The sequence below is a fragment of the Molothrus aeneus genome, chromosome 1, assembly GCF_037042795.1.
Source record: "Molothrus aeneus isolate 106 chromosome 1, BPBGC_Maene_1.0, whole genome shotgun sequence".
Lineage (NCBI taxonomy): Eukaryota > Metazoa > Chordata > Aves > Passeriformes > Icteridae > Molothrus > Molothrus aeneus.
Genome location: NC_089646.1, coordinates 66,053,683 through 66,125,771, shown reverse-complemented (window position 1 = coordinate 66,125,771; position 72,089 = coordinate 66,053,683). Strand labels below are relative to the sequence as shown.

Sequence of the window (72,089 nt, the reverse complement as noted above, 5' to 3'; positions counted from 1 at the left end):
CATCACATAGTTCAATATTGGGGTTCCTATTTGCCCGGTTAAAAGTCACAAACAGCATTACTATCAGGCCTGGGCCAAACAAATAACCCTGCAATAACAGCAGCTCCTGAAAAAGTTACTTCCTTGCTGCATATCCTCAGAAATTCACATTTTACACACCATTAATTCCATGAATTAAGACAAAATTGGAGCACAAATTCAGCAATTACAAAAGAGGCAACTAGAAGGCAAGTGAAAACAAAGCTGGGAAAGAGCCATGGTACTTTTGCTATCCCAATGTATTTTGCTGTTTCTGAAGCTGCTTCTGAACTGAGACAGAGGCCAAGTCTGAAAAGATAACAGTTTAACTGTGATTTCAGCACTGTTTCTGACAACAGTGGGGCCCTATGTTAATTCCCCTCTCTCCAGCCAATTGACCCATTTCATTACAGACCTATAGGTTTCCCATTTTCATTTCTATTTGAGGTTTTGTTCCCAGCTTCCACTGGCCTGCTTGCACCATTTTCTGCCTCCAGCAAACACTCCATTGGAGCCATAGGCCTTGGAGATGATTCCATACTCATTTCTGTTAGGAGGTGAGCACATATTTGTGGTTTCTTGGCACAGTCCCCACATTGCCTTCCTGTTGTTCAGACTAAGCATGAACCTGCCCCGTTCTCCTCAATACAGCTCAAGCATCCTGGTTTTGATGCTTTCCATTGGCAGTGACAGGCACTTAGCTCTAGCACACAACACATTTTATGCTACTTTTATAAGTGCTTTGTGTTGTGTGGGCTGCAGAGTCCTGAAGTGCATCCCCTAATCCTGCCTGAGGCTCTGCTGGAGAGGAGTGAGAAGTTCTTGGGAGCTGCATTAAAAGATCTGCCACCACCCTGGTGAGAGGTTTGGGGTGATTTCCCTGCCTCTGCTGGAGTTCACCTTCTCGAAGGCACACTGCTAAATCATCCCTACCTGAGATGACTTACCCCCAAGGCTCATAAAAGTACTTCAGAAGAGCAGTCATGTTTGTACTTGAAATGCACTGAAATAAGCCATGTGTGAGAGTTGGGGGAGCAGGGGTCCTGAGGAGAATTCCCCCTGGGACACTGACCCAGGGTCCTCAGCTCAGATGACAGCACATTTCCAGTGACACAAACACATCATCATGTGTAATCACATGTACACAAAGCATGTGTTGCAAGAAGATCTCATACAGTGCGCTGTCCACACCTACACTAATTAGGCATGGCTGGATTCTGAGGTGTCAAGTCCCCTCCTGAACACTAAAATGGGGTCCACCAAGTTGAGGGAAAAAATTTTGTGCAAGTTGTTTGTTAAAGTGTTTGCAGCACAGCAGAAAGTTTAAATAATGGGAGCCCCTGTTCTCTTCAAACCACGGAAAGCTGATAGTTATCACCAATAAAATTTAGGAAAACCACTGGGGAGAAGAGAACCTTACACTCATAGGAAACCACAAGTTTGTGTAACTGTACAAAAGCTTGTGGTTCAACATATATGCAAAATACATCAGAAATTTCTCATCCTGGGAACAAGCAAAACAGTCTGTGCCCATGAGAGGCTAACACAGGGGGGGAAATCCTCTCATGGACAAGGACCACAGTAGAGAGTGACAGAGTGGGACCTGTGATCTGCTCAAGGGTGTGGTTACCAGGAAATTGTCTGGTCCTGGTTTTGCTACATAGAGTATGGAATTACTTAATGGTTTTGAGTCTAAAAATTAAAAAAAAAAAAATTTATAGTGTGGTTTTATCAAGTAGGAGCAGCAAGGACTACAGCCCTGGACTCTTGTGGGTACTCTTGTGAGTACTTCCTTACAAGATCAATCTTTATAAGGCAGAAAGAGTCCGCAAACAACTCTTTACAAATGAATAAGCACCATGGCCAAGCTTCACCAGCAGGATTCAGGCATTTTCAGTGCCCGTGTTCCCTGAACTGTCCAGCCAAGCCAAGAGCACCACTATGTCCCTCAGTGTCACATTATAGATGTTGTGCTCAGCTTTCAGAGAGGTGAAGGTGGGTGGTGAAAATTCACAGAGTCGTACAGCTTTTTCCATTAGCAAGGCACACGCCTTAAAAATAACAGATGACATGGGGAGGGAAGTACCAAAGCAGTGAAAGGAGATAGGAAACCCAAGTATTCCTGAACTGCACATAAAAAGGGCTTGGGAGGTGTTTAGGAAAGCCAGAAACCTGCTTCATAGACCCATAGACAAAAATTTACTGGGTTTTTTTTTTGTGCTATGACCATGAATAAGACTTCAAAGTCTGCAGCTTGTTTCCCTTTTAGTGGGAGTTTGGAGAGAGGAAGAATCCCACCCCTCACTAATAACCCACCCAAACTTGACAGTCACTTCTCTCCCACAGCTGGGGAAGATAACCTTTCTCACTGATATTTCTGAGTCTGGAATAAAAGAGAGTGAAAAACACAGAGGAAAAAAAAAAAATCTGAATTCCCACTCATTTTGCATATCCAGGTTCCCAGGCACCCATCCCTTTTTTGCTAAAGTGGGGGGAGAAATATATTTAATAAAGATCTGGCAGGAGTATGATGAAATAATGAGTAGGATGAGACCATGTTACATAAATTGGCAAAGCTCCAGCTTGTAAATGATTAAAACAAAAGAAAAAGGGAGTTTCCATGAAGACTAACGTAAAAAGCATTTTATAATCAAAAGGCTTGAAACTATGGGGGCTGATGGGAATGTCTAGCAAAACAAGCCTGTTCTGAAGCTTCCAGATGATACATGGAAATTTAATCAGCTCATCTCAGTCAACCTTAAATCAAAGAAAAGACTGATTGGAGGTTCAAAGGGAAAAGTGGGTTTGTGGCTTAAGAACAAGAGCAGGACACTTTCCTGATTCTGCCACAGATTTCCTTTGAGATCTTGGATAATTCAGTCACTTGTGAGATATTAAATTTCATAGTTATTTGGTACAGAAGTTTTCCTGATATGCATATTAAAATTTGTCTCTGGAAGTGGACTATTGCATTTATATGCCTGGCTCTTTACACCTGCCCGTACCATCCACACAGCCTCACTGCTAGCAAGCAGACCTTCAAATTTCTTTCAATAATTTCTTTCCCTCTAAAATGTGGAGAAGCCCCATGCACCTTTATAGCAGTGCTGACATACTGAATTAATGCATAGTATTTCTAAAGATCTTTGAGTAGAAAACATTATGGAAGTGAGTGAATTCTCTGTAATTTACGGCTATGAGATTAACAGTAAGTGCTTTTCTCTTAAGTAGACACCAAAAAACAAAAAAGAAGAAAAAAAAGGAAGCTTAAATGGTTGCAATCTCTCTGCTATTAAGAAAAGCATCCCTTTGCAGTTGTCCAGCAACTCTTGCTTCTTCTTTAACCAAAGCCAAAATTCAGTGACATTAAAACTGAAAATTATAACATCAAGAGAGGCACAGATCTAATTGATGTTGGAAAAGAAAATTTGTTACTCAAAATCAAATTCTAATTGGCTGCAGCCCTTTTAACTACTCAAGCTAAGAGGCTGTGGAGAACATACAGTCTTCAAGGGGAGTTTGCTAACCAGATGCCATTGAAGCCCAGCCTTAATGTCTTTTTATCTTCCAGGTTCACAAGTCTACGTGTACGTGTGTGCACATTTCTGAAAGTCTGTTCCTCTGTACACTGAAAATTCAGATGAAAGTCAAGAAGAGGAAAGTTAGATCAGGGGATGAAGAGTTCTTTATACTGCTTCCAAGCTCTGCCCTGATGCATTGTGTAACCTTGGGCAAGTCATTTAACTTGTCTTGCTCATCCATCAGATAGAAATATGATGCTTATCTGTTGCATGAAAATGAGTTAATTGCTGTTTGCCAACTGCTTTCATCTCTTTGGATGAATCAGATTGAGGCCATATATGTAAGCGTATATAATTTTGCATGTGTATTTTTATTTGGAGCTTGCTTATGTCTTGCAGCATAGCATCTTCAGGTCAACACTGGTTATCTGCTTGGCAGGGAGCCCCTATTGTACATTTCTGATGTAATGCAAATCACAGCAATGAGAAACACATAAGTGAAAGGTATTACACTTATCATCATCATTAGCTGTTGTTGTTGTTGTTATTGCTGTTGTTATTATTATTATTATAGTCTCACACTTGGATGCAGAGATAGGACCACTTTAAAAAAATATGGCCCCAAGAAAGAAGTCTTCTTGAGAATAAGTCTCTTAAAATAAAAGGAATGGGAGAGGCCTGGGCCTGAAGCTGCCTTTACACAAATGTGTTGATGTGAAATTTCCCAGGGGCATCACCAAATCTCTAAATTCATTTATTTATAGGCTTTATTACTCAGGAACTGACCTATGAAAGTGCTTGGCCAGAGGGTGGTTCTCTCCAAAACAACAGATCTCCTCCCCTGGGGAGGAGTCATAGCACTCATGACTTGTTTGATTTGGGGTTACAGAAGGAAATTGATGTGAGAGACTCAAAGGGAAATAATAAGGAGAAATTCTTTAAACCATAGACACAGCTCAGAAAGAACTCCAAGGGCTGTATAAGCCTTGGGAGCAAAGTCTGTTTCTCAACCATCATTGGAGGCACTATGGACTGTCCCTTGTCAGAGACACATGGAGCTAACTCTGCTGCTGAAGGATGTGGAGTTGCCTGCAGAGGCCAAAGGGGTCACCATTGCTTTGGGAAGCAGAGTTGGAGCAAGCAGCAGACAACAGCAATCTGGTGTGCTTCAAAAGGTATGATATTTAAATATACGTAAGTGCTAACTATAAAATCTTGTCACTCTTTCATTCAAGGCGCTCCACCATCAGAGTTTCTTCAAATGAGGTCAGATTCCCCAGTCCTGTCTGACCTTCACTATCTGTGCTGCTACTTTTGTTGTGTGCTAAGAGTCATCTTTGGAACAGTAGCCTCCAAAACCACTACCTCTGCAGCTCTAGAAAAAGCTTTAGCCTCATGGCAGTTTTCATCAGAAAGAGACTCAAGGACTGAAAGGAACAAAATCCGGATTTGCTAGTGTCTCATGCTCTGCCCCAAGCACCAGGGTTTCCTTTCTCTGGGGCACAAGCTACCAGCTTACATCTGAGTTTAAAAGCACTGCCCCCTCCCCATGGGAGGGCTGCAAAGCTTTGGAACTTCTGCTCTAAGTCTCATGGACTGCAACAACAACAGAGCATCCTCCATATCAAGGTCTTGGCATGTTGTGTCTGGACTCATTCCCAGGCCCCATGGTTGGAGAAACACACATTTTCTACCCAGTGGCTCTTCTAGTTCCTCCTTCCACAGGACTGAAAGGATGGGGAAGATTTTATCCAGGCTTTCCATGCGTGGTTGAGTTTTGCCCGTAAGGACTTGTTTTTACTCATCCCACACTTTCGTCACACCAAGTATGAAAGATCTAATAGACTGGGATGCAAATGCTGTTAAAGTGTTAACTTGTGTGATTTTTTGTTCTAGATTGCAGTGCTTGTCATTATTTAAGTTAGATTGGTTATCTCATCTTGTTGTTTCACTCTGCTTGCTTTACTTGCTATTTACTGGTTGACTTTTATAATGACTATGATTAAATTAATAGATCTTAGAATGTAAATTAGTTTCCAGTAGTGTTTATTAGATACATCTGCAGATAGGGTTTAAATAAAAACACAGCCTGAAATCAGAGTTGCTGTGCATTCTAATCTTAATGGGTGGCATGGACCTAACCTGCTCTTTGTTAGATTTGGGTATCTGGAACAACTCTCTTCAGTCCACCTCTGAAAACCACTAGGGGAGATGTTGGCACAAATTAATTTTTTTCCTCTTTCTTACAGGGGCCCAGCTTTGTTCAGATACAGACACCACAGTGAAGGGATCAAGTTTTGCAGACTAAAGAAGACTTATTCACTGTTGAAAAGGCTCCATAGGAACACTAATCATAAACAAACTTCCAGCACAAGTTAGAAAGTCCGATGGACAGCAGCAGAAACTTCCTATGCTTCATGTGCCTCCAAATACCTTTTTGCTTGCTAGTACATTTTGTTCCTGCTCCTTTTTTGTAAAAGATGATTATTAACCGACTCTGTCACACACACACACTTCAGTCTAAACTATTTTTAGCAGCAAATAGGTCAGTAACATTAAAACTGCAACAGGTGAAGGGCACCTGTATGTCTCCACACTTGCATGTAGTCATCCATGATTACTGGTGGTGATTCTTGACTCCGTGGAGCTCTTGAGAGCCATGTTCATCTGGCTCTTTGTGCTTGAAGGCATCAGGAAGCAGCAGTATTCCCAAAGCATCTTGCAATTATTCTCAGTTATTGGTATGATACCAGGTCTGCTGGGATTTCGAGAAGGATCATCCTGCCTTGCCATACCGGACCCTGGTCCTCCACAGAATCATCTCACCAGCTCACAGTGCAACTGGAGAGAGAGACATGGAACACAAAACCATCTACTCTCTCCTACAGCCCTCATTCCTATGTCTGCCTTGCTCATGGGGAAACAAGTCCTTGCTCTCTACATTTCCTGTCCCTGCCACCTTTGCCTTTTGCACAGCCACATGTGCCTGGATGGTTTTTGCTTCACAACTCTTTCTGCTCCTTTAAAATAAATTACATGGGGAATGTTAGTGATGCAAACTTGTTTAAACCTGAATACACGGTTAAGTCAGCTTTGCAATTAATTGCCTCATCACTGCAGTCACCCTTCAGGAATGCTGTGCTGCTGGTTCAGAACCCAGTAAGAAAGGGCCAGATCCCCAGCAGAGATCGCTTAAAGTGAATGAAATCATGAAGCTGCGCAGGAGGTCAGGTCTGACTCCCTGAGATGAAGTGGCATCATCATGGGCCCACCAACAGCCTAGTATGCAGAGCTGGGCATGAGGGTGCCATGAGAGCCCCCAGAGCACCACTGGCTTTGTCCCAGAGAAAGGATTTGTCTCCTCAAGGCATGGCCTGTGCAGTCACCCCCCCGGGTGCTGTGTCATGGCAGGACTGCTTTCCACTGGGTCAGCTGCCTCAGAGCCTGCTGGGGCTCACACACAGAAGGGAGACAGCAAGCAAGGAACCCACTACTAGCATGTGAGAGCCAATGGAAACAGCATGGGACTGAAAAACAAGTCATTGGAGGCCTGTCTAGAGACAGGTATGGATTGTTGGGGAGGCACAGAGGCAGCACCTCCTCCCTCATGTTCCTGCGGTAGGAACTAACAAAGGCAAATGGGCTGGAGCCATAAAGCTCCAATTACTGTTGTCTTCTGTCTACTCACATCTAAATGTGCCAAGGGTGAGTGTGTTCAGAAGGTGGTTTACTGACACAATTTCTCCTTGACACTGGGCACTCACATACATATAATTGAGGAGAAGGAAGAAAAATGAGAACAAACTTCTCAAAGAGTGACAAGTAAGTGAAGAGAGGGAGAAGAAAGAAGAAAACCAGTAAGTGAGAAAACATAGGGTGGAGGGAGCTGTGCCTACAAGGGAAGAGCAGAAAGTGATGATGACAAGGAATACCAAACTAAGAAGCAATCTGGACAACTTCTGGATCAGTTCATGGCCATCTCTTCAGTCCTTGTACCTCTTAGAAGGCTGCTGTCCATCATGGGGGAAAAAAAAGGCTGATAGATAGATAGATAGATAGATAGATAGATAGATAGATAGATAGACAGATAGATGATAGATAGATAGATAGATAGATAGATAGACTGATAGTTAGATAGACAGATAGATATTTCAGATAAGAGCTATTCTTAACATTTGTGGCAACTTTTTAATTGCTACTTACATTCTAATTAAATAACTACATAGAGGAAAAGACCAGGCTCTGAATTAAGGGCTAGATGAATGATGTGGATAGCAGAAACTTTAGCACAAGTCCTGCTCAGAAAGTAGTTCAGGACACACAGCAGCCCTCATCCCTATGTCTGCCAGTGACCAGTGCAGCCCCTAGGTTTAACACCTCTTGTGAAAAGAAGAAAGCTTTACATGGATTTCTGGGCAGACTTTGCACTGCTGGAGGAAAAGGGTGTGCTTTTGCCAGTTCTCCTACAAAGCTGTTAGCTAGTGCAGAGTCACAGGTTCACAGTCCCTCTCCCACACCATCGAGCAGCTCTTCTGCAGGCTTCTAGGGGAATTCTAACACCAGGAGATAGAAAGGGCAATCAATGCCTATGATAAGAGGCAAACTCCAGCAAACTGTTCATAATTTTTCTCACTGGGCTACAGATGACCTAAAAGGCTCTTTTCCACCTCCAATTCCTATGAATCTGCAATCCTATTATTTATATTGTATCTTCAGGGTTTCTTCCAGAGTAAATGATGTAATTATACCCTGCACCATAGCATTTCAGGTTCTCGTGTAATAGAACTAAATATGTAATTATGTGGTTATTAAATGTAACAGTACAAAACTCAAAATCTGTATCCATGTACTGTAGCTTCATAGGAAGAATTTGTTTCCCGTTCTGTACACAGCAGATGTAATGTAATTATTGCTAACTGAAAAGTATCAGCAGACATTCATATGATACCAGCAAAAAAATGCCCCTCCAGCCAATTCTTCATTCAAACATATGAAAATGAGAGAAATCCCACAATTCTATCTTATCAGTGAAGTCTAGGCACATACATTTGATACTCTGCAAAATCAATACTTTCCAGGCTTTTAGATACATAGAAGCCACAAAGAATATCCACCCATACATGAAGGGAAGAATCAGATTCACCCCTGATGTTAGTCCAGCCACTTCAGCTGGATTACAAGACAGCAGAAGTCCATTATGCAACTTGTGTGGATTATGGTTGGAAGAAATAAAACTGGCCTCCAACATTTATACAACACTGTGTGACAAAAGGAAAACAACATGAAAGGAACCACAGCCTTGTAGTTAAGGAGCTAATCCTGGACTTGGGAGATACGGTTTCTACTCAGAGGTTTGCCACAAGTTTCACATATGAAAAGAAAAAAGGAAAAAGAAAAAAAAAAGAATAAAAGAAAAAAGAGGAAAAAATGAAAAAAAAAGAAAGAAAAAAGAAAAAGGAAAAAGAAAAAAAGGAAAAAAAAGAAAAAAGAAAAAGGAAAAAGAAAAAAGAAAAGAAAAAGAAAAAGAAAAAGAAAAAGAAAAAGAAAAAGAAAAAAAAGAAAAAGGAAAAGAAAGGAGAAGGAGACCTTTATTGTGGGCCTTGCCTGCAAGAGGACACCTTACTAGTAAAAAGTGTGATTTTGCACAAGCTACAAATGCCCTTTAGAAATGCCTAATTTCCACTTAAATCCAAATGTAAAATGGGCCTAGCTATACCAGGGAAAGTCCCTTCACTAAATAATAATAATAATAATAATAATAATAATAATAATAATAATAATAATAATAATAATAATAATAATAATAATAATAATAATAGTTTTTAAAAAATATTGGAAGAGTTGGGACAGCTCTAGCTTTAGAAATGTTGGGATTCCCATTTGCTTGCATAAGACAGCTTCGTGCTGGTTGAATGGGTATGGTGGGAACCTTCTGGATAGGGCCTTTAGCTGCAAAATCAGTGAAGTGATTTTGCAGTGAAGTGGGAGTCACCACTGAGCCATGTGTCTCCTTGCAGCCGCTCCATTGATGGAGGTGTGACATGTCTCCAGGTTTGTCAGGCACAAAATGACAGAGCCTAAAGAAGCACAAATGTTGTTTTCCTGTAGAAACTGCACTTCAATTATCCAAACATAAAAAATCCTATGATACTTGAAAAGAGTGTTTTATTTCTCAGCAAACATCCCTCAGGTTTCCAGCATTGCATGTCACCTTGCTCCTTAGAAGCAATCTGCACCATTCACCAAGGTGCTCAGCCACAACACTGCTCAAGCTGAATATCATGACAGATCTCTGAACTCTGCTGTGTTCTACTTCCGTCTCCACTTCTTTGCAAACTTGCCACAGGGGAATAAATATCACACCATCCCCACTGCTGGCTGACAGTTCCATGCCTGAGTGCCTTACAGAACTGTACAGTCCTTCCTTGCCTTCTCTACAATCAGTCATGGATTCTGCACATAGGACTGAACCACCAAGATAAAAATTAACATGGCTCTCTGTAATGATGTGTAGTTGCTTTCCTTTGAGCTGGAATACTTGATCACATTCCCCCACCCCATATTTGTGTCATGCTATTGGCACTGGAAGCATTAGCTTTGTAGTCACAATTATATGAGAACTAAGTAAACTACAGAAATTTGTAAACTGTTGCATTGCTAAATTAAATGCTGTTTTAACTAACAGTTAATAGTGTTTACTGCTGTGTAATAGTAATTTTCATTTTTTACTGTATCTAATGACTTTCTGATGACTCAAATTCTCTGTAGGGATACCAAATCATTACATTAAGGATGAGTGATTTTAGTATGCAATGACTGATCAGTACAATAATATGTAGACTCATGCTTCAGCTAGTAAATTAAATCATTTACACCAGAACGTTTGTCAACCAGAATAGTTCTATTACATTGCTGCATTATAATGTAGAGTCTGCTCAAAATAAAACACATGCTATATTAAATCTGTGCCACTTTACAAACAAAACCCTTAAGGAGCAACGATTTAGCATATAGTGAGGCCATGGAGAAGGACTGTTTTTCACACACAGTGGATAAATCCAGAAATTTTGTAATTTGTCTGGAAAAGTAGCAAGGCAACATAGAGGTATGTGTCTATTAGCTGCATCAAGCATTCCAAATGTCACTTGAACACTTCACTTGGTACTAAAGGGACTTGTGGAAGAGAAAATGGCCACAGCCAGAATTTGTGAGCTTTCAGATAAACATACAGTTGAGCCAGACTCATGACTTGATGGGATCACCACATCATCCTGAGCCATGAAGAATAAAAGGGCAGTTTAGTCTAGGATGCAAACACTTGACAGGTCTGCTGAAATTGGGTGGTAGAATGTCACTGGTGAATAGTTTAACATGACTGCATTCTAAGAAACTAGAGCAATTCCTCTTTTGAATAGGACTTAAAATGCAACCTCTCACAGCATTTAGCAATTTCCAAGTGTAGGCTTTGGTTTGGACCCAACAATTACTTTGATGTCAAAATGTTCAGAAGAACAGAAGACACTTTAGTGCTTTAGTATTTTAGGAAATGTTTGTTTCAGTGTTTTGTTGGAGTCACCAAGGGGTCTAATTTCCAGTAAGACGAAAACATCAGAGTTTCCATTCACCACAATTAGAACAGAAGGTTCTTTACTATTTGGAAAAAATCAGATCCCAGAGTCTCAAGGTTATATCCCAAAGGCCATGCACCAATGTTAAACCATTGACTCCACTGACTTTAACCCAGTCATGCTCATATAAATACATGCAATGATTCAGAACCCCAGTTTCCACTAACATGCAATTATGCCATCCAAAAAATACTTGTAGGGGCATATTACCTTGGACAAATTTTTCCTGTTGTTTTGAGACACATCCTGAGACACATTCAGTATAAAGCCTTGAAGGACAGTAGGAGATGCTTCATCATGTTTGCTAAGCTCATCCCCCAGAAGCGGCAGCTTTACTGTCAGAGAAGGGCTCTGAACTTCTCATAATGGGAAAGAGTTGTGACAGGGGGAAAGGCTTGTTTTGTGAACTACTTAAACCCACATGAATTTATTGCTTTTCAGGAACTTAATGACTCATTCATTTTTTTTACCCTTGGGATATTGAGAGTCACAAAAAACAGTGGTATTTTGACTTGTGAAATCTTCATCGTATAAATGTTTTCTGTGCTACTGTGTGGGAATCAGGTTTCTCTGGCAAGAGCTAAACAGTCAGGTTTACCATGACTAGTTTATTACTTGGCATGCTTCGCTGAAAGCCTCTTAATGGATGAGATTGGTAGCAAAACAAGTGTTCTATGGTGCCTTAACACTTGATCCAAGGGGGCATCTCCTGTGCACAGCAGGATCCCACATCTGTAACTTTACATGACACATCTAAGTACAACATACACTTTCTGCTCATCAAAACATCCCATATGAGCCAACTCAATCAAGATCAGACCCCTGAATTTTTTGTTGCTGTTGTTTGCTTAAGCAGACTTAAAAAAAAAAAAAAAAAAGCACAGCAAATGCTTTTGATCTTTTTGTTTAAAATATAAGAGTGTTAAAATGTCCTAATAATCTGGAGGCTATCCAGCTTGTAGGCAGGCACTAAGTGAGGTTTAATTTTTGCACAGAAATCAAATATTAGCATTGGGAACATGAACACATACAAAAAGACTGCTCATCTGGCCAACATCTGGTTTGATGTGGCCATTATTTCAACAAGTACTTACTGGCAGGTTTTTTGTTGTTGTTGCTTCCTCCCAGAGCAGCAACAAACTAGTAGAAGAGATTAAAATTTCCATATCATTCCCACACACAGAGTGGTGTTGTACAAGTTGCCCAGGATGCCTAATTTGTCCCTTTCCCTTTTTTCCTTTAGCTTAAAAAACCACTATTATATTTGAATACATGGGCAGGAAAAGTGAGAGTAGCAGTTAAAATTGTTACTTTCCAGTATATTCTTGCATGGCAAGTTGTGTCAGTGTTTATTACACTGTTTAATGAAAGAACTAGAATGCAAACCTGAAAGCAGGTTTGGACTGGGAGGTGAAATCAGTCATCCTAAGACTCAGAGGCTCTCAGTTTTACAAATGCACACAAATTTTGAAGCTCAGGGTGTCTCACTGCTCATGCTGAGCCTATTGATCTCCATGTGGAAAGGTGTGTCCTTTTTCACTCCACCAGAAGAGAGGCATTCTTCCTGGAATCATTAAAGATGATAGGCAGTCTTAATTGCACAACCAGCATTTATTGCTATACCTGCAGATGTACCTGTGCTTGTTTCCAGATCCCCTCTTCTCTCTCTCAGGACAGTGGTGTGTCCCTTTTAAGGTAAGCTGGGAGTCACCACCAGTCCTGTGGTTAACTGACAGCCCCATGTGCTCTGCTGGATGGTATCTACCAGGCCTTCCAGCACTGCAAAATTCCAACATCTTCAAGCAACAGCCATGCTCTTGAAGACAGTCTGCTACGGAGAAGCAATGCTCCACATAAAGAAAAACCACAGAACTGTAGACTATATCTGTGTCATAGATTGTAAACTAGTGACAGAAAGAGCCATTGCTGGAGCACATCTGTATGCAAAAATGGAAATGAGAGATTTATCTCCACCACTGCCTTGCCTAATCTGCTTTTCACAGCAATGACATTTCTTCTGCTTGTAGCAACACCTGTCTTTATGTTGCTTTTCCTCTCTGGTATGGCTGTGACCATTTCTGAGGTTTCCCAAAAGCAGAAGTCAAAGTTATGGTTAGACTCCCACAGAAGCAGTTGCACACTAAGTGTGGGCATCCATTTACTGCAATCAAGCCAATCCACACAACTTATGGACACGAAAGGTGATGAAGGCTGGTCAGCCTTGCCACCAAAGATGGGACTCTAGATTTGAACTGAAGTTCTCAGCTTCTATCTCAAACTCTCATCTCACCCACAGTGAACCCATCAGAACGTGTCTCACTCCCTGCACATGGTGCAGCCTGGCCATCAGACCTCTGAGGGGATCCCCGCCCCTGGGATCAATTCTGCTGGCTGCCTGCAAATGGCTTTCTCCAAAACAGGAGGGATTAAGGTTCCAGCATGATTTTTGGGTGGGGAGGAAAGAGACAGAATGAAACTGCACAGCTATCCTTGTCCATTAGTCTGAGACCATTAATAAGCTTTCCTTCTGAAGGTGTTGCTACATCTTTCAGAGGTAATAGTCTCAGGTTTGGGGGAAGAGTTGGCAGGTGCATGTTTATATGGAGAGGCTTGGGAAGGAGATAATATGCTGAACATGAGGAAACATGAGCCTCCTTCCCCCTCCAACCTGAGCAGTCATGGAAGCAGCCACGAACACAAAACCAAGTCAATATGTGGTAGGTCATCCAGCAGCAGGAAGGGGATAATGCTAAAGCACAGATGAAGTTTAGAAATTTACTTAGTGTCTGCCTGTGCAGACCTGAGTAGGAAATTTCTGCTGCAATCACATCTTTCATCCTTTTCTCGTGTAAATAAATTGCTGACACAAGTGGTCCAGAACACACCTGGAAATCAACTTTTCTTCAACTGCCCTCACACAACTTGCTACCCTTCACCCCCTCCCTGTGCTTACAGCAACTGTGGCAGCTCCATCAGCAGCCAGCTCTGTTTTCTGTACATGCCAGGCAATAATTAGTTGCTTATTTCTTGTCTCTGATTGACACAGCTCCTACTCCAGCACAACACAGAACTTGTTCTCGTCACTTTGCGACTTTCTCAAGATGCCATTAGTGGGCAAGGTGACAAAATGTGAGGTAAATCACACAACAGAACCATAAACACAAGGGCAGGGCCAGATTCTCAGCTCTGTCCCTGCAGTTTCACTCTGTAGGAACTCTGTTGAAATGTATCTGTCACACATAAGACCAGACTTGCATATTCAGCCCACAGTGTGGTCATGAGACAGTGCAAAGGAAGAGCACTCACTTCTATTACTAGAGAGCACTTGTGCCATACGGTTGTTTTATGTTCTGGGAACAAGTGAAGATAAGGCAGAAATACATGCACAAAGAGGAACAAAGATGGGTTTCTATGGAAACACAGAATTTCCTGACTTGTATAATTAAAATTAACCATATCCCTTGTTAATGGACTTGTGGGGACAAAGAAATGTTGATTTTTAATTTTTTTTCTTTATTATATGTGAATACTTTTAGTTATCTTTCTCTTTTTACTTCATCTCTCTGACACATACATGTCCATGCACAGCTTTTTACTTTTATATATGTTTTATACACAATGTGCACTCTGTAGCTTTCCTAACTCCCTATATTAACTATATTGTTAATATAGTAATATTAACAAGAGTTACTCATGTAAATCTCCCATTCATTGTTGGGGCAATAAACCTCAAAGAGTGTGAAAGCCCTGCATGAAATTCATTTTTCTCAGTCCTGATATGAATGTAGGATGCTAACATCCAGATGAAATGGCACACATAAACCTAAGGATCCACTATTGCTGGATATCATGCATCATGCACTTATCTCTCTGTCTTGTGCAATACTGAGGGAGAATATTCTCAACAAGACACATTTGTATTTCCACACAGCAACATCTCTTGCTAGAACAATTGAAGCAGCACCAGTGCTTTAAAGCTTTCCACAGTGAAACACAGGTTGTTTGCCTGTAGCTTACAACCTTTGGTTCAGACTGCGCCATATATCACATGTTAAGTAGGAGTGGGACTGATGAGAGCTTGAACAGAGGACCTCCAAGGAAAGCTTTAATCTGGCAGAATATGGTATCAGTGACTCTCTACATGCTGTATGTCCCTAAGACTTAATATTGAACCAGCATTCCAGCAGCAACCCACTGGTACTGATGGAGGTGCCAGTTTTTAAAAGGAAAACTTAATCACAGCTCTAACCCTTTTTGAGGAGAAATAATAATATATCACCTTCATTTTTGCACAGTTTGGCCTCAATTTCCCTCTCATGTGTAAGTCACAGAATGAGTCCACAAAAAGTCTCTTCATTAGTAGCTGCCAAGTGCTATCAGATTAACTTCTTAGTGAATTTAGGGATACCATTGTTTCCACCCACAAATAACTCAGAGGTAAAATAATAAAAATTAAGAAATTGGAAGATTTTGATGCCTTGGAGATGGGAAGGAGAAAATTCTTCCCAGTAGAGTTACAGACATGATCCTATTATCATAATAAGGCAGGATGATAGCCTTATTTCAACCTCAAATGGTTTATTTCAGCAACGGGTAGAAAGCGAGCCCTTGTCGTACCATCTGCCAAGTACCTTTGGGATCTGACAGCATGGAAAGATCATTAAAAATGCAAGAAGTTGCTGTTTGCATTAATAAAAACACAGGTTCAAAAATTAGGTTGAAAAAGCAACAACATTGTAAACACGTCTTTAAAATGAAAGTAATTTCCTCTTTGTAGTGAAAGGCATGCTTTATTTTCATTTGTTACTTAGGATGTGACTATGCTGAATCTGGTTTCAGTGTTCTCACTGTGCCACTCTCTAATGCAGTTTGCACTCACAGAAATTAAAAGTGCACTGTACGTGGGACTGTCTCTGCTCTTTCACCTGGACAGAAATAAGTGCATTTCAACCCCTGGACCATTACTTCCAGAATGCTTATAATGAGGGTTGGGTAAAATTGAAGCCTATAATAATAGTATACAGTTCCTTTTTTTAAAGCCTGACCTGCAGTTCTGGTTTTCATACCAAATGACTGTAGTCAGGCATATTAGTGCTTTAACCTTTTTATTACATTACATACATGAAAACAATTAAGGCTGGGATTCTTTCCAATGTATTATCATTTTCTGTTCCCTCTGGCCTTTTTCCATCCATTTCAAAGAATGTACACTGCATCAACGGAACATTCTCTCATGCTTTATTTTTTTGTTTCTTTTCTGCTTAACAATTGTCATGCTTTCAAGATCAGCCAACTACAGAGTATCATGCAACAGCAGCAGCCGACAGCAGCAGCAGCAGCAAAAACAACAACAAAAAGTTTGGGAGTTTAAAACTCCTCATAAAATTAAATCTGAGATTTAAATTCTCCCTCATATTTTATTGTCTTTTCTTTTCTTTTTCCTGTGGTAAATGGTAATTAGAGTCAATAATCTTTTGCTGAGAGAGCACCTTGTCCTCACAGTGTTTATATCATCATCATCAAAGATCTGCCTTAAGGCCCTGGCGTGTTAATAATTTAAGGTGTGCACAGCCTAGTTATAGCAGGAAGCCTAGTTATTGAGTTTGTAAACCAGCTGATGATTTATGGGAACACCTTGCATGAGTCATGCTCATTAAATAAAATACTTCAGTTTAATAAGGAACATGGGGTAAACAGTTCTTCCCGTTACAGGGTGACTGTGCAATTGGAAATTGCTGAGTTTTGTCACCAGCTTTGCCACTGCTATTTTGTCTTAATTGTAACGTCAGGGTCAGCTTGTCTGTGTGCTTGTGCAGGCACGTGCATGTGCATACACACATTCCCTTGAAGTACAGATTGGAAGCCTTTCACCAATGCTTTTTCTTTGCCCCCCACCCTCTCTGTCTCTCCATTTCTCTCCATACAGCTGTTTCATAAGTTACCCTCTGATAATGAAGATGTTAAATCTCTCTTTAAAAGGCTACTAATTAAGAAAACAGAAATGTTCACAGAAATAAAATTACACAGGAAAAAAAATCAATATATGGTTGTTAAATGTAGCTTGCATTTGAGAGCCATAACCATATTTTACTTTTAAACACTAGAGCTAACTCTAACTCATTAGAAATTCCTTGGGAAATTGAGGCAGTAAAAGCCCTACACATTGGCCTCTTCTATTTAACCAGAAGCAACCGTGCTTTGTCCACTGCTTTAGAAATCCACTGTATCTCCAGGAGATTTCTGTGGGATTAGGTAGTGTCAGTATCTACCCTCAGGTGGCAAACATGCAGACAATAACCTCCTCTGGATCAACTATATTGTTGGTGTTTCTCAGCCTGTTAGGGATGGGGGCATGGCTCCTTAGGGTCCCTGAAATCCCCCCTCGTTCCCACCAAAGCCAGTGGCACTTGAGCACTGGGAGTGGAAGGAGCCGATGCAGCTGTGGCTGGAATCTTCACTAGGCTGGAGGCTACTCCAGGGCAAAATTATCTTTGTCTTCACTGGGAGGAAGTGCCACTCATGGAGTTACAACATTTCTATGGAATAAAGGGAGAAGCAAATTAAGCAATAAAAACTCCTATATACTTTTCTTGATGGGTTTCAATCTTATCAACTCAAACAAAAGGCAACTCAACTGGGTTTAGTTAAACTCTTAAACAAACAACAAGAAATTAGTTTTCATTTTTAAAAAAAAGCCAAATTTTCTCAGCAACATAGTATTAGCAAACATGCCATTACCCCTGCAATATTGATTTTTGTGGTTTTTATGGTTCCTTTTAGATGTACTTTTCTGTATTCTTTTCACAGAGGTGATACAGCTGAACATTTAATTTTCTGACAAATAACTGAACATCCCCAGACATAGACAGCCTGTCAGGCATCATTAATAAATTTGTTCAAAAACATTGGGCCAAGCCCACTTGTGGGGTAACTTTTGGATTTAATGACACCACACAAATGAGTGATGTGACTGCCAATTTGTGAACAATGGTTTGAGTCCTCCCTTTTTTTCCAGGCAAAATAAAGCATGACATAACAGGGTGTACATACTACGTGGGCCATCTCTCTGAGGCATCTAGTATTTGTATTTTGCAACCTTTTGATTGACACTGGTGCAAGTCCTAACGTTATCTTGTTTTGCAGACAGAGGAGGCAACATGGACTGCTTCTGGTGAGACCCACAAATTAAATAAGGCAACCAGTTATGCCCTATTTATTTTTTGTTGCTGCTTGGTTTTGGCTTTTGTCTTTTTCAGTTTTGTTCTTCCTATTGCGCAGTCCCCTGGCTTAGTCCAGGGGCTGCTCTGAGCCCTCCTGCAGCACTACCTTGCATGCACCGAGGTGTCCAGCCTGTAGCAGCTGTACCCAAACATGTCCTCGAGTGCTTTCAGATTTCAGTTGTCTCCAGGCAGCTCAGTGAGGTATTTGAGAGTACACATTTCACAGGTAATGGGAGTTAGGCATGTCCTCCTCACCAAAAATGTCCAAGTCACTGAGAGGCACATGAAGATCCTGAGGCAGAGCAGAGTGAAAAAAAAACAAAAAACAGTTTATTCAAGGCCTAGAATAAGTGCCCTAATTCATAAATTTGTCTTCTAAATGGGAAACATCTTTGCAATGTCACAACTATGACACTCCTTACTCCTGGAGGCTATACCAAAGGTGCTGTGGGAAGGAAGGACACTGGAAAAAGTGTAGGTATCCTGCATTGGAAAGAATCCCAGCCTTAATTGTTTTCCTCTATGTAATGTAATGAAAAGGAGCATCCTTTTTACAATTCAGTCATTGTAGAGGACTGCTTTGGTCTTTTTTGTTTTGTTTCATTCTTCAGTTTCATATAGTGCACGTTGTGGTTGCCTCTTCATAACCACACAGAAGGTAGAAAACAAAATACATTTCCTTCTTATCTTTTGCTGTGTTTAGTGAATGCAAGAATTGTATCAGCGTCACCTCCACTGGCATGACCACCTCCCTCTAGAAAGTTCCCAACTGATTGCATTTAATTGCCTTTTGTGCTAGCAAAACACATTCCTGACACCACCTTCAAGCCCTATAGAAACTACCACCAAATTAAATCAGTTTTATGGAACTATTCCTACCAGCACTGATCCAAGGGCATAATAGGGCATGGGAGTTCACTCAGACAAGGGACTAGGAAATGCTCCCAAAACATGGTAATACTAACCTAGACTGAAATAGGATGCTCTGGACGCCATGACTGATCCTAGTGCACCTCCAGTCTCCACACTGGGGAGGAGCAGAAAAGGCCCTGACACAGTGCAACCCTGCCCAGCAGTAATGAAAACATCCCTGTGTTACCAGCCCTGTGCTCAGCACAAATCCAAAACACACTTCCATACTTGATAATGTGAAGAAAGTTAACTCTATTCCAGGCAAAACCAGCACTTCTGTTGCAAAGTTCAGGGCACCACTTCCCACTTTTTTGGGTAGACTCAATGGAAAGAAGTTTGGATGATCTAAATATCAATGTCAGCCAGAAAGAACTGAACTAATTGCCGCCCTCTAGAACGTTGGTCCCTGCTGCTGTGGGTTCTTCACCCACAGTTTGGACAAAACATAATCTCTCATCTTGCCCCATACCAGGAGATTGGAGGCATGATTAGTTCCTGGTCTCTCTACCCATTCTGGCCTTGTATCCAGAACAAGCTAATTTTGGGGAAAAGTAGGCCAAATTAAACCATTTGCATCCATCCATCTATCTAGAACTCGTAGATCCCATGCCCAGGCTGCACTAAAGAGGAATGCTGCCACTTCTGGAGGCCAGGAAATGGCTTCAAGCCAATCTGATGTGCCACAGGGAAAAACACACTATTCTTTATGGTAGGTATGGTAGGAGGGCAAGTGGCTGCCTTTCGAAGACGGGCAAAGTGATAACTATGATTATTTGCATTGGAATAACACTTAGAGACTATATCCCTACTGTTCTAAATTATATAGCAAACTATCTATTCAGCCAAGGTAAAGGATTTTCAGACTAAGTACAGAAACATGAAGTTTCAGGAATGAGAGGTTTCACATGAGCTGACACAATTTTGGATGATCTTTTGAATTGAGGTCAAAAATAGTCACAAAGTGTAGAAAAAGGAACAAGCATGAATGTGGAATTGAAAACATAAGGAGAGGAAAAGCTAAATTAGGCCATTAACTTACAAAAGAGGTATTAAGTGGAAAAGAAATTTGGTTGGCAGGATTTTAGGTTATATAATGGAAAGATACCAAAACAAGGCAGTCTCCTAGACTCAGGTAGTTAACTCAGGTAGTTCTCAAGTAGGTTAACATACCTAAGCAAATTCATCCTGTAATTGGCTTCAGTTAAGTTCTCTATTCAGAAGTTTCTGGGATAATTCAGACTGCCACTAGGATGCCTGGCAAGTGAAAAGCTTCTGGGAATTAAGCAAAAGAGTATCAGAAACACCCCCTAATGAAACAACTGGTGAGCAACAAAGAATGTTATGAAACCTCACCAGGTTTTTGAAGTTTGTTTGTCAACAAGACACAACGGGACTCCAATTGAAAATTGGTAAAAGAGAAAAAAAATAGCTTTCTAATGAAACTCTTGCATTCATGAATATGGGTAGAAATAAATCATGGTGAAAATGAGTGAGTCCATATAGCACTACAAATCAGAAATCATATTAAAGATGCTATTTATCATATTCTGGCCAAACTGCACAAATCTGTCCAGCAAATTGCAAAATGAGCTCATGATCAATATAAAGGGAGGAAGGAATTTCAAAAGACTAATACAAAGCAAATGTTTGCCCTGCCTTTCCTCATGTCCTATTTGAACCAAAGTCGACTTGCACCTTTGTTGAGGCAAACTCAAAACCTGACCCAGCCTGATTTTGAAAGCAGAGCTCCTGGATGAGCAGCCAATACACAGGGTCTAGGTACCTCCAGATAAGCACTTTTCTTTGGATAACAGGAGATAAAGACACTGAATAGCACATCATCCTAAAACAGTCAGTAATCTTAGTCAGAGCCTTCAGTGTTCAGCTGAAGCACAAGAACAGAGCTGGAAGCATTCCTTTGTAGATAGAGGAGCACCCACCAGAGATGAGATAAGGTATCCAAGTGACTCTGTAATAAATAGCAGGAGCAAGATCCAACAGAATCAGAAAAACACCAAGATATCCTGAAAGTGCTTGGTACCTGACAGATGGATACCTATGTGATTTAAACCAGAAAGGTCAGTCTTATTTGCTATCTTCCTCTGACTCAGTTTTGAGTGTATTGATAAGGTGTTGCACAGCACATGCCATTGGATTAACCAATTATAAATCCTAGTTTCTTTACATGCATTTTCACTTAAGTTAGAAACAACTACTGTAGTTTATAAGCAGTTCATCTGACCAAATTACCTTTGAAATTCACTCAGGAACACCATGCCCAGCCTGCACCATGCAATGTCAAACAGCCTGGCAAATGGCAAGTGATAAAGGACTTGATAACAAAAAGTCTTAGTTGAGTAAAAAGGTTGGTATTTGTTATTGTTACAATATAACACACCTCACAACATTTTATTAGGCTCACCAGTTTGGGGCAAATAGGCAGAAGGCAAATCATAATCCTGCCAACTTCTTGAGCAAATACAATTAATTCTGAGGTATAGTTACAGAAGAAGGTTATGCCAGGACAAGAGCAACATCCAAACTTGCCAAATAGCTGCTATCTAAATAAAAGAGATTTCAGCAAGTATTTGGGAACCTGACACACGTACGAATATTGTGTCTGTGCCAAAGTCAAATATGAGGAGCCTGCATTACAGAAAGGCCTGCAGGAAGACCTGGAGCTGCTGGCTGTACCTTGAGGACATCCAAAAGCAGTTGGCGTGGTTCTTGCGCTGACAGAAAGCAGCACGTGCTCCCTCCGCTACTGAAAACAAAAAAACAAAATGTGAAACTGACACAGATGCCAGGTGCTGCTGAACAAATGCTGGAGATGAGAAACGTAGGAACACAATGGGAAAGTCCCAAGAGTTGCTCAGGACATGGTTGCTAATCCAAGCCCTGTGCAGCTCAACAGCCTCTTGGCATCAAGGGGTTTCTGGTCTTCTCCTCCTCCCCATGCCCACATGCACAATACATGCATGCATTTGAGTATGTGTTTGGGGGGCAGTAGGAGGTAGGTTGCTGCTGTTTTATCATGTTTGCTTTCAATTTCTTTTTTCCTCTTTCAGGGCTATGGTTAAATAGCAGTCAATGAAATAAAGACACTGACCTCTGCCCTATGGAAAGGACTTAGTCCTCCTCTCCCAGGCCCATGAGCAGGAGCTCAGGGCACAAGCTTAGCAAAGCTCCTCTCTATGAAAGCTGTAAAGAGTGGCATCCTCCAAAGCCTGGTGAAAAATTTCAGCACAGGCGGCAGAAGTGGCAGTGCAATGTTCCAAAGCCTGAAAAAGTTATTGCATCATTTCCAGGTAATAGGGTCAGCAATAGTCATCAGCAACCAGAGAATTTAACTTCCAATTACTATTATTTTAAAGGACTTCCTTATTATTTGACATATGATGTAATGAAAAGCAAAATATATGGTTTTTTTTTTTTTAGAGAAAGGACTCTAAAAAGTAAGATTAATGGCATGGAATTGGATCTGGCTCACTTCTGGGCAAGCACATCCCATGCAGTGACAGAGGGACAGTGTCTTCGCATTAGCCACGTCACCAACATGAGACACGCAGACTGAAGAGAGTCTGCACCTGCTGTACCACAGAAACACCAACTGCCTTGTGAATCACTTTGACTTATTTGCCTGGAGATTTCTGAGGAATTGAGTCATTCTGGGAAGGATGAGCAGACAGGGACACAGTGAGCACAGAGTCCTGCAGGAAGTGCAGCCATAGGTGTTGCAGGGGAGGGGGGGAAGCTTTTAGAGGGATCCAGACAGGGGAACGCACCCAAAACCCAACACATGAACTGTGTGGGGACTGCCCATGCTTGTAATCAGAACACAACATGCAAAGAGAAATGAGAACCCCAGTAGGTGCAGGGCAGGTAACGGGGAGGTTGATGCCCTCACTGCCACATGCCTTAGCAGTCAGGGACTCCAGCTCACTAGATTAAAAACTAACACACAGTACTTGTACTGAGGTCAGACTCCTCATTGCAATGCAGATATACTGAGACTCAGACTGGGGAAATAATTGACATGGGAACAATAATGAGAAAATCAATTGCTAAGTCAGATATCATTGACTGCAATGAAAATTTTGTGCATGGAGGATTTTCAGGATAAAGACCCAGCTTTTCTTTTAGGCTAGATGAGTTGCTAGAGATGTGAGAAAAGGTAATGTGGTTAATAGTGCTGTCCTTGTTACCCTGCCCTTCCAGATGGAATTCAAAAGGAGTCTTGATGGCAAGGTGATTCTTCAGCCAAAATTTGAGGCTGTGCTTCTGTAAACGTTTAAACATGTGCACAATTAAGACCTTGAGAGGCTAGAGCATTTCACTAACGGTGTGGGAAGCTGCAGTTTCATTAAATTTGACATTAGAGCTAATATATCAGCAAAAAAATACAGCCTAGTCTGAATGAGTAAGTCCATGATAGGCCCTGCATATCTCTGCATGTGTGTGGGACACTCCACTGGGTGAGGCCCACAGTGCTTGTACTATTATTTGCAGCAGTTTGCAGCTGTACTCAAAGCTTTTAATCAGTGCTCCACTAATGCAGGCAGCATCCAAAGTGTAAAAAAATTCACGATTCTATCTGAGAATACTTAATATCATCATGAGCCATTCGCTGTTTGGCATGATGTTATCTCCACCTTCTGTCAACAGTATCTCCTGGAAGATCGATAGCAATCGTAAAGTAATGTTTATTATCACCTTGCCCCTCACACCTGCCCCACCGAATGGTTGCTCTTTGTCTCAGAGGCTACAAAAGTGCAGCAGATTAAAGCAGAGACATGCCTTCACCTTACAGTGGTGTATATTTTTGTTGCAGGATTACAGTGCTAATTAAACGCCACGTGCACATCACTACCCTTACTCCTTGAGCGGGAAGAGTGGAGCAGGTTTCCTGCAGGAGCCCTCTCCAGAAACACATTCATAGGTACATTCGCACCAGGCAGGCTTTCAGTCTGGATGTATGGAATAATCGGATTAAAATCTCCCCTATGAAACAAAACGGCCACGAAATTTCAGGTGTGAAGGTGGCACACGGGGCCGGGTGCGGGCACTCTGGACCGCGCTAGGAGCTGCCCCGTGTGGATGCTGCTCCCTTCCTTGCCCCATTTCTCCCTTCAGAAAGAGATCAGGACCCGTGGGCGGGTCGCTCCCTGCCGGGGGGCTCCCGTGCCGAGGGCGGTGGTCCCCGGGCGGCTCCCGTGCCGGCGGGGAGGAGTCGGGAGCGTGTCGCGACAGGGACCGGCTCCCCTGGAGGGCGGGCGGCGGCGCTGGCGACTCCTCCGGCGGCCCCGGAGAACAAAGCGGGGCCGGGCGGGGAGGGCGCTGGGCGCGGGCACCGGCCCCGGGAAGCAGCGGGTGCTCGTCCCTCGGGGAACAAACCCTGCCCGGGCTCGGGAGAGCGATGGGCTGCTCCTCCTTTGGCGGCGGGGGGCGGTGGGGGTGGGGAGGTGGAGGGAGGGCGGGTTGCGATTTAACCCGCTGTCGCGATTTCGCAATTGTCACGACGTGTGACGGGACGGCACGCTGCTCGGGCCCCGCAGGCAGGGAGGAATTTGTTCCGGCAGGCTGAAGGGGAGCAGCGGGCAGGGCGCCCCGGACCAGGCGCACCGCGGTCCGGTCCCTCCTGCTGGCAGCGCGGGGCGAGCCGCGCCCCGGACAGCGGCGGCCAATTCTGGCCCTGACGTCACCCGATCGCCGATATATTTTTTTAATTAGGTGGCAGCTAAATGAAGAGTGATGTAGAACATTGCTAATGTAATTATCCATTGTGCTTCAGAGAGACGCGTATAGATCTTTTTTCTCGCCCCCCCCCCTTCTGAAAACTATCAAAAACCAGGGGAATTCAAGTAATCCTCCGTCCCTGTGCATGGATGGAGCCTGTCAGACCTTGTGCAAGGGCTACTGACAAACACAAAGGAGCAACAATAACTGCACACCACTTACAGCACTGCTAGACTTATTCATTCATTGTAACATAATAATTTTAGATGGTCACTGAAGAGAAGCATATGTTTCGGGCAGACATCAAAAGAACAACCAGACATTTAGATAAGACAACTAAAACTCACTTTTAAAGTTTCAGATCTAATCCTGGGTAAAGACCGAACAAAGAGTCAGAGAGCAGAAATTACGTTATTTAAACTGACACCACCTAAATCGGATCCTTTCTTCTTCCATCTCGCATAAACACAGCATGTTCATCACATCCAGCCGGCTTCATTACTATTTATATTACCGTGCGCTGGCTGCGTGCAGTCAATTCATAATTGTCCAGTTTTTCTAATTAATCACAAAAGATTTTTGTTTTGCCTACAGCTACTTCTGGGGTGACTCACAATGGCAAGCCAAAGCTCATACATCAAAGGCAGCCCTCCTTCGCTCCAGCCTTCTGCCGGAGGAGGCTGCCGGGCTCCCCTCGCCTCGCCCGGCTCAGGGGGCATGCGCGGCCCCGGGCGAGAGCGGAGCCCTGCGCTCTCTCCTCAGCCCTGTGACTCGCTATTTTTATCTGATGCTCGCATCCTCAGCCCAAACTCGACCCAGAGATTTTTTGGCAGGATTTCTCAATTCAGAGCGTTTGGTTTCCCTCTCTTTCTCGTATGTGCGTGCGCATGCTCTCCTCTGCTGTTCCAGCAATCTGTTCGAGGTCTGTGCGGCTTCAAAGGAAGCGAGCTGCATCAAACACTGCCCAAACTTCTGCCTGATCGATATTTCCTTAATGAGCTCAGCGTAGGCAGTGTAACCCGGCAGAGGCTGAGGCAGCTGCTGGATCTCTCTGGCTCCAAAGCAACGAGGCTTTTCGGTAACATTTGCAGTAGGCCAGGTTGTCCGTGCCTCCTCTGCCCACACCATGAAGAGGAGCTGCTCACAGAAGTAACATTTATTGGCTGCAAGATGCCTACTTGTGAAAGTCACAGCTTGCCATCCTGAGTCAGAGGACAATGATTTGACCTCTACTTCCTGTGCTGCCAGAGGTGTAAGCACAGAGAAGCTGTGTGCCCATAAACAAAGAAATGGGGCAATTTGGCTGACAGCAGCATGACAGTATGTTCCTTCTCCACACGTGAAAAAGAAACCAAACAAAAAAGCCCAACCTAACACACCGCCATGCACACAATCCTTACCAAAAAAACCCCAAAAAACACATACCACTCTTTTTTATTATTGGTGACGTTTTAATACTGAGTGTCAGCCCAGTTAGAATCACTTGAATTCACGTGAAGAGCAGAAAGCAATAGACACACGGTGCCCCTAAAGTACACTCTAACTTAAGGCTGCAAAAATGTTGTTAATTATGTGGAAGCTTTCTGGTAAGATGCATCTATCAATGCATCTTCCTTGATCACATTCTGCCCACTGCTGGGTTTGCAAGGAGTCAGCACAGTGGTGGGAGAGGGGTGTTTTATTAATAAACCCTGCACAGAATCCTGTGCTCACTCTGGGTATTTTGGAGTGAAAATGGTACTGAAGCCAAAGCTGGTTTCTGTACGACAAAGCATGGGCAAGCAAATAGTTACTGAGAGAAAAATAAATAGGTTTTTAACAGCACAGAATAGAAAAGCGTGTTGTTGTATCTGATGGCATAGAGGAAAGAGTATCTCTGATTTATTGCATGAGATTTCAGGTGGAGTTGCTTGTGGGGAAAAATATTATGGTTAGAAAGGCTGGAAAAACATGAATTAGCAAGAAATAGTGTTTTCAGAAACTTTTGCTGAAGATTATTTAGCTGGCAGCAGACCCCTTTCTCTGCAGACCAAGGAGTCAAAAAAAGAAGGGGGAATGAAGTGAAGGCAGCAGAACTTCTCAGGTCACCTGGGGGTTAAATTGCAGTGTACCATTTCTGAATGTACAGTCATACCTCCTAGCATGTTCCAGCTGGAGACATGCTGGTATCCTTGCTTTGGAACTTCGAGGATCCCCAGTAACATGCTGTCACTTTTTAAGTCATCCATGAGAGAAATACTCCACAGAAACTCCTGCAGGACCAGAGTGAAGTTTACACCTCTGCAGATAAGATAATATGTCAAAGAGCAGATTCAGAGAATAATCCATGAGAAATATTTTTAAGGATCAAGCCATACTTTCATTCCAGTGCCCAAACCTAGTTTTCCACCTCAGCATTTGCTGCTTCACGTGAACATACACAGGCCCTGCATGTGACAGGAGCACACACATCAGCCCATCATGCTGACTCAGATTTGCTGCTTTCGTGCCAGGGATGCCCTTTCAGGAGCCACCAACAGCCCTGACAGCACACTTTGCTTTCCCTTTTCCTACCTTCCATTGCATAAATTAGCAGTAGCAAAGTCCCCCTGTAGTTGCTATCAGCCCCTCACTGGGACTCACCTCTGCTGAAACATGTTGGCCACAATCACAGGTGACACCAGCAACCCTGTCTGCAGCTCCTAAAGCCTTGGTCATAGCAAGGCTGTAGATCCTGTGCTCCCTTCTGGCTCTTTTTACTCGCAGGGAGCCAGATTCAAAGCTCATTAAGCCCAGGGGAGTATTTTTCAGCTGGCTTTGTCTAGCGGGCGAGGCTCCCCCAGTCTATTGCCACCTTGCCATAAAGACCATTATTTTGCTGGGACAAACTGCTTATTACCCAGTTGCAAACTTAATAATAACCAAGGGCTGTGATTACTCCTAAGGAACTGAGGATCTGAATTAAGTGATATTAATACCAACAATATTGTGCTAACACCGGAAAAATAGCAGAATTAATAATAATGTTATCTAAATGACAGTGTAAATATAAGGTAAGTAGTGTACCTGGCTTCTGAGGAGTGTGAAGCCAAATGATGATTTCCTCTCAGGGCAGTGATAAACAACTCAGTCATACTGAGTTTACAGTTTTAGTAATAATTGGCTTGGAGGGAAAAAAAAATTATATAAAGCACAGTCACAGGTTAACTACATTATAATTACATGGTATAATTTCAGCCCCTGCTCCCAGAGTGGAAGGCACAGTTGTTATCTGATCAGCCTCCGTGTGTAATTCCCTGCTAGGTTTGGGGCTAAGCATTGCTGTGCTGGTTTTTAAAGTGACTAAGCGGAAATGCAGAGACTGCAAAGCGCCCCAGGTCACAGCGGGCTTGGCGACAGGCTCAGGCGTGCCACCTCCAGCCGTGGGCATGTGGGGCTGGAGCTAGAAGTGGTGGCAGCAGCTGCATGGCCATCAGTGTGTGCAGTTCCCCAGGCCACCTAGGCAGGGTTTTGGGGCTGAGCCTGGTGGTGCTGCCCAGGTTGGTTCTGAGGGTGCCCAGGTTCTGTGGGTCTGGTGACCTTGAGCAGCAGCAATGACAGCTCCTGTCACCATGCTGGAGCTGGGACACGGTGTCCCCCAACACCTTAGAAAGTCCTGATGCCTGGTCACCTTCCCAAAACACTCTGCCAGATTTCTCCCAAAACCAACAAATAACTGGTCACACCACATGATTGGAAAAGGGACCTCCAAAAAGGCTTGTTTATGAGTAGCTGCAACAGGCAAAATTGGAAGCCAAGAGCAGCGTCAGGTACAAGTTGTGACTTGAGTGATATCTTCTGGGGAAAGGGTAGAAACCTGTCATCTGTTGTTGTTGTTGCTTCTTGAATTTTCACACCCTTTTCTATTTTCACTGGAAGCCTGATTGTGAAGCCAACCTCCAGAGATGAGGGGAAAAATGGATGCCAATTGCTTTTTTTCCTCTCCACAGCCCCTCCCTGACAGAAATCTGTGCAGCTTCCATAAGGGTAGGCCTAAAGCAAGGGAAAATATTAGTTCTTTCCTTTTCTTTTTTCAACTCTGTCCATCCACACACTTCAGTCAGGACAAGTAGGACAAGTCAGGTCTCTTTTAATGTGGGATCAGGTGCAGGGACAACCAGAAGCATTGGGTGGCTTTTCTTACTGTCCTCTATACAAAGCCTCAGCTAATTTACCCAGCCTGTCATGGCCTGCTGTAGGTAACAGTAGATGCTGAGCCCAGGACACTGGAATATCTGATTATGTTCCACTTTCATGAAATTGTCCCATGAGCCAGCTCAAGGCACTGAGCAAGAAAGCTGAACACTTTCTCCATGCACAATTAATGCTTCTCCTGGGGAAAAACAGAATTGTCACAAATCTGCAAGGTACTTCTCCTCCTCCATTCAACTTGAGACCTCTGTGCAAGCAAAGTCCCCTCATCCCTCACCACTGGTGCCTCACACAGACTGCAAGGCAGGTTGGAATAACTCTCAGCTTTGCCTTCAAAGAGGCTGAAAGGCACAGTCCACTCCCTAACGAGTAAAAATGTGGGTCCTGTGTTGCTCACTATGCAGCACAAGAGACATGAGAAATGTTGAGAGGGAAAGGGGAGCCCAGAAAGACAGAGCTGTCTGTTGGCCCTGTAGTGCAGGGTTATCTTTATTAAAGTGGAAGCAACATCCCTATCCTTAAATGCACTTCACTGCAGATGGAAAGCTTATTTGGGAACCAGAGTGATTGCTTCCCAATGGCATCAGAACAGCTTCAACTTTAACCTGTTCTCTCCCAGCCTCCATGACTTGGCTCAGCACCCTTCTCTGGGATGCCCTGGCTCCCTTCTTGCTTGGCTGGGCATGTCCAGGCATGGAGGAGCTATTCTGGCAGTGTCAAAAGGTCCTGCTTGCTGGGTGCTTTGAGATGGCCTCTATTGGGCTTACATGGCAAAGTTTGGGGGAGAGACCCCATGCTGGAGCAAGGGAAGATTTGGAGAAGTTCTGCCCCTGAGGAGGAAGAAGTGGCAGAGACCACAGTGTGGCCACAGTCTGACCACAACCCTCATTTCCCATCCTCCTGTGCTGCTGTGGGGAGGAGGCAGAGAAAATCAGGAGTGAAGTTAAGCCTCGAAAGAAGAGTTCTCCTTATACTACTCTGATTTGATTGGTAAAAAATTAAATTAATTTTTCCAAGTCGAGTCTGTTTTGCCTGTGACAGTAATTGGTGAGTGATCTCTGCCTGCCCTTGTCTCAACCCAGAAGCCTTTCACTGTATTTTCTTTCACCTGGACAGATGAGGAGAGGAGTGATAGAGCAGCTTGATGGGCACCTGCAGCCAGCCAGGGTCAACCCAACACATATACAATGAAGGAAAAGGTTCATCCAAGAAAGTCATAAAAGCAGCTATCGACATCCAGGCTAGCTCTGGTGAGGAACAGCCCACTGCGTGTGGGAGCAGAAGTGCAACACAAGCAGCAACAGGAGAGACCCCCACAGCTGAGCAGAGCTGCCCTCCAACCAGGGGAGGAAAAATGTCCAGAGCTTGCAGAAGGACCTTTGTGTAATTTGGGAATTTCTACCACGCAGTCATGTGAAGTCCAGCTCTGTATTTTCTTGACTAAAGCATTCACTACTTGTGTTTAATAGGGAGCAACTCAAAATATTGTGCAAGCTAATAATAAGCACACTTGGTCTCTAACATCTGTGCCTGCAAGTTTTTTTCCTCCTTCTTGTACATGGGTATGTCCCCAGGCATTTCCTCACTTCCTCTTTTCTTTAAATCATTTTTCACTCCATTTCTGCTACAGAGAATCTCCATGAAAGGGATATCTTTGATATCTTTGTCCTGTTTATTACCTTTGTTTGCCTGTTTAGTAAAAGAGCTTTAAAAAATGACATAAGGCAACATTACTTTCAACAAGTGAAGGCTGGGTGAGAACAAGGAAGCCTGCCCAAAATGTTGGTATTTACCCTCTCCCAAAAAGCACTCAGGCAGCAGTGGAGCTCCACTCTGCCATAATGCTGCCAGAACCAAGGGTTTCCTCATATTTCTGTGGAAATCTTTCACAGGAGCTCAGGTAGTACAAGCAGCAGGGGAGGTCTCTGGCAGTGACTTTCTGTCACTGGTGTATTAATGGAGTGGTAAGACAAATGTAACGTCTTGACATGCCGGAGGTTTTTTCCTGCTGGTGCTAAGCTGGCTGCTCCCCGGCGGGGCTCGGCTTGTGGAGGGGTTCCTGCTGTGCTGTGTTTCTGCCCCTGTGCCCTCAACCCCTCCCTAGATAGTCGTCCAGCTTCCTCTAACTGATTCTTTAGAATCCAGCATTTTAGTAAGACCCTTGGTCACACCTGGAGCATATTTATATTGCCAGATGCAGATAATTTCAAATAGGTGTGGTGACTCAGGAAAAACCTGGGAAGGACTTCAGGTGGACTCCAGAATATCAGTTTGGAGGTGTGGGGCAGGAAAGCCTCTTTCCTCAGGATGCTCAAGAACAGACCAAGACTGATGTGCTGCCCATAGAGAGCTGATTTCCGCCCTAGATGCACCCCATGAGTGATGGGGCATAATTCTGGTTGACACCACTTGCAGTGCACACAGGAGGCTCCTTGCTGCTTTCAGTTTCCTTCCTTAGAGAGTAGGCCCTCTGCTGTGGATTTCTGTTGATTTTTTTTGATTTTTTTTTTATCAGGCTAAAGAGGATGTATTTTATCATAATGGTTTCAAATCCAATGTGTACAGGCCAACGCAAATAGGGTATTACAAGTTGAAGAACTGTACCTCAGGCACCATTTTATTAGAACTAGTGTTTACATCAAACAATACATCCTAAGTAGTTCATATTAAGCTTGGACAAATCATTTGCCTGAGGATTAGGGTGTTGTGCCACTGAAATGTAATCCTTCTGTTGATTTTTTTTTTTCAAGCTGGCAAACCAAACATGGTAAAATCAGAAACTGTTAAAAAATCAGAAGGGTGAAAACCTTAGCTTCAATTTGACACGTTTAATGAAACATAGGAAAAATTATCAAGGTGGGTTTGCAGACAAATATCTGAACAGCAGGTCAAATTTTCACCTGCTCAGATCAGCAAAACTCTACAGGGCTACAAAAAATTGTAACAGTGGGTTTCAGTGGTCCCCCGTGGGGGCTGAGAAGGGAAGAGAGAGCTGGAGCTGGTCTGGCTGCCTCCCATAAGGTGTAGATGACCTTTGCATGTGTAACTGAGTGAAAACTTTGGGGAGCTGAGCCAGGAACAGTGGTCAGAGCAGGCTGTTTCTCACAGGGCAATGGCCTGTGCCCCTGTGCAGCCCAGGCAGCATGTCCTGCCCCAGGAAAAGGGCAGGATGGCAGGAGGGAGAGCCTCACTCTTCTGGCCTCTGCACCCAAAAATGGAAGAGCAGGTGCTGAGATACAACAGGCAGATGTGCAACACCAGCTGTGAGGAGTGGTGGGTGGCAGGGGCCCAGCCAAAATTTGTAGTCTTGTGTGGAATGGAACCAGGCCGATTCCCGCTGGCTTCGCGAAAGCAACCTGCACTCCACAAAAACACCTCACACGTTTCCAGTACCCAGGAAAGCACATTTCTCCCTGTGTCTTACACAACCATGGCATTTGCTTTCCCAAGCATGCTCTCCTTGGGCCCCTTTTTTTAACAAAAAACACCCCCAAGAATGAGTACTCAGGCACACAGGACACCCCTGATAGGAGCTGCCATCATGTACTGAAAGGACAAGGATGGCATCAAGGTGAACACAAAACACCTCCTGTCTCCTCACAGGCATTTAAGCTCAAGTCAGAGGCAACAGGAGTATTACAGAGATGCCATCCCTGAACTGAACTCACAGTAGTGCCCTGGAGACTGTTTTCAACAGAACCTCATAGCAATGGCTGAGGAGCATACATTTCCATGCTAGGTAAGAAAATACCTAAATATAAGTGTTTGGTTGTATTGAAAGCAAGGAGCAGGACTCTGGCTCCAAACAAGGAAGAGAGAAAACTTTCCTGGACTTCTGCAGGACTGGTATCTCACCTGTGTGATTTCTCCCGCCTCCAGCAATTTGGTGGTGCTCACATGCACCTCAGGCACCTCTTCCCTGCTGTCTCTCCCTTTTCTCCTCCCAGAGCCAAGTCTCACTTTCCCTATAGTTGCCATCCCTCCTCCCCTATGCTTTTCACCTGGCCAGGCAACCTGAGATGTTACCACCACGCTGCTGGCTGGCTGAAGCTTCAGGAATCAAAAGGGAGCAAAGGGGGGTAGCAATCCTCTCTACCCACCTCTCCTACTTTTTTTTCCAGAAAGGATTAGGTTACTCAATTCCACAGTTTCTCTAAAGAATCAAGAAGGTGGAAGAGGTGCAATGTCAGAAATCAATATCTTGTTTTGGTACAAGCTTGCCAGTAATGACTTTTGTTAATAATTCCAGGGGAATCTGTATTTGAGAAGTCTAGTACCCAATACCTGTGAGTAGTGTGAGATAAAAAGACATGAAGTGGGTTGTGCAACCACCAGTGAATGCCAGTACCAGCATGTGGTGCACTGGTCACTGGCCCTCATCTCTCATCACTACTACAGCTAAGGAAGGCAAAGTCCTGCTCAGGGGGAACTGAGCCTGGTGCAATTTTGCTTCACTGCTAAGGGCACCTGCACTGCAGGGCAGTCAAAAACAGTGAAGGGGATATTAATCCACAGAATATGCCTTGGGAGACACATTTAAGGAGATCTAGGTTTCTGTAAGACTTTACAGTCAGAATTCTCCCACAAAGTGTACTTGTATATTTTGGTTTTATATGTGTGTGTCTGTGGCTATGAATTTATCTACATCTGCGCAATACTGCATCTTTGGGAGTGACGCACAATAGATATATGTCTTGAGAGAGATGTAGATACAAATACAGACATGAGAGACCTCTGTGAAGAGGTTACCCAACACAGTGACAAGTGATGGTATTGCAAGTACATGTAGAATCCATGGGTCTGACCCCTCAATCAAACAGATAATTCCCAAGTTTAAAGCTAAGGACAATATTAAGTGTTTCTGAATAAAGAATTAGGCCATCACTGAAGCAATCATCTCCATTCTTTTGGAAAGAAGAGTCACTGAAGATGACATTAAAAAAAACCCACCAAGATTTGTACTCTTGCATCATTGGGAAGAAAAAGAGGGATTATATCTAAGAAACTAACTATTATTTGGCTAATATGCCCCCATAGTTCAGTGCATACACTCTAAACTTACTGCTTGTTTTACCACAGTTTAAAAATAAATCCAAAACAAATGTATATTCTTTTACCAGCCATGAGTTACCTGCTAAGTAAACTCAGCAGCAGCTCTTTGCCTCTCAGGCTTGTGAGGGAGCTCAGCAGTTCAAGCCAGGTGTGAGAGCCACAGACTTGTATCCCTCCCTGCAGTCCATCGACGCTCTCACCAGCCTCATGGGCAGCTCATGCCTTGCCAGAGGTGGGCAGAACACCCAAAGTTGTTTCTGTTGCAGGGTGCCCATGATCACCCACTGCATTCCCATGCTTCTGTCTAAGACTTCTGAAATCACCAGATTTTGGGCAGGGGCACAAAGCTGTGAGTTTCATTGAAAGTCCAAAAGGTTCTGCTCACGCAACACTCCCCCAGGGCATCTAGATGCCCAAGCATTTGAAAGTCTTGTGAAGTTCATGCTTGCTGGGTCTCCATCAATGTGTCTGGTTTGAGGGGTATCCACAAGATGTAGAACAGATCAGTCCCTGCTCATAAACAAAAATTCATTGATGAGTATCAAGGCATAAAAGAACTGCAGCAATGGGAAGTATTATGTTTTTCTTGCAAACAGCACAGTTAAAGCTTTTGAAAACAAACCTTTGGCTCAAAATTACACTCTCAGACTCCAAGCATTCTTCTCTCGATTGGAACTGCTGTGCATTTTGTTAAGCCAAGCCACATACTGAGAGGTGTCTTGATATTTCCTCTCCTTATGGGCCCATTCTTCAGCAGAGGAGAAGGGGAGTGCTGACTCGCTGAAGCAGTCATATTAATTGAATCTCCCAGTAGGTCCCATCCTGTCTGCACTCTCAGGGTAGCACCTCCAAACAAGGCACTGCTTTAAGAGCTCTGCTTTGCCAAGGCTCCAAGTAGCACTGGTGAATGCTGCTGCCTTGGCTTCGAGCAGAAATTTCACAGAGATCACACATGTGTGAGCAGGTTAAAAAAAACCAGCAAAAAAAAACCCTCAAGAACAAACTAACCCACAAGAGGTAGAACCTGAAAAATTAGGAAATTATAAGCAAACGGGGAACACAGGCACGAGTATTGCACACAAAGCGCAATAAACATATGGAATAAATTAGGGGAGTAGGCAATGGAAGCAAAGCATGTAAATGAGTTCCACAGACACCTAGGTTTGTTGCTACAGAAGCAGGGAATGGGGGAGAAGGAAGAAGGATGGAAAAGCAGAGAAGTGGAATTAAAAGGGCCTTCTCCCGATCCCATGGCCTTTTCTTATGGTTCCTAAACTCTCAGTTTATCTAGATATTGCTGAGAGCCCAGATTAATAAGCATGTGGTATTTGTAGGTACCACGTGTACAAGCACACCTGGACACAGTTTCTCTTGGTTTACATCAAACACCCAGCCTTCAAAGTATGGTATGAGGGTCTCTATTGCAAATTGAAATGCAAGTGTCTTGATTTCCCTGAAACTTTGAGCTTTCATTTTTACTATCCTTCTGAGGGGACAGGGGAGAGGATTGAGTTCTTAAAAAAAAAAAAAAAAGGAATTTCACTAAAGCATGTTCTGACTTAAAAGTGCAAAATACACTTTGCCTATACACGGGAAGGAACAACAGATTTTAAGATTTTATACTATTAAAAGTAGCTTGGTCACAAGTTGGAGCTGCCACAGTTAATCTCATTGCGCTGGTTTTACTGGCATTTTAATGTGTTACCCAGGACTTAACACTATATTATTCACTAAGAGGCTTGTTCCCACCACAGGACATAGAAACATTGCTGCTGTTAGCACGAAAAGGGGAGCCACATAAACACAGTGAAGAGAACAGCCCCTTGTGCACATATACTTTTTATGATGATGCTGTGGAGTTAACTCTCAGGGTTTTTCCCCTTGATTCCCACTGTGCTTACTTGTGGTGACGGGATTGTAGCTGCAGCCAGGTTTGACTCTCTTGCACTGGGACCGAGGGCATATCGTCCCATCAGCGGGGCAGAGCAGAGGCAAGACAGAGCTGCCTGCTGCAGCAGAGGAAGTGCCAAATGCAGGCTTTCACTGGGTTGTGCAGGCTTTTTAATTTATCCTGTCACTAATAAAGCATCCACTGTAGCTCAGGAAGCAAACAGGCCTGGGGAATGGCGGTGGTGGCTGCTGCAGGCAGGAAGAGTCAGCCTCGGGTGCATAAATTGAGGGTTTCACATGCTCTGCAAAGAGACTCTGTGAGAGATAAAAAGAGTTAGGAGACCATCACAGACAATCTGAACCACAGCTTGCACAGGGGAGAGCTGAGGCTGTCAAATGCCATGCCAGCCTTTCCCAAAGGGAGCTCCACTTCAGTCAGTGTGCAGGAGGCTCCTCACCTGCAGCTCTTGCCAGGGCAGCTCTGGCACTGACCACAAGGTTGGACCCTTGCCTTCAGCAGCACCAACCACCAGTGCTTCAACACTTCAGTTCACACAAGTCTCACAGGTGGTACCTCTTTCCATGCATATTCTTAGTTTCTTTTGCTACTTGATGAATTTTGGGATTAAACACAGGAGAATTTACAATCTCATTTGAAATGGATCTTCTTTTAAAAGGGAAACGGGACTAAAGAAAAACCTACCACCGCCATTTAGGCACTTCAAATTCACACCTCAAGCAGGAATTAGAAGTTGAATGGGAAACATCTATTCTCACCTACTGCATTTGCAATATCCTTATATTTAAGTTCTGCATGTCTTGAACAGTGAGTTTATGACTATAGTCTACCTCCTGATGCCAGCAATACAAGCACACAAGACTGGCATGTTAGTGGGATTTAATTAAAGCAAATATTATTCATGTTTCCATCCATGGATACAGGACAAATCCTTCTTTGTACTTAATAATCTAAAAAACCATTTAAAAGGCACTTGTAGTTTGTTTCCTGAAAAGTCACACCCTAGTGCAAACTGTTTCATGTCTTACTTATATTCTGTATGTGTATACCATGCTTATTTCCTCCAGTACACTGGAAACCCTACATCATTCTACAGGGGGGAGTAGAGAAAAATTATTTACAGAAGAGTTTGAAAGGCAAGAGGCTTGCATTTCTCTCCAGTACCGTGTGGGGTGGGATGTTTGGCCTTGAACAATCTCCTTTAACACGTTTGATGCTTCGATTCTCCTCTCACTAAAGGACTAACACCACACTGTCCTTCAAGTCCACAGCGGAGGTGTTGGGCACTGTGAAGGCACAGCACTCAGCTTTTGCTCCTACTGAAACTGCTGTACTGACAAGTGAAACAGCAGAAGTTCCTGCTTCCTCCTTTCAGTGCTGCTCTTTGCCCCACAACCCAGACAGCCTGACTGCAAGGCCTTTCCCTGCTAACAAGACCTGCCCAAATAGAGACTGTTTTAGGGTACGTCATCTGAGTGGTGGCTGTGGGCCAGGCATTTCCCAGGAAAACTGCTTCTGTGTTTGTAAGCCCCAGCACAGGTGAAGTTTATCAGTTCTCCTGTGTAAGATGTATTATTCCAATGGCACAAGGATGAGCGGCATGCTGAGCCATGGCTGGGGTTAATCAAATATTATGGTGGATGGACACTTAACCACTTAAAACCTTTGCCCAATCACTATGCAAAATGCCTTGCTGGAGGATCTTTTTTATTTGTTTATTTTAGGAGAGAATAATATATGTGTGTCTTCCGCTGCATCAAATGCAAATAATCATGGAAAATGTCTTTCTTTTTTCCCTGGTTTGTTTTCATAAAATATCCTGGCCTGTGCTTAACAGACAATGAAATATGAAGCTGTGGCTGTTTTTAAGGGGGGCCCGGCTGAAGGGATTTAGAGAGTCCAGCCACCTTCAGTTACACCGGCACTCCCCTGGCACGAAGCCAGAGGCATGTGCCGACCGTGGGTGGGGTGAGAGGAAACAGTCACCGATATTGAAGCAACCACGCCGCAGGAGTGAAGAAAAGAGACGGCCCTCCTCTGCTGGGTGAATTAACTTGGTTTAATCCAGGGTAGGGGAAGTACAGGGTGGCCACCCAGAGGTGGCGAGCGGAGGAGGAGCCCCGGGCCCCTCCGGGGACCGGGTTTTACAGGGAAGGGGTGGGTACACAAGAAACCAATCATAGAACGAAAATTTGCATACATTGAAGACTGATGGGTGGTGTGGATCAATGGGGATAGGTCAGGGGAGGAGCCCAGGCCTACCAGCCAATCACTCGACACCCCAGCTGGAAGATTCTGGAACTTGGGGCGGGGTGCCGGTGATTGGCAGAAGGCCTGGGGAGGGGATACAAGGACAAATAAGGGATAATGAGGGAAAAGAAGGAGGGGAAAACCGTGACTGACATAACTGGGGGTTTGAGCCAGACCAACTTGCCAAGCTAGGAGAGGGGAGAACGGAACAAACCAAACACAAACCACAACAGAAATAAAACCCAGTCTTAACAGGATTCCTGTTGAAATATCAATTGATTGACTGAAACACCAAAAAATAATGGAAAGAAAAATTCCCTTTTTTAGAATAGCCAGTTCATGGTAGCTGGCAGAGGAGTTGCTTCTGGATTTTTTCATCCTGTTACTAGCACATTGCTGTGTCTCCACATATCAGCACTGTTTTAGAAGGTACAGCCAGATACAACGGCAGTTCTACTTTTACAGTCCAGAGACCCTTAAAAATCTCTAAATTCAGAACCTGCCTATCTCCTAGTCCCAAGATGTCAAAAGTCTGAGGGCCAGAAGCACTGGACTATAACACTAGACCAACACAGAGAGATCTAGATAGCCATATCTAAAAGAGAACAAATATTTGTATCACTCAGTTTTAGGTAAACCCAAAAAGTAGCAAAGTCTTGGTAGGAAGACCCCCCTGACATCACTGGGGCCATCTAGCTGATTTCTTGGGGGACACACTGGAAAGGAAACAGGAATGATTACAGAGCTCGGCCACCTTATGCTCCACAAGGTATGGGGTGGTGGCAATGCCTCTCTGCATCCCAACAGCACAGAGACTGCTTGGGTGCGTGGCTCCAGAACCGCTTTTCCCTCTCCAAGCACAGCCATGAGGGCTGTGAACACATGAACACTGCAAGCCATTGCTGTACCCTGACTTGCAGAGCCTCTCCTTGCCTAGATGACTTATCTGACTCACTCAGAACAAAATTTGGAGAAGAAGGACTGATCATGCCCTCACTTGCCTGGGAGGCATTGCTGAACCATCATCAGAAATGGCCTGATTGCTGTGAACAAGGGGAAGCACATTTTGAAGAGGCCTAGGCAGGGATGCCAAGACACATCACGCTGCTCGGCTGTGTTCAGAGTCCTTCTGTGGGAGTTCACGGGAGGCGCTCAGGGACAGGACGAAGGGCAGTGGCTGGGGAGCCACAGGTCTGTCTGTCACTCAGAGGACCCTACGGAAAAGGCCGCCAGGATGTGCCCTGCCAGCAAGGTTCGTGTCCAATACCAGAGACTGGGGCTGGGGCAGGCTGAGGAGTTTAGGGACAAACAAGCCCTTTGAGGAGCAGCCAGAGAAACGTGACACAGCCACGGAAGAAAGGCGGCAGTGGATGCATGCAACTGTTCCCACCCTGGACACTGCCAGGGCAACAGGGAGGAGGGAATCAGAAGTGACAGTACTACTTTCTCGTTCAACAGGGTGAATCCAGGACACAGGCACAGCTTAAAATGTGACTTTGCCATCATTTTGGGTTCAAACCTTGGTGTTATTTTTAAGCAGGGTTGCGGAATTTGCTTCCTTTCCTTGAGAATTTTTCCTTCTCATTAATTTTATCAGTAAAACCAAAAGAGAAGGATGTATCAGTAAGGGTATAAGGGGTGACACGATGCCATGGCATTGCAACCACTTTGTCCAGATCTCCAAATACCAAGGCTTGGGAACAGCTTGCCTGAAGTGCCAAGGCTCCCTGAACTGTGTGGGTGCAGACTGTCCCATGTAGATGTCCCATCTGCAGGATCCAGTTTTCCGTATGGCTGTATTAGATGCTCCCCTGACAAATGTAAGCTTGAAAGGCACAGACCTAGAGTACCCTTTTTGTCTATATTTTCTAACTTATTCTTAGAAACAGGCCAGATAGTATTTTTAGTAAAATTTTCACCTGCTTCCACGTCAGTTAGGCTGATCTTAAGATAAGGATATAGACACAAAGCACACAGGGATCAGATTTTTAAAGCACTGAACTACCTGAAAGTGCAGAGAGACACCTAGCTGTTTCCCACTGCTCTCAGTGCAGAAGAACTGGGCACAGCCCAGTGAATGCAATCCTGGTATCCCTATACTGAAAAAAATGTGAAGAACAAACAGTAGATTATAGAAGGGACACAGTGCCTTTCATTTCTCTCAAGTTATCAGCATCTTGTGAGTCATATTTTGCAGCTTAATCCACAGCAGACAGCCACGTCAATGTTGGGGATAAACTAAGTACAAGGGCCTGTGCTAATCAGTTATAATCAATTATATTCCTCAGACAGACAACAAAAGCACAGTACTTGTGGACTGTGTTACAATGCTACCTCCTCCTACCTATTCCCTATGACAGAAGCAATAGAGAAGAGAGTAATTCCCCCAGGTCCCAGTCTGGTTCCAAGTCTCCCCATCACCATTGCCTACATCCCCATCAAGAGATGAATGAGCAGCCCCACTAAAAATACACCCATACAGAACATGCCATGAGTGTTCACACTAATAAAAGTGAAATGTTGACAAGTTTGGGCCCTATATGTTGCCAGTGTTTATTCTCATGGTTTAGCTAATTACTCTGTATAACATTGGTTTAAAAATTTACACTTCCCAGTGAGTACTGTACAAACCAAGACTCACATGAGGATAAATTTTTACCAAAAAAAAAATAAAATGCTTCAGAATTATGCTGGCAATGGAATTGCAACCAGCATGACAATTAGACACAATGTTAATCAGATATGAGCAATATGAACCAGATTATTTTATTAGCTTGAGAAAGATGGTCAAGCTTCTTCCAGCTTTCATTTACCATTTCCTTCAAGGTGATTGATGATGATGATGATGATGATGATGATGATGATGATGATGATGATGATGATGATGGTTTTATTGTTAGAATAAAATTTCTCCTTTTGTTTTCTTCTTACTAAGAGTCCAACTTAGTATACAACAGAGTGGTTATTTAAGTCCATCTCTCAAGGAATTGTTGCTCTCTCTGCTGCTGCTGCTGTTGCACTGAATTGCTTTTATTTTCAAATCCATCTCTCTGTTGCTACTTTTAATATACTCATCCTGATGAGAACTGCACTCCACCACCACACTGAGCCTCACACAAAGGGGACTAAGGGAACACTCCTCAGCTCCTCCAAAATCAGTGGTTTAGGCTGTGAGCTTCACTTAAATCCAGTCATCAGAAGACAGGCAGAGCACTGTGGACATGCTCATCGTTTTCTACTCAGCTCCTAAATCTCTTGGGCACCCTACCACAGAGAAAGCTACCACAGTGGTAGGGCTGCCTCCAGCACATGGATGCTGGCAGCCCTATCTGAAGCAGGACTTCTTGCCTTGCCAGATAGCTTCCATCAGCTCTGTGCAGGAGCCTTCACGTCCCAGAGGGATGCAGAGCAGTGCCCATTCCAGGGAGTGTGAGGGGAGCACCCCTGCAATGCCAAATGTGGGTCAGCTTGCATGGGTGCATTAGCCAAAGACCACTATGGGATTAAGTAGCATAAATTTACGCCTGCAGGTGTGAAAATGAGCTATGGTATCCCTCCCTGTCGTGTCCTGTCAGTGTTCCCTGCAAGGGCAGTGGGATTGCTCTCCAGGTGTTCACTGAAAACAGCAGATAAATGCTTCAAACACCACTTCATAGGTGTCACTCCAAAGCCATAAAGAAAACAGAAGGCAGAAAGCATAAGCACAAACCCTTCTCCCCTCTAAAGGATTTTACAGGCTGAGGAGCAATGTTAGCTGAAACCTTCATTTTACAGCTTTTTCTCAAAAACTCAGCATACAACGAGCCTCAGAAGTATTAGTGATGTTGCCTGAAGAAGACCTCTTGGATTTAGGGGCAATAATTAATCTTTAACTGCAGCAAGGCAGCTGTGCTGCAGGGTTAGTAGGAGTCACCATGTTAGTAAATGATGATTGCACCACACACACAGCCCTGAGTGAGTACTCTGCAATTATGGGGAAAGGTTTCCTGGGCCACTCACAAAGGCCCTCAGGTTAGGAAGGTCTTGCCAGGCAATCTGGAAAGACCCTCCTCCTCTGTGCAAGACAGAATTTAAGGCAGAATGGCCTGGGCAGATGAAGCCTCTGAGGACAAGACATAGACAGGACCTAAGAAAGAAGGATCCATCAGGTCACCCATGTCTTGCTGGCAGCAAGTCAGGGCTGCTCTCTGCTCTGTCTTTATACATCAAATTAAATACCTCGAGTAACTCTGAATTGCTCCATTTGACCAGCTGAGGAGGCATAAATAGAACATTTGAGTTAGGTGTATTTTGCTCCCTGTGGCTGCCATGGGATGAGAGCAGCACAGCTCCCCTCTCTCTCTGTTTTGATTTCCACTGCAATTATGTCCCTTCTCTAGAGTGGGAGTACCATCCATAGGTCTCAACAGTTTCAGCTGAAGGAACCCCTGCCCATCACTTGCCTTGCTGGTGCAGCCCAAGATGCCTACAGGCACCAAGAAAGTCTCAAAGACAAAGGGAGAGTGGCAACACTGTGGCCTCTTCACTAGAGACCTATCTTCCTGACACCTGGCCAAGTCTGGCCCTCTGGAAACAAAAAAAAAAAAGCATTAAAAGAGACTAGCTTTCACATGAGCCAAGGAAAAGACAGTTTGCCTACTGTTATGTTCAAGTAACATCAGCCAAAACCCAATACCCCAAAACAGTTCTGTGGATACTTGTAAGGGGACAGATCACAAAGTCTTGAAGTCATTTATTAGTCATAGCTTCAAGGGCTTCATAAGACCTCTGTCATATGGTAGCCTATGTTCTATATTGAGCCCAATCACTTGGATTAGACTTGGTCACATCACCTGTATGGACATCCTCACTTCTGCCAAAACACAGGGGGGAGTAGGACCAGTTTGTCTCTCAGTAACTTACTCTTGTGGTAAATTGCCTGCCTGTGCCTTATCTTGCATTTGGATTTGTCTGGCTCCAGCTTCTGGCCTGCCATTTTGGAGAAGATCCCTTCTCTGCAAGGTATTTTCTCCCCAGGAAGGTATTGTCATGCAGGGCACTTGTTACTCACCACAGGACTCCCCTCCCAGTTGGCGGCACCAGCCCCAAAGGCAGGAGCCAGAGTCATACAATCTGACACTAAGTAAATACCCCGGCTCCATTTGAATGGAAGTGGCCTCAAAAAAAAAAAAAAAAATCCACAAAAACCCCTTGTGGGGCTCTGCTGTATTTGTTTTAGTCGCTTTTGCTGCCTAGGGGAAGGGGAAAGGAGAGGATAAATGTCCCTTAGCCATTTTCTCCACGCCCTTTCAGCCCTGGTCGGGTGCATATGTACCACTCACCCCTCACTGGCTTTCAGCTCCCCTGGAGCTGAAGAGTGAATAAGACCTCTAGGACATTGTCTCTAAGCTGATAATTGCAGCCTCTTCACTGGCACAAGGCGTCTCTCATGCCATTTTGACCCAAACTATGTCTTTTTTCTGTATATTTTTAATTAGACTCAAGAATGCAGAAAACTCAGCGTGAGATCCTTTCATTCCCCTTTGTTTAATATCTGTTATTATGACATTAAGTGTAGGGTTTTGTTGTGGTGGGGAGTGAAAAATCCCCCTCGGTTCTGCTGCTGTAGCCATGGGTTCGTGTACATTAAAGTGGTCATTTTCGGATTAGCTCTTGCCTTCCCTTTGATGCATGTGAAACGCTGAGCCAGTTAGTTGGAGAAGGCATTTTACCTCTTTTGTTGCCCTTCCTCACAACCAACGGCAGGGAGAGGACGAAAGCCCCCTGGCTCTCTTAAACCAGAAAGGAATTTCCAAAGGGTTTAAAGCTTTAGTTGCCACTTCTGTCTGGGGTTGCCTGACGAAAAATAGAGCGGGTTTGCTTCTAAACAGAGCAGGCGACGAGGAGCCTCGTATTTGCTGCTGCTGTTGTCATCAGCGCTTGTGTGCCTGTTCACTGGGAATTTGAAAGTCCTGAGGGCAGAACCGACTCTGAACAACGGCACAACTCAAAACTTTTCTCTGGGATAAACGTTTTAAGTAGTGGGAACCAGAATTTTGCAGCAAAGTTGGGGGGTTTTTTTCCTCTTCTCTCTTCTTTTTTTCTTTTTTCTTTTTTTTTTTTTATTACTCTTCTTTTTGGTTTCGCAGTTAATGGGAAGCAGAACAAAGGTTTGATTGAACAAATGCTAGATTTCAAGTACACTTCACATTACTCAGGCAGCCCTATTATTTCTATCCATTTACATAAGACCTACGCTCAGCACGGCTATTTTTGTGGGATGTCTGATATTTTCTTCCTTGGAGAGAGCATTCTTGATCCTTCAGCTCTTCCCACTTTAAACATTCATATCATTACAACTAATCCTAAGGGCTCTTGATTAAAATAAAACTGAGCCAATTGAAAAATGGTTAATTACAAAAAAAAATAAAAGGAAAATACACACGCACAACTTTTTTGCTGCCTTGGACATCATCCCAAATATTCGTGTGAAAGTCGGGCAAACAGGGGGAGAAGGGCTAGAAGGTCGGGGTGAGGGGGAGGAAGTGTTTATGTCAACACGGCTCAGTGATGGAATAACGCGCTGCAACGTGAAGTCAGAGCCGCGGGGCTTGTGAAGTCACAGCTTCTCCAGGTGACAGGTGCTGCAGCAGTTCAGATGCGAGGCAGCCGCTCCTGCTCTCCTCCCGCCCCCGCCCCGGGCATTGGGAACCGGGGAGCAGGGGCTGCCCGTCCAAACGCAGCTCCTCCGCTTGCCATACGGATGGGAAAAACGGGCTCATGAAATATTCCTGACCCACCAGAATAATTTTTGCCTTGAGAAACCTTCTTCCTGTTTTGGTTTGGGGTTTTTTTGGTTTTTTTTAAGACCCTAATATACGTGCCTAATCAGCGAGATATGTTTTAATTTAAAAGCCAGTAGACTGCAGCTGAACTGCACTACCGAAATCCGATGTAAGGATAATTTGGAGTATTCGAAACCGCTGAGTCAGCGGCGGAGCCCATCTCCATGGCTAGAATATTGTTTTTAACTCCCGCTGCTGTGTTTCACTTACTGTTATACCGATTGTATCGTGTAATTATTGTTTGTTTTCCAAAAATGTAATTACTTTTTTTTCTTTGTTTCCTTTGCGACGTTAAATCTGCCAAATGCCAGACTAAGGCTGCTCCAGAAAATAAAAAAGGAAAAAAAAAAAAAAGCTACTGAAAGAGGAGTGGGAGTCTTTTTCTGTCTCTATAGCCGAACATTTTACCTCTCGGGGACCTTCTTCCATCGACTATTTAGAAAAGATAGCGGCACGTGTAGAACCGCAGCCCGGTTTGAGGAGGACATCGGCTCCAGGGCAGTCTCACGCGTTCCTCGGGTGGTTTTCCCTGCCGGCCGCGGGCGCAGGATGCGGCCGCTCTGCGCAGAGCGATCTGCCGGGGGCTAATAGCAATGATACCAATAATAACGATAATAACATAAAGCTGTGGAGGTGATTCCAGCCTGCTGCTGGGGCCAAGCTGCACAACGGGACCAGGAGGCCCGGAGCCAGGGGGTGGTCTGGGGGAGCCGGAGGAGTCCCCTTCGAGCCCGCCTTCCCTCCCGGCAGGCAGACGGTGAGGCTCGGAGGTCTGGCCGCCGGCGGTCTCCGTCCCCAGGCGGGAGCTGCCGGGCATGCTGCCCCGCAGCCGGGGAAGCGGATCCCGGCCGTTCGGTGGCAAGTTTGGCCCTGGGGCCGAAAAGAAGAGAGGATAGAGGATGCTGACCTCCCACTGAAACGTCGCGTTGCTCTTCTCGGGGCAACTTTAAAGGCTCAGCCCGGAGCTGGGGAAAGGGGGGAGCAGCCCGGGCGGAGCGGGGGTGCCAAAATGCGGGGCGCGCTTCAGCTCTCACCGTGCCGCATGTGTCCAGGCCAGAGCCGGAGGAGTCAAATGCTCAGACCAATGTACAGCAACGCGCCAGGAGGGGTTACTGGACTTTCCCTCCTCTTTAATGTAGGTTTCGGGAAGAATGGCACCGTGTAATATCGGCTCCCCCGATAAATTATACCTGCTTTAGTCAAAACGGTGCAGAAGGGTCAGATCCCCTACAGGCCAGCAAACCTTCCCCTGGCTTTCCTGGCACGTCCCCCCGAGCAAGAGCTTGCGGGCAGCACTGGGGAGAGACCCGGCAACTGAAGACACTTCTCACCGCCCCAGCGTCAGACATTGCTGCCGGGCTAGTTCTGGAAAGAGGATGGATGGGAAGGGTGGGAAACCTCGCCCTCGCCTTTCCTGTGTAGGAGGATCAGCCGCCTAACTCCTGTCCTCAGGAGCGGGGGTCTGGGATTTCTCAGCACGGAGAAACACATCGTTCCTCAAACCGCAGATTTTATTTCTGGCAAACAATGCTCCCCCAGCCAGCGTTTGTGTGCGAGACAAGTAATTGTGCTCCCTTGCTTAAATAAATCATTGATGGGTGAAATTACACATGCTCACTTAAAATGTAATGTGATTAAGAGATTATGGGATCGCAGTTAATATGTTGCCTCACAGCTTCTGGACCCAATTCCTGACACCAGAAATCCATCAGCCACAACTGTCCCTCCTTGCGGGGAGGCAGCTCCTCCTGCCACCGGCAGCCGTGAGGGCTTGGCTGGGAGGGGGGACCGGGGCTCTCCCGCCTCTGCTCCCCGCAGGGGGCCGGAGAAGGTGAGAGGGAGCGTCAGGTTTGCGTTCAAATGAATAATAACTTCTTGCTGTTGTTGTCTGGGGGGAGGAGAGAAAAAAAAAAAGTTAAATGGAAAGGCAGGAGACGGGGGGTGGGGGGGAAACGAAGGGCTGGGGCTTCGCCTGCAAGCTTATTACGTCTCATCTGAAAGCTGCTCCATTTCCTCACACATCGGGTAAGTCCTTTATCATGAGGTGGCACAAGCCCTGCCGGGGGCTATTGGTCGCCCCGAGGAAGGAGCCGGGATGGCAAGCGGGATCCTATCATCAGGCTGCATAATAACCCCGGGCTCGCCACAGCTGCGCTGTGACCCTTTGTGATGGAGCTGATAGCGCTCCCGTGAAATAATGTCCTCCTTTTGGGTGTGAAATCACCATGTTTATTAATTGAGCTAGACATGAGGGTTACCTTTTTCTTTCCAAGCCATGAAAATTTGTGATTCAGGGCAAATGGTTCCCCCTTCCCCCCCAAGTTGTGTTGCCAAGGGGTTGAGGGAGAAGGACCATCTGGGGAGAAGAGCTGGTTTGGAGGGTTGAGAGGGACTGAGCTTTACGGCAAGTTCAGAGTACATTCATGCACAGACACCCCACACCTCGCTCAACCCCAAAAGCAGCCCCCACTCCGGGCAAGCACCGCGAGCAAATACCAAACTTATTCCCAAAGGATGGAAACCGGGGTGAGGCGGGATGCGCAGGGCGCAGCCTACGTGGCCGTCCCGCGTGGGGATGCGCGGCGCCCCACGCCGCTGTTACGGCGCATCCCCATGCACGCACTTTAGGAGGTGGGTCGTGCCGAAAGAGTACGGCGTTTCTCTCCACACATACTTTTCTTCTTTTTTTTTTTTTTTTTTTTTTTTTTTTTGCTTTGCAATTAGGCTTATAACGAGCTTATTGCAGTATGTGCTTCTGGGCCAATAATACTTGTATTTAACCTAATTAAGGCCGACCTTTTAAAATATCTGAAATATCTGAAACACGCCCTTTTTTTTTTTCTTTTTTTCCCCCCTCTCCCCCCCCTCCTTTCCTACTCTGGTTTAACAATTTAACGTTTGACTCTCTGGGCTGGAACATGCAACCTTTCACCAGAGCACGGAGAGAGAGAGAGAGGGAGGGGGAAAGTAGCAAAAACCTGCGAATGAGGCGGAGGGACTGGCTTTGCCCGAGCATCCGCGACACGCTTCCAGGTAGGCAGCTACCCCCACCCTCCCCCGCCTCCCGGGGCCACTTTTCTTCTCCCCTCACTCCCCCACTTCCCATCCTGCTCCGGTGGGCAGGGGGCGGCAGGCAGGGAGCGAGGCGGGGTGACAACCTCTGCCCTGCTGGGCGGGGGTCGGGACCCACGCGGGACAACCAGCTCCGCAGGAGGGGTGCGGAGAAAAGGGAAGCGCTTCTCCCTGCGCGCCGGGCAGCCGCGATTTTCAGCCGAGCGCTGCCTGCCGGGGGCGGGCGCAGCTGCGTGGGGCCGGACACGAGCCTCCCACTGGAGGCAGCGGCACTCCCGGCCGAGGTGGGGCTGCGCTGCGAGGCTGAGGGAGAGCCCCCAGAATAACTCGGTAACGAGTGTGTGCGTTAATGCCCCCCACGCCCATCACACAGGAACTGAACGAGCCTGTTTCTCGTGAAAGCCCACCCTCGCACAATCTCAGCGAGTTTTTCTGATCAATAGGAAATGTAAACCTTTTTATTTTGTTTTTTCCCCAGGGCAAACCTGAATATGCTAATTTTAATATTTTTTATTTTACTTTTTTTTAACTGTGTAATCAGAATTATCCTGGGATTATTTTTTTTCCGCTGAATGACATTACAAAGAATTTTGTTAAAGAAAGCCAGACTAATTGCTGCCAGAAGAGTCTTTTCATAGAAAAGTCTGGTTTTCATAAGGCTGTTTCTCTGGATGTTGCGGTTAAATACAGACGTAGTGGAATAGTGGAAAGGGGATTTAATTTTTTTTTTAATAGATAGATAGATAAAGGCGATTGATTTTTCTCAGCAGCAGGAAAGACCCACGCTTTATTAAAAAAACTATTCAGGGATTCGCGGGGCACACACCGAGAGGAGCAGACGCTGGCGTGTTTGCCGGGCGGCTCTGCCCCCGCCGCAGCTCCCCGGGGCTCTCGGCCCCGGCCCGGCCCAGGTGTCCCGGCGCAGCCCCCCGCAGCTCCCGGCGCAGTTTCGGCCGCGTCGGGGCTCCCTCGGAGCGCAGGGTGGGGAGGATGGAGGAGCGCAGGGTGTGAAATGCGGCCAGCCCGTCGGTGGCCGGACTCCCCGTTCTCTTGTGAAAGTCTCGGTGCTCACCTGCGGCGAAGCCCACAGCGCTGACGAGGGAGGCAGGACCCGCACCCGGAGCCCCCCTGTGCCCGCCCCCCAGCAGCAGCAAGGCGGAGAGGACAACAGGCACCCTTAGGGAGCGCAGCGGCCTTCCCGGGAAAGGTGGGCCCGGGATGATGGGGCGTCTGCCCTCCATCAGCCATCCCAGACAGCTGAGCAAAAACAAGAAATAAGAAGGACCTGAAGAGTCCCGCAAAGATCGCGCACATTTTTCCCTCCTTTTTTTTTTTTTCTTAAGCTTTTCTTTCCTCTTTAATTTTAAATTTCCCTCGGTTAACTATCCCGCCTTACTGTTCTTTTACTCCCTCAGCTAAGGGGTCCTAGGTAGAATTTTTAAGCCCCTTCGCAACATCAGAAACAGAACAGGACTCCCAGGTCTGAAGGAGAAGAGAGCCAAAACAAAAAAGTAAAAGACGGAGCCTTTCCCTGCAGCAGGGCAGAGCCTGCCCCACCGTGCCCGTCCTGGGTCCCGAGCCGGCGGGGAGGGCAGGAGCATCCCTGCTCCTCTTCCGTGCCCAGCCGCTCTGTCCCGCCGGGTGAAAGGGGAAAATCGGGATGGAGGCAGATTTCTGCAAAAATCTCCCATTCCGCTGATCACAGAGAGTCGCGGGGTTTTCCACCCGCTAATTCTCAGCCCTTCCCCTATCACCAGCAGCACAGCCACCGAGAGGTGGGGGTTCCACACACCTCTTCATAACCTAATGCCCGCTTGGACTACCGGAGCTCTGCGCCGTGACAGGGAACAGAGCTCAATTACCGCGCGGGATGACTTTCTTTTTTTTTTTTTTTTAACCTTTTTTATCCTTTTTTTTCCCCCTCACAACAACAACAACAACAACATCATACTTTAACGCCTTTGCAGACAGAGCAACCTCAGCCCGGTGCTGCTCGGCCGCCCTTTTGTTCCCGGCGGAGAGACCCGGTCTGGCTCGGCTCGGCCCGCCGGGGCTGCGGGGAGCCCGGTCCTCCCCTCCCTCCTCTCGCCGGAGCGGGGACGTGATAAAAGGAGACAGGGCTCTGAAAGGATTTGATTGAAATGGCGTGTGCCAAGCTGATGGGAGCCAGCGAGGGACAAAGCGCCGAGGAGCCATGGACACTCGAGCAATTATTCCTCCACGCTGAAGGTGGATTAGTGCAATGGAAAGAAGCATATGTTCGGCCTGGGGCGACACTCCCCCTGGCTGGGTTTAGAGAATGAGAGCGGAGAAAGAGGCTGAACCTGGAATATCAACTATCCGGGAGACAGCCCACCCCACCCCCTCTTATCCCAGCTTCTCCAAAAGTCTCAGGGATGGAGACAGAAATATACATGCCCATAAAGATAAATAGATAGATAGGAACAAACAGGCAAACACCCAAAAATACAGACGAACACACACCTCTAGGTACAGCTTCATGTGCACACGGTGCTGGCACACCGGCTCTGCACAGATAGGCAGGAGCAAGAGGCGCCCTAGGTGAAAAACCTCCCCTGGTACGACAATGCGAACAAATAAACAGCCGGCCTCCAAGAAGGTCATAGCAGCAGCCAGTTCTGCTGGAGGCTCCAGTTTCCCCAGACCTTTCCCAGGAATCTTTCCAAAAGCAGCTGCAGCAAGGAATGGGTGATCTTCATAGCCCCTACCAGAGCCTTGTCCAGGCCCTCCTGGAAACACAAAGCAAAACCTCAATTGCCCCTTTTCCATCTGATTTTCTTCTGAGCCACAGCCACCTCCTGTTTTCTTTGCCTTTCCCTAGGTCCCTGCAAAACCCTATCCTTTTCAGCAGGATAACTGCAAGCTCTCCCAAGGGCATGAGGATAGGAAGAAGCCTGTCAGCCCCCATCCCAATATCAGCATGCCAGGATGCTCATCAGGGCTCCGTGGCGATGGTACACCCATCAACTGCTGTCCTGGATCATCTACACCCATACACAGGCTCCAAAACTCAGGCAGGCGTGGCAGGAGGATATTTTTAGCACTAATAAAGTACAGCTCGTTAGGCCTAATGAGGAAAAAGAGCACTGAGGCCAGGCACAGCTCCTGCTTTCCTCCCAGCACTGCCCCACTGGCCTCCCCTGGCCTGGGCACACCAGCACAGGCTGCAGTGTTGGGCGTCTCCCCAGCTGTTGTCCAAGCCATCCCACTTTGCAGGGCAGAGAGATGAACTCCACCACAGGAGAGGAGGAGACAGGACAAGCACAGGGAACAGCATCCAGCAGCAAGGTGGAGGGCAAGGAGGGCAAGCTGGAGGGAAGGTGCCTTCCAGCAAACTTTAATGGGAGGGAGGAAGAAAGAGGGAAGAAAAGGGAATTGCAACTCTTCCCTTCTCCTGGGAGCCCCAAAATTGCTCTGCTCTACAATAAGAAATGTGCCCCAAATATTTCACATTTCTGCTTCTTTTCCCTTAGCTTTGGGGATCAGGATGGATTGTACGCAGAAAGGAGGGGGCCAACTCTGCCCAAAGCAGGGCTGAGGCAGGAAGTTCTGCAGGATGAACAAGCAGGTAGGAACATAACCAAAAACACTGTAGAGGAGAAACATACACCCCTCGACCTGCGAGTGTAACTGCACAGCTCACACCCCCACTAGGAAACAACTCTCCATTCAGAACTCCTGTATCTGCTTTTAGTCAAGTATTACAAAGAGAATTAACCATACCACAGGCAACAACAGCAGTGGGGCTTGAGAGCATCTCTGGACAGAAAAGGTCTTCATGTAGATGCAGTAGATCTCCTATAGAAAATAGGATAAATGTGCAGGTGCACACAACATGCTCAAGGAACAACATGGTGAAATGGCTTGCACTTCACACCTGCCAGTCCTCCACCTTCCTGCTGAACACAAGACAATTTTTTCCTCACCTAGGCTATGCTTCCCCAGTTTACTCTCCTTGCCCTGGTAAATGAGCTCTGTGACTACAAAACAGGACAACAACCATGGAGCTTGGAGTAACCTCAGGGCCCTGGTTTTGAGAGGGAGGAACTCATGGGGAAACCACAGGCTCTGGGTGCCAGGATGTGCCTTGCAAAATCAGAGCCCGAAAGAAAAATGCCACAGGGAACCAGCAGGTTCCTCCTACACTACCAGAGAGCTCTCAATAGTCTTACCCTGATTTCCACACTACATTCACTCAGTGAGATGCTCTAACTGCTCTGTTGGTATGATAAAAATTTTGGGCCACCAAAGTTAAACTCAGCATCAGAGAGACATGATTGCAGTTGTTGTAAGAGGGAATAAAATACCACAGATTTGTCACCTTCATATCTACAGCACCAGAAAGGAGTAACAGTTCAAGGATACAAATATTTACTGCCATCATCAGCTATATATCTGTTTACCCTGCCTGAAATATCAGCTGTTTCATTCACCCAAGAAAGCCTAGAAACTTTAACTAGAAGAAGAAAAACAAGGCTATTTTGCTATTCTGAAGCCAGTAAGGCTTTGCTAGTGATGGGTCATAAAATACTTTCACTTTACTTCTAAAAGCATGCTTTAAACTACTTCTTTTTGGGAGTTTGGAGTTACTAAACTAAATACTGCAAATGGAGAGGCTGCAGCCTATGCAGAATAAATGATTTAAGAACTGGGCTCGGCTGATTTATTTTTTCCTCTGTACTGGAGATAAAAAGAAAGAACACATTCTAGTAAACCCTACTCATTTTCACAGCCATTCTTGCACCTGTAACTCAAATAATGAAGCCATTTGTTATTTATATTGCACTTTCCCCTCCATTCTAGATTTCTAACGATCTGACCCTGCTTTATGGCCCTGACAAAGCCTGAAACCAGTGTGGGCTTCCAATAATTGAACGATATAAGGAAAAATCTTTAACTGGAATGAAGCAGATGTTAGCTTCATGCAGTTCCCTAACTTGATTATTCTTTGGCCACGTTAGACAAGCATTAGTGATTGATAATGATGCTAATTAACCTCTTTCCTTTCCAAAACAGTAAACCAACGCCAGCAGGATTCTGCAAACACCACATACACAAAGTATATACCAGTATCTGTTCAAAGTGGATCAGGGGCACAACTTCATTGCCTGGTGCTTGACAAAAATCTTATCCTGCTGACACCAAGCTGGCTCCAAATCTCCTCTAGGAGCTAACAGCTCAGCTGCTTGCAGGGCAGGGAGCAGAGACATGGCTCTTTCATGCAGAAAAGGTGCATGGGACAAAATCGAAGGTACTTTTTTTTTAATACTCCCAACCCTTCACATTTGATTATGGAGCCAGTGTAAATCACTGTGCCCTCACTAGCTGGGATGGACTTCACGCTGATCCCTGTCAGAAGGGCACAAGTTATTTTAGCTGCACTTTCCTAACATGAGGGCTGAGGCTCTGGGAATCCGGTCTGGGCTGAGATACTCAGGAGGGAAAGGGAAGCGCACATTGTGGAATTTAAATGGGAGGTAGAAGACGAGTAAACAAGGAGCTGATCTGATTATGCAGTCGAATTTATCATGGACAATAAAGAAATTGCCTTTAAATGTAAGGGTTTGGATAAATGAATACTCCTAGCCAGTGAATAAAATGTATTCAATTAACTAAAAACCTTGTGCACTTCTGAACTGAAGTGGAATCGACTGTAATTGATTTATTTGAAACCAGAGGTTAAGGACTGAATTAGCTAAGTACAACTGGGTATTTCAAGCCACTGACTTCTCAAATGTCAAATCTCTTCTATTTTAAATATTATTTCAGCTGCGGGGCATTGCTGTCCTGATGGCTGTTCCACCAGTTAAATCTCAAATTATATTAATATTTGATTTTTGGAGGGTGGGGTAAAATACGGTACAAAGACGAGGGCTGTCCTTGTTCACGGTGAAAGAGCACCAAGCTGTATTTTGGTTCACATGTAGGAATTAGCTCAGCATGGCAGCAACGCTCTAACATTCACCCACTACTCACCCCCGCTCCAACCGATCTGGGGGGGGACAATAACAACACATTTCTGTTTAGTGCATAAAAGCATGACCTAGAATTTCACTGCTGTACCTCGATCACAACGTTAAAAATGCATCTAAAGAATGCTGAAGTAATTAGCACGTTTTAGTAACTGCACACTGGTCACAGCAGAAGAGGCTGAACCGAACCTAGTCTGATTTCCATTATCGCCTGTAAAATCCTTCCTTAGAAATAATAGTAATAAAGAAATCTATGCAAGGTCATTTCATTTCTGGTTTTTGGTGGCTTGCTAATCCAGCAGCAGAATACCTAACATGCGCTCTCCTACCATGAAGTAGCTAATTATATGTTTAAAACATTATTTATTATGACCTTATAATGTTCTAGCATAAGACTGCTTTATACATTGACCAGTATAAAACGATTATATTGGGTACAGGTTTCAAAAAGTAACAAGCATCTGTAAATCCAGATATGAATGAATGGTATTTAATAAGATTGTTTTCGTTTAAAAATGAGTATTTATGTGTTGCTGTAGAAAGAGCAGCAATGTATTGCTGTTTATGAATGCTATTGTGCCTGAGGTTAGGATCCCACACACAATCTGAGATGCAGCCAAGAAAAACAGCCCTGATAGACAATGCTTCACTTCACCTGCTACAGTACTGTGCATTTCATTTATGTCAAGAATATGTACAGTTAGGGTTCATTCACCTCATTATTTTGTTACATCTACTTTACGGTTAACCAGTCTCTCTTGGAAATAATAAATAACTGTTTTTAAAACAATTGCAGCTTTGCATTCAAAAGATCCACTTTCAATTTATAGAAAAAAGTATTCACCATTTTTATAAACTAGCTGGCTCACGAAAATAGAATTTAGACTCCACCAACTCTCTTTCTGCTTGGCAAGATTGATTTTACACTGCCTTCCATAAGTAGATTACCAAAGCAAAATGAAACATCTTGGGCTTTATCTAATGCTTTGCTTCACCAGCTCTACCAAACGTCAAAATATATGAGCAAATGTTAATTCTCTGTGCAGCTTTATTGTAAACACCTCCCTTCTAACCTCCTCAATTTCTGCCTGAGCAAAAAGGGGAAAAAAGGGAGAGAGAGAGAGAGAGGGAGAGAGAGAGAGTCAGGGAGGGAAGGAAAGAGAAAAATCAGCCTCCTCTACTAGAATACCGTCAACACTTAAAGGAGACCCTCTCTTTAAAATGCCTTTACATTCTAAACTCCATTAAGTCTCCCTTCCTATGATATAACATAATCCAGCCTGATCCTGACTTCACCTACCCCCCGGGCCAAAGAAAATAGATTCAAAATCTGAATTCTCACATGTTTTTATAGACCATCTTCAAGACATGCACTCAATTTTTTAAAGCGAACTTCCCTGTTTCACAACTGGTTTCCACAAGAAGAAACTCAAGATAAAAATTTCAGTCCCTTACAAACTGACACAGCCATCTCAAAATGTCAGTCTGTGCATTCCACTAAAACACGAACCATCAATCAGAAATAATCTGTCTCCTGCAAGATTTCACTAAAGTTCACAACCGTGAGATGATTTTGTTGGCATCAACTATGGAGCTTTTCTTTTTTCTTGAGGGGGAGGGAGCACCCAGCTCTGATTTATCAGTATAATTTTTTTTTCATAGCAATAATTTTCAGTATTTTCTCAGTAATGATTCTTTTTTAAATGTCCTTCTTGAGATGTGTTTTTTAATCTCTGCTCTCCATTAGGACAACTACATGTACAAAATTTTATACGCTTATAATTCTGTATGCTATATATAAACATAAATAAAAACCTAGAGGTCAACATAAATAAAATAAAACTTTTATTTTTTAAATAAAATTATGTTTTGGTTAAAGAAAAGATAGTGTGTCATTTTTGTTAGTAGTACAGACAATTTTTTATCCAAAAGAATACATTGTGCTTTATTGTGTCATTTGTCTGAATACAGACTCAGTGGAATATCTAAATGATACCCTGCTCTGAACTCCAAGTTGAAAGTAAGTTTTTATTATACTTGAGGGAAACAATGGGTTCAGCTGCTTATTGCAAGGAGCAATTGTCAAGGGAGAGTTAAACTCAATTACTGTAACCATACTGAATAAAAAATACTGCCAAGAACAAAAATACGCCTGGGTAAAGACAGCTACTGAATAAAAAAATCGACATAAAGCGTATCAAATATTTATTTATCTGGGCAACAAAGGACTATGATACATTGATAGGCATGGAAACTACTGCCGGCACAACTCAATACAACACAACTATAACTGCTTCCAATATGGCCAGTGGAAATACAGGATACCAGGTGGTCCCGAATGTTTGAAGTTCTTTGGGAAAAAAAAAAAAAGAAAAAAGAAAAAAAGAGAAAAATAAAAACAAAAGAAAGGGAGAAAAAAAAGAGGGAAAAAAAAGGAAAGTAAAGCTAAATCTTGTTTTAAAAGACAATATTAATTTATTGCTCTGTTGTTGCTTTTGGGAGAAGGACAGTGGATGAAAATAACTTTTTTTCATTTTCCACAACACATAAGGGTTGTAAAACCACTAACATGTTTAAAAACCTTGCCAGGGTCCAACATCACTTTATTTTATCTTCAATGAGAAACTAAATGTCATACTAATTATATATAAAAATTAATGGTTTTTTATTTGTTCAGCTGCTTCATTGTCGCTTTTAACATGCTACAATAGGGCTAAAAATGATGAATCCCAGAGAAAAACCCCCAAAAAACCTCTGATATCTAAATAAGTACCATGAACCACATGATGAACTAAGAGGGGAAGATTTAAAACCCACTAAACAAGAGGTAAACGAGATCACCAGATAAATAAAAAAAGGCTTAAAACAGACTCACCATATTTACAATTCCCATTAAATTACACATAAATAAATATATACATACATGAACACTGATTCCCTTATATAATAACCGTGAATCGTGTTGCAATAGAAAGTTCAAGTTGGTCGCTTTACCTTGGACAGGAAAAAGTTCTACAACTGAAGATATGACATGGAACCGCTTGTGTTTTGTGTTCAAGTTTATTCACAATACTGATAAAATGTCATCAGTCCTCTTTGCCTTTTGTCTGTCTGCTGCTGCTGTTGTACTTTTTCACTTTTTTTTTTTCATTTTTAGTATGGCTACAATCTTAACTGAAGTTTATGTAAGGGAAGGTGGTGATTCAGTCCGGTGAAGCTCATAGAATTTTTAAGTATTATTTATTTCTTTTTGTTTGGTTTTTTTTTTAATTTTTTAATATATTTTTAGAAAAAAAAAAGTCCTTTTCTTTTTTGTTTTATTTTTTGTTGGTTTTTTTCTCCTTTTGTTTTATTTAAAAAAAAGTTCACAAACTCAAGACAGAACTTTTTTTCTTTGCTGGCTCCGTCCCCCTGTTCTGTTCTCTTAGGCTCCAAACTGGGGTTAAACGATGGTGGCAGTGGGAAGAGAAGGGAATTTAAGCAGGAGCAAATGGAAATGTGGATGCTGGGAAGGGGTGTGGAGAGAGGGCAGAGCAGTCCTGCAGAGTCAGAGAACAGGACTGGCAGAAGGACGCTCATTCTGTTGCTGTAGCCTGGGGTGCTGGGTGCCCGGGAGAGGGAGGAGGGACATGAATGGATCGATGGGCTATGAGGGGGAAGGGAGAGGAGCGTGTGGGGGGGGAGATCCTCACTTTCGGTGCTTCTCCTCTTTGTCGCCGCTTTTGGTGCTGTTGTCTGTGTGGCTGTTGGGGTTGTTGCTGAGGTACATTTTGTCCATGGCCTTGAGTGCCTCGGTGAGATAGTTCTGCAGGGCGGTGACGGCAGCACACACCGCCGGGCTCCCAAAGCCGTGCGAGATGAGGTTGAAGTGGGTCAGGCAGCTCTGGATGCCCGGCTCCAAAATGGGGTTGGGCCGCGAGTTCCCCAGGGGAGATCGGTCCTGAGCCAGCAGGTCGGTGAACTCTTTACAGATCTGTCTGTAGCACAAATGGAGCAGAGAGACAGAGGGAGGGAGGGAGGAAGGGAGGGAAGGGAAGAGAGAGTGAGAGAAATGAACCATCACTGGTGGCAGCAAAGCCTGTGCATTCTCCCTGCTAGACTGCACAAGCCCCTGGATCAAGGGGGCTCCTGCACCTGAGCACACACATTCTCCTTTCTCCCTCTCCTCTCTATGCATCCTTCCCCAATTCTCACACTTCCCTGGCACGCACAAACCTCTTCCCTTCACCTTGCATGCACACACGACAGCACACCACACATCACACCCCAGCCCCATCCAACACACCAGCAGGCAACAGCAACATGGAGACACATGCCTCTTGCCCCACCAGTCTCTGTATCTCAGCCCCCAACACTCTCCACAAACACACATCCCTGCCCAGCTGGGGTTTGGAGCACAGACACAGTTTAAAGTTCCTGAGCAGGCTTAATAGACAGACTATGATATCCAAAGGTAACTAAGGGATATATCCGTATCTTAGAAGATTCCTTTTTTGGGGGAACCAGAGAGGGATACGGGCCTCTTCCTTCACAAGGCTAAAACACACACCTGGTGTGTCAAGAAGAATGAGTGAGGGCAAAGCTGGCAAGTGAGGATTTAAATTAGGGTATCCTGAAACATTTATATATGTAAATCTCTATCTCTAAATCCAAAGGGACCTTTCCACAGAGGGGAAGGCTGACGCTAACCAGCGCCTGGAAATTTCCTTCCAGGGAGGTGAAAAGGGAGGATACGAGGGCATGGTGCAGAAGATAGGTTATATCACCCACTCACTGCACAAATGGTTGGAGAAATAACACACCTTACAGCAAGAGAGCTCAGAGGCATGTTGAAACAGTTTGTATTCTATAACCCACGTTAATGTCTTCCAGCCATAAAGCAGCTCCCATCTCCTGCTTGTGTCCTCTGGCACTGTGCCCTTTGGTGACACCTCCGTTGGTAATTAAGGGCTACTAAACAACCCTTTTAATTTCCAGCAAACATACCAAAACAATAATTTTCACACACCACCTGGAAGTCTAGGCAGCCCCACCAACGATAAACTCTGCTAGCATTTTAACTGCATACAGATTGTCATTTAAAATATATTTTTAATATCCCTGTATTAGCTAAGTAACAGAGCTGCTTAGGCAGGAAGAACCATTCCCGATTTTAATGAACTGAAATCAGTTTAATGTGCCAGTTTTATTTTACTGTCAATGGGAAGACTTCCCCTTCTACTTAAATTGATAAGCTAAGTGAATAGGCCCAGAAGATGTTTTGCTTTGAAGAATTACTGCTTTTTCTGTAACTAAACATCCACTCTCAATTTGCACAATTCTTATTCAACGTAATCTGCGCAAACAGATTTGGAGGAAACCAAGCTCTCCTATACTAGGAGGGCCAACACACACCCTCACAACTTACAAAGCCATCAGCCACTGGTTATGCAGCAAACAAATATCTTCACAAATAAAAGCCCCAAACTCGAGTTTGTCCCCCTCCCTTATTTCTAAGCAACATGCCAAAAAGTTAAATGTCTTACTTTGTAGCTAGAAGCATGTTTTTTCTTGTGACTTGCTCGTTTGGATCGGAATGTTGTCGGTTGAGAAATTCAGCTACTGCTTTGGCAGGAAATTCTGTCTCACAAACGTACCCAAAATCTCTAGCTAGATGTACTGCTTCTCCTGAATAGGGAGGCACGGGTGGGGATGGAAAGAAACACAGCTCGTCAGTACACACTGAACAGAGGCAAAAATACATTTTAAAAAAAAATTACATTCTACTTGGGCTTTTCTTCTCAAAAGCTTGGACGTTTTCTCTTTGAAAAAGTTAGGGCCAGAAATGTTAATTAAATCTTATCTTGCAGTTTTCATTGCTTCAGTTGAAGGCAATGCAAATGTGTATTTTCATAACAACTGTTACGAGTGAAAACTCACATAAGGATTTTTAAAAGTTCACATTTACTAAGAGATACTTTTAGACAGACAGGCTCCATCCACCTAGAATGTGTGCTTCGATTTACATCTCCATACCTATAGAGAGCCATTTATGTTCATTTTATTCACAGCTATTTACTCTGAAAATGTGTTTGCCTCAGCCACATTTCTATATTCTTTTGCAATGCATCAATGATTAATATTGATCATAATTACTCCTAGAGCTCTTCTAAATAAAATGCATTAAACAGCTAAGTGTTTAAAATTTAACTTGATCGCATATAATTATATGTTCACCCCCAAACGATTAACCATGAGAATTTTAGGGTCATTCCACCGAGTCTGTCTGTTTTGTTGATTTTCAAATCTTTGGTTTTAATTTCCTGAACCAGTTGGTTTTTACTGCAGGGCTTCCTGCCATTAGCTCTAGCTCCGGAAGAACGCATGCGCCAATTAGAGCTTCAAAGCCTCAGTCCAGTGAGCTTGTTTCCATAAAATGGAGCGGATCATAAACAATAACAGTACTCTAGAAACTGCCTCATCGCTATGGGACTCGAAGCCTCAGCAATGTTTATACTATCATCTCCCCAGAATTAGCCACCATCACTAAGTTATCTGAAGATCAGGCCTCTGGTTTTGTTTTTTTAAAAAATCATTCTTTTCAAAGCCATTGTACGTGAAAGCCAAACAGAACAATGGATTACCATAAAACCTTTTCCATATTCATTAACATCACAAATAACGTTAAGCATCTACCAAATCTAGACTTTTTACAAGTTTTCCCCTCGTGATTTTTTTACCACAACAGCATGTCAATGCAATTGCAAAGCCTTTTCAGAAACATGAAGACGCGGTAATTTTCACGCAGTATAAATATAGTTTGTTCACTAATCCTGATGTTTAAAAAAATGACGCCTGGCATCATCGCACAGCGCGTCGTTCCCCGTCCCTTTGAACGTGAAACATTTCTTGCAGAATGCGAAGCGACAACAAAACAAATTCCCGCCTATACAACCAAAGTTAAGCTGAACCTGGACAGCTCAGGCTGAGTTTAAGAGCACTTCACAAACTGAACCAGTCTAAAACGCAGCCAAACTCGTAAGTAATGGGAAAGGAGAGGGGTCTATCTGCAGGCCTCAGACATACTTGGTGTCAGCCAGTGTGACACAGCCACTGCTTCAAAACTAAATGACTGCAAACTCTTGAGCTTCCCACCTCTCCAGACAGCACAGGACATCCCAAGGCATTAAAACAAGTTGCACCTTTTCCAGCCAAAGCAGAGGAGAATGATACAGCCAAGGGAACATGTGTTCTGAAAATGAGAACCAAAAGGGAGTGGGGGCTGGCAGTGGTGCAACTTTGAGGCTTTCAGGACACCATTAATTCATGGCTGAGGTCAAGGATTCCCAAATTAATTCAGGAAGTAATGGTCACGCATTTCTCAAATGCAGATGTCAGAAAAGTTAAATGATTTACTGTTATGTGGCTGCAGGCTGGGAGGGAGAACAAACTTAAAGTAGCTGCAGCTTCTGACATTTAAAATTGCTTGGTTGTCCACCTGTGGCAGAAGAACAGCAGTGAAGTATTAGAGGCTCTGCTGCCCCTAACTTTCAACTCGATACTCATAGGTCTCTTATGGGGCTCATAAGCCCACAATCCCCCTTCAGAGGGATCCTTCCCGTGCTACTCCCAGTGAGGTCTGCTTACTCCACAGAGGGATTACTCATTTGAATGAGCAAGCAAGATGGGGCCCTGAAAACATCTAGCTCAGAAACTTAAACGCAAATAAATAATAGAACACTTTGCTGAGTCTGCAGGACTCACACAAACCCATTTCAGGTTATAACAAAAAAGCAAAGGCACACAATTAAACTGATCTTTTTTTAAGACACAGAAAATAACGCCCTTCCAAATGCCAATGAGCAGCACCAACTCTGGGAAAGGAGAAAGAAACCCCGAACAACCCAACAGCAAATCTTCTCTCATTTGCCAAAAGCAACAGGCACATTTTCCAAAGGAGCCCTCCCAGCTCTTTGAGTCACTTACCCTCCACGAGCGATGTGAGCAAGGTAACGTTAGCAGCTTTACGCCTTCCAGCTGGCAGGTTTAGTCCTATTTTGTCCAGTTTCTCCCTCAGAGATCTCCCTCCATTTTTAGACTTTGCCCTGTTCCACACAGAAAGGTGTTGAGAAATGGGGCTTGGGGGAACACCTGCTCCTACTTTGGCTCCTGCCCACACGTGCCCCCAACACATCCTTTTCCAGGGAAGGGAATAAAAGGTTTAGGCACAAGGGATGGGATACATGGCTGTGGGAAGTTCAAGACCACCTGTTGCTGAAAGCTGAATCCCACATATAGGGATGGTGCTTTAGATCACACCTAGAGAGCAGCGGCCCTCACTAAGGTCTAGATCAGCCCAAGAGCTGATGCGGAGCTGAGGTGTCTCCCTGAGCTCCCAAGGTGCCATGGACATGGGGGCAGCTTCTCCCCAGGCGTGAAGGGAGGGGACCCATTTGCAGGGCCGGCAGCCCAAGAGCATCACTGCCCTCACACCAAACTCTACGTGGCCCATCCGTGGCTTCCCAGCAGAGCTGGGCTAAGCGGGGCTGCAGAGATGGGAGCTGCCTTAATTAATCCTGGATGGTATTCCCTGCCCAGGCACTGCCTAATTGCCTGGGTGAGGTAGCCAATGGCAGGGTGCCCGCCACTAAGCCGGTCCTGGGGGCGTGTATGTGTGTGTGGGCGCCCGTGGGGGTGTTCATGGCCACGAGGGGGACAGGGACACGCAGGGCCCCCACGGCGGGGCTCCGGGGGCCGCGCAAGGCCGCGCGTTACCATGGCGACAGCGCCCGGGCCCCCTCCCGCCGCCCGGCCGCGCTGCCCCGCCGGCCGCGCGCGCCCCGCCCCCTAGCGGCGGCCGGCGCACTCCCCCCGCGCGGCCGCCCCGCGTGGGCGCTCGTCCTCCGCCTTCCCTGCCTCCATCCCTATCCCTCCCTCCCTGCCTGCCTCCCGCACGGCACGGCCCGGCATCCCGCCTCCCGCGTCCCCCCGCCCCTCACCTCCGGAGCACTCCGCCCAGCAGGGAGGCGTTGAGGCACTCGGGCGGCGACAGGCGTCTCTGCACTTCCGCCACCGTGACCTTGTACTTGGAGGTGGAGCTGAGCAGCGAGAGGCGGCCCGGCACCGAGCAGAAGACCTCGTTGGGGTTCACCACCCCGCCGAAGAGCGCGTCCTTGTTGATGGGGATGGAGGAGACGGCGTTGTTGTTAGACTTGGAGAGGGACACAGGGCCTGCAGGGAGGGAGGAGCAGGGAGGTGAGGGTGAGGAGCGGGCAGGGAGCCGGGGAGGGAGGGGGAAGCAGCCGAGCCGCTCTGCGGCCAGCCCCGGCCCCGCACCGCCTGCGGGGCAGCGGGGACGCAGCGGGGGCACCCCTCCCCTTTCCCGTCGGGAGGCGCAGGGGGAGAGCCGGACATCCCTCGACCTGCAGCGGGGAAATTGAAAAGACCCCGCTGCATCCCCCGTCGGGCGCCGAGGCCGGGGTGCCGCACGCCGGTACCGCCGTGTCGGGCCGGCAGTGCCCGGGCAGCGGCGCAGGACATGCGGCAAGCCCGGGGCGCCGCCAGCGCACAAATTTAGACATGGGAGACCCGTAACTCGGCGGAGGACTGGCACCCCAAAATACAGCTCGGTCCCTGCCCGGCGGCGGCCGGCGGGGAGGTGCCGCCGTTCGGTGCCTCGGGTCCCGGCCGCCTTCCCTTTCTCCTCTGCCTTAGCCCGCTCCGCTTGGCGGGCGCAGTCCAACCAAGCGGGGGGCTCTCTCCGTTTTGGATAGATCACTTGTGACATTAATAGCTCTGGGAAGGCTAATAGATACAACAGGAGTTAAACGAACTCTTGAGATTACTAATAAAAGAGCCAATTATCATGTCGACTTGGAAAGAGCATCTCTTAAGATTTATCCCTTGCACATCTAATTTGACGTGACAAAGGCTTTACGGGCGGGGGGTGGGGGGGTATGAAACTTCAGGTTCGCTGGCTGTACAGCAATTAGGGTTAGAGAGGAGAGAGCCTCTACTCAGCACCTCTCTCCTGTGGTGGCCTGGGTTCCCAAATTTCAGGTGGCCACGCAGCCACAGCAGCCCTCAGAGCAGGCAGGAGCTAGCTGCGCCTTCCACCCCGCCAGTTTTACTCCAACAGCGTTCTCACTACACAGCATCCAAACACAAAACCCATCGCTTGCCACCAAGAACGTGCTTTGCAAAATGCCCTGTGCCACCTTTCTCAATCTTTCGATTGTCCAAAGAACGACGGGAAATGAAAATCGAGTGAAGATTTGCAATAAATATTTAGAACGATTTGGGTACCAGCTTCCAAGCAATTCAATTCAATTCCAAGTGAAGAAAGCGCACAAAGCCAACGAAAACCAAATCACCCTAACCACCGACAGACATCAGTTTCCAGAAACTCGCCCCTTGTTCTCCACCAGTCCCACCTCATCACCGGCGTGATTTAAATAAGAAAACCCGAAGAAGGGGGAACAACGATTTCACATTCACAGCTCCAGTTTACCAACAACGATTCAAGCCCTCCGCTCAGCCAGATGCATGGGGCAAACTATGAAACCCAATTGTTCGCTAATGCACTAAAAAACCGGCTCGGATTTTCTAGATCATCTGCTAACATTTTTCCTCGTTGACGACAATAATAATTAAAATACCCGGCAAACGTGGCCATTTAAGAGGGCAGATTTCAACCCCCATCGCCGGTTTTTCTTTGCTTCCAACCTTTCTCGGCCAACACTACATGCCAGAGGAAGGAGCCCGGGGCCGGGGGGCTGGAGGGGAGAGGGGAGAGGCCGGGTAAGTCCTCCCAGCGAGCAGTCCCCAGCCTGTGACGACATGTTTGGTATGCGCAAGGAAGCAGCTTACCTTTCTTAATTACAGTTTGATCTGGGATGTTAATACCGGGGTCTTCTACGTGCTGCAACAAAAGGAACAGGCAGGGATGTCAGTGCACAACCACAACAAAAGGCAGGGAGGGCCGAGGTGGGATGGGGTGAAGGAGAAGTTTTGTGCTGCCCCCATTCCTGGGCACGGTGTGGGGAGGGAAACAACAGATCCTGCACGGAAAGGGGTGGGTGGGGGGGAGAAGGGAGGCAGGAGATTTGGGGGAGATTTCCTTTATCGAGAGGAATCCTGCATCCCTCCCAGCTCTTCCCTCGATCCCCAAGAAAAAATACAATAAATCACTCACACCCCCGGGGCCCGAGTGGCCTTAAGCTTCTGAGGGCTCCCTCCTCCCCGTCCCTTCCCTCCTCCCCGGGAAGCAGCCCCGGCCCGGCCCAGCCCTTCCCCGGGGCCGCTGCACCCGCTCCGTCTCCCGCGCCCGCGGGAGGGAAAGCACAAAGGAGCGCGGAGCGGCGCGGGGCCGGGCCCCACGCACCCCCGGGCTCCCCACTATTGTCCCCTCGCAGGTTCCGCGGCCGCGGCTACAGCTGGGGTTCGCGCGGCGGAGTCACGACGTGATTAGAAAGTCAAATGAAATCGTGTTTTCTAATTCCAAAAACTGACAGGCAATATAATGTCTGGCTGTGTTTACAAATTAACACCAGTGCTGCTGAGATAGAAGATTTCGCAATCGTTACAAAACCCAGGCATTACCATTTAAAAAACTATTACTTCCTTCTCTAGTCTTTGTCCAACAATAATACTGATTCTAACATTTTCCATTCTGTCTTGGATTTATGCTCCTGTTAATTGTGCCTGATCTCAATGATTCCGGGTGGATGGTACTAAGTTGCTTTATTACAGGTTTTATTATACTCAATGCTCTCATTTGTAACTTGCCTAAAGTGCTTCTGGATTTAAGTATAATTAAATTGAGAAATGTTCAGAAATGACTACTGCTGCAGTTCTTGTGTTTTAACTATATGGGGAAATATGATCCCTTTATGCATGCACCCTAAACCCATAAAGTAAATGTAGTGTGGCATAATACTTTTATTTGTGTTATTTCTACACATATTCCGTACAGGGAAGACTGTTAAGTTTAAAATCCCACAGAGATATTTACGATTAAATAATTTTCACCGTCTACTTGACTTTCTTAAATATTAAGCAGTCGTTTTTATTAAAGGTTAACTGTTGCAGCAACGGAAAAATTCCAAAATTATCCTCCCAACTCAGATTTCTGTAACGGATTTTTTTTTTTAACCAGATAAAACACACCTAAAAGATGCACCCTCTTATTTTATACTCTCCTTCATGGAGCCTGCTGATTCAGCCTTACAGAGAAAAAAAATGGCTAGACTGGCTCAAGGATTTAAACCAGATGGCATTTGGTTTTCACGAAGTATAGCAATGCTATTAATTCATAGATCTGAAGAGGAGGCTTCCTAAATCAGCCCACTGCCATGGAGCACAACTGGGGAGAGGGAGAATTCAAGAGAACATTTTAGGTCATGTTTTCCTACAGCAATCAGGGGCTTGCAGTCAGCAAATTAGTTTATTCATACGATTGCCTCCATGTTATTTTATATCAAGTTTAAAGAGTCGACCTGCTTTTAACAGATCGAAATTGCTTACTAAATCCTCCACTTTGGAAAACGTATGCGTTTATTGCAAAACTGCTAAACACAACCAGCAATTTTCTGTGGCTAATTTAGCCAGATGAGGGCTGTAATAAATTCACTATTTTCTCTGAGTATAATTTACAAAAGATTTCAAAATGACCCCCAAAAATAGGTAAGTTCATCTGAACATTATCCTTGCAACACGAAACTGTACTCATTAAACTGTCAGCGAATATATTGTTGTAATATTTGATCCTGTAATTTGGGATGGCATTTCGGCAAAAATCACATCCAGATACCACAATTCCCTCCTCCTCTTTCCTCCTGCAAGTCGAGCAGCTTCAGTCCCTCAGCATGAGCTCTGTGGGCTTTAATAAATTTATTGCCATGTTCTAATTCCATTTTCAGGGAGAAACCCAGAAAGATGAACTTTGATCACGACCTATCATGTTGCATAAGGCCACTTTCCTAACTGAACAATAGCCCTGGCTTGCTTTGTAAGTAGCCTGTGCACTAATGTCATGCTTAATTAGAAATCATTTTTAAAGTCTGTACTCATCGATAATAGAATTAGGTTCCCCCAAATAATGCATCCTCCAATAGGCTCCCAACATTTGATTTAATATAGGGTGTAGCAGGTCTGACTCAAATTCGATAACCTATAGGTAATGATTTATGAGGTCATCCCTTTGCACCGCTACTAAAAGAAGGTGGCAGCATTTTAGTATAGCTCTTCCCTGATTTGTCAATTAATTCCTTTAGAGAAGAGGATCTGCCCATACCCTCTTATAACTTTGGATGTGGTTATTCCATATGCCAATCCTGTAATCACGGGAAACCAATTTTTCCTTCTTAGGCCACTTTCACCCATTTCCCCCCCACCCCCCCTTTACATTTGTGAGATCTCGTTAAATGTCCTCACAGGCATTTCAGACTCGTGTCTTTCCCAAGGCAGTAAGAAATCCCCAAATGCACGGCCCTGTGGTGATATTATATATTCTTCCAATCGCAACAGCTTATTGTCATTGAGAAGGAAAGATATTGTTAACAATGACGGTAATTTGATTTATTTATATTTTAGTGGGCAAGTTAGCAGCGAGACGTGCTCAGGGACGAGCTGCGAGAACCTTTTGTTCTAGGTGGGGGCTTCACTTTTCCCTGGGGGACGAGGAGGGGGGGAGTTCTCTTCTTCCCTTCCTCCTTTTTTTTTTTTTGGGGGGGGGGGTTCCCCTCGCTCCCTCCCTCCCTCTCTCCCTCCCTCTCCCCCCGACGTTGAGCTCCCGTGGTAAGAGGGATGAGTGGGCTCCGGGGTGACCCCTTGGCTTACCGGCACGTCCTCGATGGCGTGGGGGATGGAGTGGAGGGGCAGGTCGGCCAGCCCCGAGCCCAGCCCGTGCGGGGCGTGCAGCAGGTCGTCGTGCCGCCGGTAGTCCCTGCGCGGGTCGAGCCCCGAGAGCTGGTGGGGCAAACCCCGGTGCGTGTGGAGCAGCCCCGTCTCCTGGCTCTGCCTCTGTCCCGGCCATCCTGGGTGCTGGGGCTGTGGCTGGGCGTGGAGGGGGTTGAGGCTGTACGGGTCGTTCACGTGGGAGTAGGGGTCCTGAGACTGGGGGTAGATGGGCTGGTAAGGGGGGGGGAAGTAGGGGGGCTGGAAGTCGGCGTTGGGGGTGTGCGAGAGCGGTGGGGCGCTGGTGTAGGGAGACTGCCCCACGGTCCCCAACTGGGGTAACCGGGCTGTCCCGTTGCTGGTACTGTCGTGGCGCTCCTGAGATGGGGAGCGGGAGCCGGGGGGGGGGGAAGGGTTGGGGGGTGGAGGGTGCAGAGGAGGGGGAGGAGGGGGAGGGGAAAGGAGAAAAGAAAAACAATAATAATATCAAACTGATTTCCCTCAAAATCGCCTTAAAAATTTCATCTATAGGGCAATGAGGGGCAAATCATCGTCTCTGAGGCGGAGAAAAGCAGATCTGGAGATCTCTCTGCCTCTGATTTCCCTTCCCAAATAATTAAGAGGCAGTCTCGCTTTTTAAAAAACCAATAATAACGGCAATAACGATAACAGCAATAATAGCAATAATTACAACGGGACACTTATAGTAATTAATAAAACATTGCGGCGATACAGCGTGGATTCACATCAGATCGTGCCCCGGCATTTCAGGAGCAGGTATTTCCCACAAATAAAAAGAATGATTCACGAGCATTATTGAAATAATAATTCTGCCACAACACAAAATCCTTCCTCTGGCCCTTAACAGAACCGAAATAAATACTGTCGCTGACATTACCGATCGCGTCCCAAGAAAACCCTGGAAAATCCAAACCCACTGCCATTTTGTTACCAGAAAACGCCGAAATAGCCTCCAAACAAACCGGTAGTTCCCCCTTAGAGTTTTACAAACGTTTCGGGGAGAAAGCACTGCCATGGTCCCCCCACCCAAGGAGAGACGAACCCCGTGTGCCCGGCCGAAGCCCGGGCTGGCCGGGGCGCAATTTGGGAGCGGAGCGGAGCGGGCAGCGCGGCCCGGCCGCCGGGGAAGCGGAGGAATGCGGCAGGCGGCCGGGGGAACCGCCGCCGCCCCGACGGGCGAGCGGCACCGAAATGAGCCCGGGCGCTTCGGCACGGCTCTGCCGGCTCTGGAAACCGGGCAGAGGAGACAACATGAACGTCTGAGGTAAAAGGAATGGCCTCCACGGAGGAGGATTCGAGGGAAAGAACCACGGTCCCGAAACAGAGGAACGAGTAAGCGAAAATACTACGTTTGCAGGTGGCAAGGTTAAGGAATCGAAGCGGTAAGGTCCAAGCAAAGCCTTTTGCCGTTCGCTCGAAGCAGACCAAAGGAAAAATAAAAAGAAGGGGGGGGGGGGGTGAGGGGAAGGAAGGAAAGAAAAATAAAGAGAGAAAGGGCAAAACGTAAACCACCGAATTTATAAAAATGAAGGAAAGGAAAAAAAGCCCTCTCCGGAAAACTGGGTGTGAAACCCCCACTGCCACCGCCGACAACAATAGCAACACCCAGCGCGCACCGAACCCCCTCCGAGAGAAACGTGAAGCAACTCACCATAGCCGAAAAACTGTGCACTAACATCTGCGAAGAGTCGGGGGTTACAAGTCAAGGCAGAAAAAACAACAAAAAGGCAGAGGAAAGGGACCGGCGAAGCGCGCAGCCCCCGGCGGAGCCCCGCGGGTGCGGGCGCGGCGCGGGCGCGGAGGGAGCGCGGCCGGAGCCCGGCGCTAGGCGCGGGCGGCAGGACCGGGGCGCCGGGGCTGCTCCTGCACCGCGGGCGCGCCACGATAATCCATCAGAACTTGCACCGATCTCTGCTGCCCTTCATCGGGTGATCCCAAGGCGAGCTCTCTATCCTGGCGCGGTGTGAGGAGTCAAAGTTGGTTGCTTTTTCTTTTTTTTTTTTTTTTTGTTTTTTGTTTTGTTTTTGTTGTTTTTTTTTTTTGTTGTTGTTTGTTTGGCGCTTTTTTTTTTCCTTTTTTTTTAGCGTGTGTGTGTTTGTTTCTTAATCCTTTTTTTTCCTCTGACTCTTTCTTTTTCTCCTTTGACTTAGCTGCTGCTTCACTTGAGCTCCTAATAACAGATCTGCTGCCTTCCTGGAGACTCCTAATAGCAGATATTCATGACTATTAATATTACACGAACACTTAATAAGGGAAGAATGGCTGGAAATCGAGCGTGAAGCGAGAAGGCAACTCAAGGCAGAGCCTGTTCTAAATGACGTCCATTGAATGAAGAATCAGTGTATCTAATCAGAGATGGGGGAGAGGGAGAGGGAGAGAGAGACAAAAAGGGAGAGAGAGGGAGCGGGAGAGAGAGAGGGGGCACATGCTGCTGCGTCTGACGAATCACAGGAAAGGGGCAACATTTTAAAAGGTTGCAGGGCATGCAAAAGTGAAAGAGAAAGAGATCCGGAGAGAGGGAGAGGGTGGGAGCCAGGAGGGGGGTGCAGAAAAGGGGGGGGGGGGGCGGGGAGGGAGTGGGAGAGACGGGCAGAAGGAGAGAGGGGAGGGGGCGCGGGATCCCCCCCCCCATCCTTCCTCACCTTCGCTTCGCTTCCCTTCCCTTCCCCCCGGCTGCCGCCTCCCCATGTCCCCAGCCCCGCAGTTCTTCGCGGGCGCACCTCGGGCTGCGGCTGCTGCGCGTAGCCGGCCTCAAAGCCCAGGGAGAAGAGCGGCTGCTCGCTTCCCGCTTGGTTCTTGCTGCCCTCGGCCGCACCGCCGCCTCCTTTGCGCGGGGTGGGCTCCACGGGACCGCCCGCCGCCGCCGCCCCGTCCATGCCTCGACGGCGCCCCGCCGAGGGGCTCCCCTCGCCGCTGCCCCCGCGGCGGCCGCCCCGCGCCGCCGAGCAGGCTCGCCTCCGTGCCCCACGTCCCGGAAACCGGCTGGGAAAGTTTTTTTGGGTGTCTCCCCCTCTGGGTGTCAGCCCTCCTCCTCCTCCTCCGGTTGGAGCCCAGCGCAGAGACCAGCGGGCGCCGGGGGCGGGGGGGGCTGGAGAGCCCAAGGAGCATCCGCCGGGCTCCCCGCGGCCCCCCTCTCGGAGGATCCGGGAAGAGACGGAGGAAAAAGGCAGGAGGCAGCAAGGCGGGGAGGGAAGGAGGGCGGGAGGGACGCGGGGGGAGCGGGAGCCGGGAAAGAGGCAAGGCGAGCGCTTCTCCCGGCCCAGACAAGCCGGGGCTCCGGCGCAACCCGTCGGACTGGCTGTGCAACTCCCAAACAACTCCCTTAAAACAGGCACCGCTCCGCTCGCCGCCACCGCTGCCCCGCCGCAGCCGCCGCGCCGCCGGCGCCCGGCCCCACGCTCCGCCCGCCCGGCCCGACCCCCCGGCGCTCCGGCCGCCCCGGGCTCTGAGCGCCGCTGGCCGGGCTTTTATGCCCTTTTTCTGGGCTTATCTTTGATTTTCTTTTTCTTTTTCTTTTTTTTTTTTTTTTCATCTTGCATTCCTTCTTTTTTGTTTCTTTTTTCCTTTTTTTTTTTCTTCTCTTTTTAATTTTAAGGCAGGTTCAACCCCCGGCGGGGTACAGCCACCTTCTTTTCCATCCTCTCTTAAAAGTGCTCTCGCACCCGCTCCCGAGGTAAACACGGAGAGCCAGCCCCACACGTACGCACACAATCCGGCCGGTTCGCGGAGCGGCTGCTGCTCCCTCCGTGTTTGGTAACACCTCGGTGCGAAGTCCCATTAACGCGAGGCAACAAAAGCCTTTTGCGATGAAATCCACACGCTCGCACGTGTGCAAACTGGAAGACCGGTCCTGAGGGGAGGGAGGGGGAAGAGGCACGCTTTCCACCC

The 72,089-nt window shown here is 45.8% G+C and overlaps 1 protein-coding gene across 1 annotated transcript; it reads right to left on the bottom strand.

Moving 5' to 3' along the window:
- Positions 1-57,176: 57,176 nt before the first annotated feature.
- Positions 57,177-69,880, bottom strand: TFAP2A (transcription factor AP-2 alpha). The gene is made up of 7 exons (XM_066545256.1): positions 69,853-69,880; positions 68,124-68,558; positions 65,154-65,205; positions 63,284-63,515; positions 62,271-62,389; positions 59,831-59,972; positions 57,177-58,282 (listed from the first exon to the last, which is right to left on the bottom strand). The coding sequence occupies exons 1-7, from the start codon at positions 69,877-69,879 to the stop codon at positions 57,994-57,996; spliced, it is 1,296 nt and encodes a 431-aa protein (XP_066401353.1). The 5' UTR covers position 69,880; the 3' UTR covers positions 57,177-57,993.
- Positions 69,881-72,089: the final 2,209 nt, after the last annotated feature.

Coding starts and splice junctions, on each gene's coding strand:
- TFAP2A (XM_066545256.1), bottom strand. CDS start 69,879: ATGTTAGTGCACAGTTTTTCGGCTATG. Junction 59,973..62,270: donor GCTCACATCGCTCGTGGAGG/GTAAGTGACTCA, acceptor CTCCCTATTCAG/GAGAAGCAGTACATCTAGCT. Junction 58,283..59,830: donor AACATGCTTCTAGCTACAAA/GTAAGACATTTA, acceptor TTTGTGCTACAG/ACAGATCTGTAAAGAGTTCA.